Here is a 72,089-nt window from a genome sequence, read left to right as displayed (position 1 = left end):
GCTGACCGTGCCTCAATGGCGATAGACATTGTTCTGGGCGAGAGCCCGTCAATTGTCCATTTTTGGAGATATTTCCAATTTGTTTTGCTCAAATTCTATAAGAATGAGGTTATACCACTGTTTTTTAGGGTTAAACAATTTTAAAAAAGCCTATACACACATTGAGAGCTCCTTCTTCTTGTGCAAGTCATATTTAAACAAGCTTGTCACCCTTAAGCCATCTCCATACTCCATACACACCCTCAAACCTTAACCTTGAAACCTTGGTTGAACCTTGAGGAGTACAATTCAAGCTTGAGAGTGTGCTAGGATTGAGCTTGATTAACAACCAAAGCTTACTCCATTTGAGCGGTATAAGCTTGTAACTCTTGCTTTTGCTTTTATTTTCTATCCATTTCTTGTGTCTTTATATTGTTTTGATCCTAGTTCAAGTGTTGAAACTTGGGTTTGAATAGCTACCAAAGGGTAAAGAGGGTTGACACCCTCTCTTACACCTTACTTCATAGCTCAACCCTTGTCTCTACACTCTTTTCTTTGACCTTTCAAATTGATTTTTAGCGTTCAAAAGAGGCTAAAAATCATGCTTTGAGGTTTCAAAGGTGGATGGGTTAGCCACCCCTCCTTGTTCTTGCTTGCTAGCCTTATTTTCTTTGCTTGTTGTCTAGCTTTTTGGGCTCTTTTCATGCACTTTGAGCCATTGTTTTTCACCTATTATGGGTTGTTTTAGGGTTGTCCTAGGTTATTTAATTGGTTCAAGCTTTAATTAGTTCGTTTGTTGTATCATAAGTTCTCATATATAACATGTTGCATGTTGTTCTTAGCTTTTCTTTAATTAATTTCCATGTTAAGAGCCTCATTTTAATAAGCAACTTACCATTCATTTTCTTTATTTGAGAGTTGTTTCAACCAGTTGATGGTTGTTCAAAATATGAGCTAGAGATCTATGCTTAATGATTTAATCTCCACGAAGGTTCATTGCCAACAGCATGATCTCTCTTTCATGTTGAGAATCACTTCCCACTCATTTGGTGGACGTAATCTTTAGAGGACTTAACTGTTATCTTGGATAAATGAACTAAAGAATGGAAAGGTCTAAAAAATTGTTAAAGTGAACTAACCCACATAAAGAAAATGAGTCATATTGCTTGGATTCGGCCAAACGTTATGCCGAGTCTAATGTGTCAAGGGTCGTCTTACATCAATTCATGAACTTTCGATGAATCTTGAAGCGTTTCTACCACCCTCTTTGAGCTTAGTCCATGATAGGAGGAATGGGTGGGTATTGATTCATTGCACTCATTAATTTTTGTCCAAAATCATGTCCTAACTCATCAAGCAATCAATTTGCTTATTGATGGTTTTGGAAATGACTCCGTTCTTCTCTTGAGGCTTTCCATGACAGAGAAGAGTAGAAGGGGCAAACAGAGTTTAGAATAACTCTGTCTGCATTGTTTTCACTTCAAAGCACAAAAACAGGTTTTTTCACAAAAAATAAGGCATGACCGGCCTTATTTGGGCCCGGCCGGGCCTCATTTGTGGTCGGCCGGGCTCCAATGTTTAGTCAACAACATGTTTTGCAGAAAATCAAGGGTAGTGGTTGAAGGTGAAACAAAATAGTTTGGGCAAACAGAGCAGTTTCTGGACGCTACACATGCGAGCATTGTGCATCCTTGTTTGATGGTTAATCATTGTAATTATTATTATAATTAATTCTTATCATTATCCTTAGTTTAGTTGTAATTCATGCAATTGTTCATTTGCAGTTGTATAGCTAGTTATACGGTTAGTTAAATTGGATTTCTAGTTTATTGCTCATTATTAGCATTATTATAATAAAGTAGATAGCTAGCTTGTCTCTTTAATTCATTTATTTGAATTTGTAATAGTTAGTTTATTTGGACACTCGGACATTCATTCAAACCCTCCTGTGCGAGGGCAAATTGTAATAATGTGTATGCCTTCTAATCCCACGTCTTTCTCCTTTTTATTTACTTGCTTATAATGAGTAGTTTAGAACATCATGTTTCTTTTAGCATACTCCATGCTTTGCATCCACTTGTCTCTCATGCATCGAGGCTCGGTTCATCATTCTAACAAGCATTGCTGCTTATTACTTCGTTAAAAACGTGTTGAAACTGCATGCTCTCAAATTGATTCACATGTCATGATTAGTAGCCGAGCCCATTAATTGCATTATTGTATGTGTTGCATTAGTCATTTTGCATCCATAGGATCATGCATTTTTTCTAACTCTTTTATTTCTTTTGGCTTGCCTTGCAGTACTAGGTGAGCACTTATTGCTTTAGCATATCGCATGCATGTAATTGTTGCCATGATAAGCATGAATACCATGAGGCTAAGTGCTTAAATGATATATCTGCTTGAATGCCTGTGGATGAAGGCTAATTGTTTGAATTGTGATGATTTGAGTAAATGTGCATATGAGATCACTTTTTCAAAGTGGTACATATTCAAAATTATTTTCAAAACAAACATAAATCAAAGTATTCCAATTTTTGGAAATCATTCTATACTTGTGTGCAATACATAGTAGTTTAATAATTAGAATAAGAGCATATAATGTAAATAAGAATCGCATCATGATTAGTAGAGGCCGATCTTTGTTCGGGCGAGTGGGGTGCTCAATTCATGACTTTCCCCTCTCGTACCTAAGTTCCCGAGCCAAGACAATCTTGGTAATGACGGACATGTGGCCTTTAGCACGAGTCATAGGTTTCCTAAATTTTTCAAAAATATTTATGTGGCGACTCTATAACCTGGGAAAGCAGTCCATTTTTGACATTTTTGATTCAAAATCAATTTTTCAAAAGTTTTGCTGAATTTAAACTCTTTTGTGTTTATATATTTCAGATTGCACTTGTGGAATCAAATTCAAAACTGTAGCTCAACTTTTCGTGCCCCATTTCGGAAGACGAATAAGCCCTACAGTATCGGACTCTTGCGATTCTGAATCTAATCTCACAAGTGTAATGTGAAATAGATAAACACCAAAGAGTCTAAATCCGGAAAATCTTTTGGAAAATCGATTTTGAATCAAAAATGTCAAAAATGGACTATTTTGCCAGATATAGAGTCGCAACCTAAATATTTTGGAGAAATTTAGGAAACCCATGACTCGTGCCAAAGGCCACGTGTCCATCATCACCAAGATTGTCTCAGCTCAGGAACTTAGGTACGAGAGGAGAAGGTCATGAATTGAGCGCCCCCGATCGCCCGATTAAAGATCGGCCTCTACTAATCATGATATGAATCTTATGTACATTATATGCTCTTGTTCTGGTTATTGAGGCTAGTATTACTATGTGATACACACACACACACACAAGTGTAGACTAATTTGCAAAAATTAGAACATTTAATTTCATGTTTGTTTTTGAAAAGAGTTTGCGAATGTGCCACTTGAAAAAGTGGGCTCAAATGTACATGAATCAAACTATCCCAATTCAAGCAACTAGCCTTCATCCACAGGCATTTGAACAGTTTATCATTTAAGCAATGAGTCTCATGGCAAGCATGCTAGACATGGAAACAATCACACTTATGTAATTATGCTAAAGCTCACCTGGTACTCCAAGCCAAAAAGATGATAAAGGTAGAATAATGCATGATCCTAACTAATGCAATATGATTAATGCAACGCATACAATATGTAATTACTAGGCTCGCCTACTAATATGGCATATGAATCAACTTGATAGCCTGCGGTCTAAGCACATATTCAAAGATTGTTAAACTAACAATGCAAGTTAGAATGATGAACCGAGCTCAATGGAGTATGCTAAACAAAGTATGATGCCCTAATCTAACCATCATAAGCAGGTAAATAAAATGGAGAAAGACGTGGGGTTGGAATACACATTATTATAACATTGTGCCCTTACACAAGAGAGTCCGAATGAATAAAGTAGCTAACTAATTAAAGCTAAGCTAATTAATCAACTGTTACAAACCCAAATGAGTAAACTACTTAACTAATTATTACAAACTGAATAAAATAATCAACTAAATTAACTAATTAATTATTACAACAAAACGAACTAATTATTTACATGAATACAACATGAAAAGAGTGCTAAGCTAGTTATTCTAATTACTCCACCACAGGAAACGAGGAATGTTCATACATCGCGGATTCCCACTCGAAAAAGGCCACTGTTCTTTTGCCAGATGCCTTTGTTGCACAGTAGAACACTTACATCATTTTTAACCTCAAAACCAACTCTGTTTTTCTTCAAAAGCTGCTGAATTTTGCACAGGTAGCCGACAGGCTAAAAGTGATGGCCTGCCTACCACTGTTGCTTGGTTTTTCTTGCTGCAACAGAGAGCAAACAGAGTAAGAGTATAGTATTGTCAAGGGTTGTTTGCACGACTCACCCCTCCTTATTATCAAACAGCTTAAAGGAGTGGCAAAATTTGATTCACAAACCATCAATTGATGCAATTTCATTGCATGATGGCCTATGAACCAAAGGATGCAAGTTCAATAAATGCAACATATAAGACTCTCAAACCCCCTCCCTTTCATGGATTGATCAAGGGAAGTGGTTGACAATGATTCTTGAACCGTTTACATCACTAACAAGTATGAAACAATTTAAGACTCAAGGATTCAATTAACGTCCGATTGAACCTAAACCAATTTATTATCTTGCCCGTCTTTAGTCACCAATTTTATTACTCCTTTTAGTTACCTTTTAATTTTTTAATCAATTAAATTCAAAAGTGAGTTTAAGTTTTCTAAAGGAGAGAAGTGTCAAACCAAGAGTTGGCTTAAGGTATGAGAGAGATGTCATGCCATTGATAATGCACCCCTAAAAGGGATTAAACATTAAGCATGACAACCTCAATCTCAAGCTTAACAGATGAATACACGATAAAAAATAAGTATTTCTCAAATAGAGTCTATATAAAATTAGTTATTATAATTGAAATGAAATTTGTGTAGAAATTTATATGTAAATGGATAATGCATGTTGACGTGGCTTTTAGAAAAAAGTAAGCCTTTAAAATGTGTTACACAAGCAAGAGAAAAATACTATTTATATATATATACTAGCAGTTGACCCGTGCAATGTATGTGCTATTTTTTTTCAAAAAATATTTGATGGTACTATGTGTGTTGTAAAAGAATACTTTTAATTTAAATTTAAAATTAAAATTAAATTATGAATTATATTATTTATTTTGATAATATTGACGCTATCGCTCTATAAAATTATTATTTGAATACTTATATATATTAATTTTAGTTAAATTATTTTTATACTTTGATAATTTTAGTTTTATTGTATTATAGAAGTGTAATTATCGTAAAATGATTTTGTATGATATATATGTAATAACCCTCACCACTGCTTACCGATAAACATTGATTACTGTTAAACTGAACTGATTACGACTGATAATTGAACCGAATGAAATACTGAACTGACTGACTGAAATTGAAACTGAATTGCTTGAGTACATCTGTTTGAATTGCATTCTATCTGTCGATTGTTTATTTGATTTGTTCATGTTTTATGTTTAAACTGCTAATTGAAGGCCTTATCGGCGGCCGAACCGGGAATTGATTAGTGTTTCATGATCCTTAGAATTAATGTGATTTTTTGGTGTATTTATCTAAAATGTGATTAGGTATGATTAAATTAGATTAATTGAGTTAAATTGCACCACTTGGACTTAATTACCATTAGACCACTTAGTGGCCACTACTTCACACATGTTGAGCCTTGTCTACACTTAAATCAAAACATTTCACCAGCTCTTTCATAGCATTGCCGACCTTGAGGGAGAGAGGGAGAGATTTGATTTGTCTTTGAGGGATTGGCTTAGACAACTTGGAGAATTGAAGTGTAGATTGCTAAATTGAGCTCCTAGTCTTCTAATTCAAGACCTAAGGTAGAGTAATTACCCTCTTGTTTATGAATTGAGCTTGTTCATGCCTAGTTTTTGTATCCTTAGTGATTTGAGCCTTGGATTAGTTCTAGCATGTTGAAATGGAGCATAATTCATGCATGCATGTTAGTATTGTTGGATTTTGAGTTGAGTTCATGGCAAATTGTCACATGCATGTCCATGTTTTGAGTGTAGGCCATGTTTTCATCTTGTTTGTGAATCAATTGGCTTATTAGAGCATGTTTTGAAACTTGAAAGTTGTTTGAAGATCATGCATGTCATGTTTGAGGATTGTTCTTGAAAAATGGTTTGAAATTGGGTTTGAATTAAACACCCTTGGGCTTTGATTTCTCAAATTGAGTTTTGAAGCATGTTATTCTATGTGTTTACAAGTGTTTTTCCAGAAATTAGCCCAAGAGGATTGAAAATTATGCTTTTGAACTTGGTTTTTGGCTTGGAGGTGCAATCTGGAATTTCCAGATTTTGCACTTCCGCTCGAGCGGGGAAAGTGGCGCTCGAGCGTAGAATCCGAGCATCCAGTATTTCTCTGCACTGTTTTACAGTCCGCTCGAGCGGAGGATTGGGAGCTCGAGCGGAGGCATGTGTCTCACGCTCGAGCGGGCGTCGAGCGTCCGTTAAGCGGAGATTTCACCCATCCAGCACTTTTACAGTACGCTCGAGCGGGAAAGTTGACGCTCGAGCGTGTACCTTTGTTGCATGTCCGCTCGAGCGGGACTCTGTTTTTCTGAAATTTCTGAAACTGTTTTCTGATCACATCTTTGTATCCTCATCCCACCCTAGGCATTCTTAGGCCTAGTTTAAGGCATCTTATTTGAGGTTATAGATGTAGAACACACCGAGGCAAATTAGGGGTTAAGTTATTATCTTTCTCAGCTGTGTAGCTTAGTGTGTTCAATCTGTTAACTGTGTAGGGTTGGCAACTGGGGAGGCACGCTCTAGCATACTGTAGCCCAAACTCTGTGAGTAACGACTGTGTAAAGATATGTTCAAAATGATTATCTTCTGAATAATTGAACTATACTGTTTCTAAACTGATACTGTTATCTGATGAATGTATGTCCTTTATTCTGAACTGTATTGTGGCATCCTTAGCAACTACTGTTACTGACTATTACTGTTACAGAGATCTCTGTCGGTTCCCTTGTTGGAACCACCACTGTTTACTGACTGATGGCCATCATTATTGTTCGGTCTTTTAAGACCTACTGTTTACTGTACTGTTATGCTAATAGGTGTACCACATATGACTGTACTAACTGAATGACTGAAATACTGTTTAAATAAACTGTTTTCATACTGTAAGGACATTCATTCTTAACCTCTTTACGCATTATGTTATTCACTGGGCTTTAACTCACTGCTCATATATATATGTAGGTGTTCAGGCACCAGACCGCAACTAGAAGCGTCAGGGTTACGCCAGTTTTGTCAAGCCACCTACTGTGTCTCACTGCGAGGTTCCGAGCCTATCATGCTAAGGCTTAGGGGTGTTTTAGAATTCCCCCTTCTGTACTGTCTTACTATTTTGTAATAACTGAATGGATTGTATAGACTGAATGCTTACTGTACTGTTACCGAGGGATCGAGTCCCTATTCTGAATGATGTAACTATTGTGCATACTGTTCTGTACTATTTATGTATAAATGTATGAAAAGTCTTTTTGCATACAGATTGTCACAGCTCATTGGGCATTGTTTATTTACTGTTTTGGCTTCCGCCAGGCCCTGTACTCTGTTTTACTGTGTTACTGTTTAGCAGGCCTTCGGTAATCTCGGATTACTGGCCGGTTACGGTGCTAAACCCATAGGGCTGGGTTTGGGTCGTGACAATATATATATATATATATAATTATAAAATAGTAAAATAAATAATAATTTTGATATTAAAAATAATAGTTAAATTAGAAAAAGAATTAGTAACATAAAATTAAAAGTAATTATAACTATAACTATTTAATTTTCTTTTATATTCATTTGAAAAATAAAAATATGTAGAAATAGAAATTATATAAAATTTATTAAAATAATAAATATAAATATGTTGTAGTTAGATTATCATATAATAATTTTATATGATATATATATATATATATATTAAATTATAAGATTTTAAAATAAATACTCTTAATTAACAACGATTAACTAAGAAAGAATCACATAACAACATCAAAACCCAAAAGGAAAAAATAATGAAAACATCCAAATGATAGATACATCTCAGTGCATGCATGAAGTGATTAATTATCTGTAATATGATATCAAAATATAAAAGAACTTATTATTCAACAATTGAAAAAGTAATTCAAGTAGTAAATTCAAACTTCAGAGGTTCCTTTAGAGTATCATTCAGTGTGTTTGGTTTTAATTTTCTGAGTTCAGTTTTTTAAAAATAATAAAATATTTGTGAAAAAATATTTTAAAAAATTAATAAATACACAAAAATACAACAAATGTACTTTTTTTTATATTTTTGGTATTTAGTGATTTTTTTAAAGATTTTTTTACAAATATTCTACTTTTTAAATGTATTTATGTTAGGCGTGTCTAAAAATTAAAAAAAATTACTTAAAATATTTTAAAAATTTAATAAAAACAAAAAAATACGAAAAAAAAATAATAATTTTCTGAAAAGTGTTTTCAGAAAACCTAAACCAAGCAAATATATTATTGTGCAGATTCTTTTTCCTGTGAGTTTTGATTATATAAAATAATATAGAAAATAAATATAATTTCATACATAGAATCACTATAAAATTTAAATGACAAATCTATAATATAGAATTGGTATTGGATATAAAATAATGAACGGGAAAATAAGAAAAGAAAAAAAAAAGGCAATTTAGCATTAAAAAAAATCTCAATACCCTTGAAAGAATTAAGAAAAATGCGAAACGTAAAATTGGTATTGAGTTTGTGAATTATCTCAATTTATCATAAAAATGTATATAAAAAAAATATTTGTCAAATAAAGTCTATATAAAATAGGTAAAGTTAGTATAATTTAAATTAAGTTTGGCTTTGTGTAAAACTTTATATGTAATTAAGAAAATACATACTGATGTGACTCTCTTAGAAAAAAAAAAAAAAAAACTCTTGTAATATACCAATAAACATAGAAAAAACACTATTTTTAATAATATATATATATATATATATATGCTATATATAATTATTCGAAATCTGAAAGGTAATCATATATATATATATATATATTATTAAAAGTAATATTTTTTTTCATACTTAGATGGCACATTGTGGATGCTTACTTTTTTTCTAAGAGAGCCATGTCAGCATGTATTTTATTAATTACATATAGAGTTTTACACAAAGCCAAATCTAAATTAAATTATACTAACTTTATCTCTTTTATAGGGACTCTATTTGACAAATATTTCTTTTTTATATTTTTTTTTATAGTAAATTGAGATAATTCACAAACCCAATATTAATTTTGCATTTCACGTTTTTTTTCTTAATTCTTTCAAAGGTATTGAGATTTTTTTTTTAATACTAAATTCCTTTTTTTTTCTTCTTCTTATTTTTCCGTGCATTATTCTATACCCAATACCAATTTTATCTTATTTTATATTATGGATTTGTCATTTAAATTTTATAGTAATTCTATATATGAAATTATACTTCATTTTCTATATTATTTTATATAATCACAACTCACAGAAGCAAAAATTTGTACAACAATAATACTCTCGAGAAATATCAAAAGTTTGGATTTACTGCTTCAATTGTTAAACAGTAAGTTCTTTTATGTTTTGACATCATATTACAGATGATTAATCACTTCACATATTGAGATATATCTATCGTCGTTTGGATGTTGTCATTAATTTTTCTTTTTAGGTTTAAATGTTATGTAATATTTTCTTAACTAGTTGTTGTTAATTTTTTTTATATAATTGATACTTTAATTTAATTAAGAATGTTTATTTTACAATCTTATAATTTAAATAGTTAGAATTACTTCCAATTTTATGTTACTAATTATTCTTCTAATTTAACTATTATTTTAATATCAAAATGAGTATTTATTTTACTATTTTATAATTTAATATATATCATACAAAATTATTATATGATAATTATACTTTTATAATACGATAGAATTAAAATTATTAAAAGACATAAATAATTTAACTAAAATTAATATATATATATATATATATAAGTATTCAAATAACAATTTTATAAAACACCAATATTATCAAAATAAATAATTAAAATCATATTTTAACTTTAATTTTAATTTCAAATTAAAATTAATTTTTTATAACACACATTATACCATCAAATATTTTTAAAAAAAAAAAAATAACACATGGATTACATGCATGGTCAACTGTTAATTGATCATCAAAACAAAGTTGGAGGGTAAAAGCAAGTTTTCTTAAAAAAGGGCAGATAATTGGGAGCTTCTATTTGCACACACCCATTCCACTCTGTGCACATCCTTCTCAATGCACACACTTAAAAAATTAATCACAATTTATTTTTCTCACTGTACACACCTTTTATTCCACACACACCCCCACACCCAGACCCCCAAACTCGTCTCTTTGAACGGCTTTGCACACACCCATTCCATTCTCAGCCCCGTCTCTCTCATACGCACACCCATCTCTCGCAGTCTACCTTTCATTCCCAAAAGCTGCATCCATCCATTGAAGACATCTCATTGAACCATTAAAAACATCTCACGTGAATCATTGAAGAAATTCTTCACATTTGGAAAACTTAGGTTAGTTTACTTATTTCAATCCTCATTTCTATTTTATTTGTAATGTAGGGTTTGTTTTTACCATTTTCAAAATGAACACATAGCCTATTGAAATGAGCAATCTATTCCTCATTCGGAACTGGTTTTTCGAAAATAAACAATTTGTTCAGAAGTAACATTCGGAAAATTATCATTTATTTTAATAGTAGAATTTTGAAACTTTTTCATTTTTTCGACATTCAATTTCCGAATATGTTTAATTCAAACGACATTCAACTTTCGAAATTAATGTGGTTTTTTGGTTTTCAACTTCCGAACAGAATAGATATTTGTGGTTTTCAACTTTCAAATAGTTTTTTTTTTTTTGTTTTTTTCCCCTCTTTTGTATATTTTTTTTACAATTGTATACTCATTAAATATATTAATTTTTACAGATAATATGTATTCTGAATGTCAACAGCGTGTCCCACCTACTGCTTCAAATAGACGACGTCGTGAATTGGATATTGACCATGAACGAGGATGAGGGCGTGGGTGAGGATGAGGTCGGGGTGGGGGTCATGGTTGAGGTTGTGATCCAGTTCCGGTAGAATATGATATCCCTAGTGCCAGTTAAAGTCGTAGTCATAGCCGAAGCCAAAGACGAGTTGAAGGTGATGATATGCTTGACATTACAGTGGAGGATGCCCCTTTACCTGATTCTCCTACTGTCTAGGAAGAGGACGTTACTCATGCTTTTCCAGGTGGACGACTGATCCATCAATACTATGGAGTTTCAATAGTCATGTCGCTGTAGCTGTTTGGCAGGGGGAGATAAACATTCCTAAGTAGAAGTGAAATTCATTTGTATATGATTTTTTTTGGTGTTATATGATAGTTTCTAATGAGATATTCATTTGTTTTATAGGAACAAGGGCCCATAAAGTGTCATAATCACTCTTCGAAGATCCTTGCATGGCTATGGTGGTCAGTAGACAACAACACCAGATTCAAAGCCATTATTGAGTGATTTGGGCTGTCACAGTTAGCTCGTTGCACTTATCCGTTCATCAACAAGCTTCTAATCTCCAGTTTTGTTAAGAGATAGCAACCTGAGACGAACACATTTTGTATGACAGTTTGTGAGATGACCTTGACCTTGGATGATGTTGGCACTATTCTTAGTCTTCCCATTGTAGGCAAATCAGTCGGCATACCAGATGTGACGGATCTTCATGGAGTTACACTACTGGTTTCTGGCTTGGCGATTACTGAACGTGTAGCACATGACAATGTTTCTACTGTTGGTGGAATTCAATCAGGCTTGAGTGGTTGCGAAGTTAGTTTGCTGGTGTCATAGATTCAGACCTAGAGGAAAGCTTATTTCTTGTTTTTATTAGGATGTACGCTCTTCAATGACAAGAGTGGCAGCAGGGTTCCTGTTGTTTACCTTAGCTTATTGATGGATTTGGGATCCATTCATACTTACGCCTGAGGTGCTACGGCATTAGCATTTTTATACAAACAGTTAGGGTATGCTAGCCAATCCGGTGTTAAGCAGATCGGTGGTTATATGACTTTTCTAGAGGCGTGGATTTATGAGCACTTCCGAGCATTCCGACCTCACCAGAACATAGGCTATAATGAAAACATACCACATGTATACCGTTGGACATCTAGGAGAGAGGCGGGTTCCTCCATTGATCATTTGAAATCTTTTCGAGCGGAGCTTGACAGTTTGGTAACGACTGATGTAAGTTACTCGTCTTGACATAAATTTTAACACTTTCCATTTATCTTACCCTTTAAATACTTTAATTCAAAAACAATTTACATTTATAGGTTATTTGGGATCCATACCAAAGTTGTAGAGACCGGCATTCACGTAACCCAGTTACGTTCTACCATGGATGCTTGAAGTGCTTAGACGTGGTCGAACCCTATTATCTAGATAAAGTTCTAAGGTAGCTTGGCAGGGTTTAAACCATCCCAAATGCATCGCTACCTCCCACCTGTGGTACTCGAGGCAACATATCTGCAAGATATACAGTCATGTATGTATACTTGGATAGGATCTGGGAGGCTTGGGATAACCACGTGTTATCTGAGCAGCGGAGGAGTACACCAGTTCGTCAGCCTTGGGAATGCGTACCAAGTGACATGGTTTGGTATAAGAATATCACGCATCTATATGTTAAGCACACTGATGGACCACGTGTGCATGAAAATCAGGATTTCAGCCAACATGCCGATGTAATATATTATCCTCTTTTATGCATTTGTAACTTACTTTTGCTTTTTTGATATGTTCCCTAAAATGTGATGTTTTTTCAAATGCAACGTATTGCACATGCATTGAGGATTGCACATCCTATCATTCAGGCTGGTTATGAGGATGGGATTTGACATCCTCATCGACTTTACCAGGTTATCAAGGCTATGGCGCATGTTCTTGAAGGTCAGCACATTGACGAAGCTAGACCTAGTTGTACTGCAAGTCGATTTTCATCTTCGACATTAATATACAGTCGTAGGCCTAGTCATAGGCATATAGATGATTCGCGACATGTTATTTGCCAGTTGATGAATTTTTTATGGTGTTTTTGTAAGTTGACATTGTTGTATACATCTTGTAATGACATTATAAAAGATATTTTGTTATTAGAATGGAATGGTAAAAATGGTCAATGACATTGTAAATGATATTTTCTTATTAGAATGTAGTGATTTGAGTGTCCTTAGGTGAGAAGGAATCATGTTCAGATTGCACCAACTTAAATGCACACGGGTCGCGACGGCTAGAAACGTTGATCTTCTTATGACCCCGAGGACGTGTTTTGGCCTTCACCTCTGGCTCAACAAGATAAGTACTTCCCGGACATACAATCTTTTTCAAGTTCTTTAAAAGCTACAATCGCATGGTTCTATCACTTTCATTGAACCTTTTCATAAACAACTCTACTTCTACATGACAAGTCACTTTCGTTTCCTCTTCTTTGTTGCATGTGAAGATATGAAGTTGCCTCTTTTGTGAGTGTATGGTAGCAAATGGTATAGGACGATCTTGTCTGATGTAGTCAGCAATCTCATGGGCACAAGGTAAACCATGAGTGTGGCGAAGGACACATCCACAAGTTTCAACATCAATACCAATGGAATTGGCTCTCTTATTCTCTACAAGCAAATACTCTAATGCAGAAATAGACACATTACCCCGTAACTCCCTAAACTGAGAAGGCTTGAATTGATGTTGCACAACAGTTAGACTTTTCTCAAACGAAGCCTTGATATCAGTGTGTTACAACTCAAGTAGATTGTGTATTTTCTCAAGTGATGCCTCAAATGAGACTTGACATGAACCTAATTGTTTTTTAAGTTTTTCATGTGCACTCTTAACCCTGTTCAATTCAATGCAAGTCAAATAAAAATCAAGTACATGGAACTTATTAATAACTTATCGAACAAAAGTAATCTTACCAGTTGGTTGTAACATTGCCACGATGTATACACGTGTTTGTCCATGCCGCCACAAATTTCTCCTTGCAAGGAACCAAGCATCCATGATGTAGTTGACTGCATCAGGATAACTACTGAATTCCTTAACTAATGATTTAAGATGCTCATCGTATTGAATTTCAGAAGATGAATACACTAAAGAGTTCCACTCATGGTTGAACTTCTTTTATTTCTGCTTTGTCTCAAACATTTTCTTATATTTGGTCAATACATTCTCACTGATATGCCAACGACATAATAAATGTCTGCTACTCGGGAATATCTTCTGTATGGCATTCATCAAGGCTAACTCTTTGTCAGTGACAATAATCACTGGCAAAACAAAACCATTCATGACATTACGCAATGTAGCTAACACCCACGCATAGTTATCGGCCCTCTCAGACTGTAAGTATGCGAAAGATACCGAGAAAGTCATTTCAGTTGATGTCACTCCCACAATTTCAAAAAGAGGAAGATGACATCTGTTGGTTTTATATGTGCAATCCATAATCAATATACGTGGGAAAGACCAAAATAAGTCCAAACTGGTAGGATGTGCCCAAAATAAGTCTGTCACAGTCATCGTGGACTTTTCACATTGATGGCACTCAATGTAATTATACTTGGCCAATTCATTCAATAAGTGTTGCATCTGTGATCTTCCAACTCTCTCTGCCACCTTGTTTCGATGGCGTACATTGTAAATGGTTTTAAGTGTGCTTACATTGAGGGCATCTCGCTGTTTCAAGGTTACTAGGATCTCTTTTGGCTTTACCATGCTCTTTGACATATCCATTAACAATGATTTTTCATCCTTTGACAACCTCTCTGCATATGAATGTCCCTCAAGGTGCTCCGCAGGTGGATGGTTATGCAATCCACATACTACGGTCAATGTTTATTCATTATTTGTGGTGAACCTGTAAGCCCTCATAAGGACAACCACACTTCTTCGTACAGGTTATTCTTGATGTATTGTTGCCATCATGTTTTAACTTCTTTGTTGCTCTATATTGGCCACTCCTCTCATAAGCAAGATACATTCTGGGTCTTTTTTTTCCTCCACCATAGTCTAATGTTTTGATTACAATGACCAAACCATTTCTCTTTCCAACTTCATGTACCTAGTTGAGCAATTCATCCTTATTGTTGAATACCTACAAAGTCAAATAAATATTATCAAACATTTACATTTGTTGAGCAATTCAAAACACAATCATTATAATTTCATAGAGTGAATTTGTTCAATTGTGATTTGAGTAATGTAATCCAACACACCATCCGCACAAACCTGACTTCCTTGAGTTGAGACATATTCCTGCAAGTTTTGTATAACATTACAAATTTGAAATGGCATTATAAAGATAAATTTGTAATTTGAAACTGCAAATTTAGTATGCAATTTACGAATTTGGAACATAAAATGAATTTTTTTTCTTCATTCGGAAGTAAAGTGTCGAAAAAAATGCTACTCGAATGTAGTTATCTGAATTATTTTTATTGGTTCGGAAGTTGAATGTCGTAACCTTTAAATTATATCGGATGACAACTTCCGAAATAAAATAATTATTTCGGAAGTAGACTATTGAATAAATTGATATATTTCGGCCCTAGTTTTCCGAACGACGTTGGAAATAAAAAAAATGACTTTTACATAGCAAAACTCACATTTCCTTGGCTATCTTTCTCATAAATATTTATCTGCTTCTGAATATCTGAATTTCAGAAGGGAAATCTTCCATAATAATGATGAATGAGGATGGGGTTTAGTGTGTAAACTAATTAAAAGTTAAGAATCAAGAATGATGATGTTTAGTGCGTGTGAACTAATGAATGGAAGCTACTAATGAAGGGTTTGAAAGGAAGAAGATGGAATGTGGAGGTTTAGCAAACTGAGTATGGAAGAATTGAGTAGCTACAATGGACTTGTAGAACTTCAACAGCTTCAAGGTCAGTTTGGATATGGATGTGTAGTGAGAAATTGTGTTTATTTGAATTATGTACTATGTCCATAATAATAATTTTACTTAAAAATAAAATTATAATAAAAGTAAGTGTCATTGTGTGCACAGAGTGAAATGGACGGGTGCAAATAGAAGCTCCTAGATATTTCATCCTCTCGTTTGTTTAGCTTGCGACTGAAGTCGTAGGAGTAGCAACCAAACAAATACTGTCTCTCTGCTCCCGTCAATTCTATTTTTTGAATGTCGAGCAACGGAAAAGACTGACCTCTTACCGCCTTCTCCGACAATCTCACAACACTCGTATCATAAAACCCTAGCTCTGTCTCTCTCTCTCTCTCTAGGAATTTCACAATGGGACAAGAAGTGAACTCCATTGACGATCTCTCTCCCGCTTTATCCACATCCTCCAAGCCATCCTCAATCGGCTCCTCCGTAATCCCCATAATCAACAAGCTTCAAGACATCTTCGCTCCCATCGGCGGTGGCGGCGGGCTTTCGAAGGTTGAGTTGCCTCAGGTGGCGGTGATCGGCAGCCAGAGCAGCGGCAAGTCCAGCGTGCTCGAGGCCCTCGTCGGCCGCGACTTCCTTCCCCGTGGTTGCGATATATGCACTCGGAGGCCTCTGGTTTTGCAGTTGGAGAATCGCTCGGATTCCGATGATGATGGCCGCGAGTGGGGCGAGTTTCGGCACTTGCCTGGGAAACCCTTCTATGACTTCTCCAAGATTCGCCGAGAAATTCAGGTAATTTGGCACTGATGATGACTTAGCTGCTGCTGCTGTTGTTGTTGTTGGTCTGTGTATGCAATTTGCATCGAATGAGGAAAATGCTAAAAAGGCTGTTGCTAATGTTGGAAAATTTCAGGAATTTTGGTAGTGATTTTGCTGCTCTATTGGAATTTGAATAAGGAAAATGCTAACAAGGCTGTTGTTAACATTCGGAAAATTTGGTAGTGATTTAGCTGTTGTTGGTTTATGGAATTTGAATAAGGAATGTGCTAAAAAGGATGTTGTTAATGTTGGAAAATTTTAGGAAATTTGTTAGTGATAGCTGTTGGTCTATAGAAAGACTGATGTTAATGTTAGAATTTTTTTAAAAAAAAAAGTGTATCAAATATGTAAAAAGTGTATAAAAATTATGTAAAAGTGTTTTTTTATATGTGAAAAGGTGTATTTGGGTCCTAAACTCAACTCTTAAATTAGCCTTTTATGTAATAAAATAACTGCTTATAACCTTTATTTATTTATTTTTTATTTTTATAAATTTATTAATGCCCCCACACACAAATATTGCTTGCATATATATATATATATATATTCAATAGAAAAATTTACTTACATAGTATTACAAAATTCAAAAGATAAAATATGTTCTTGTTGCTCTGTAATTTAGCAAAATTCAATTTAAAACAGAGAGCTGGCTCAAGTCTATTTGAGGCTCTTGACAAATAATTTAATTGGGCCTTTTATAATTTTTTACCTTGTAATTTTTAATTTTTGGATACTATAGTTTTTATTGAAAACTCTTATATTCACAATCAAAACAATTTTATTTATTATAATTATAATTTTTTTCTATAATCACCCAATATTTCTAACCTTCACAAACAAAACAATTTTTATAATTAATAAATTAAATCATGTAAGACTATTGTGGAAAATGAAACACAATATATTGAAAAATGAAATAAATATACCTACTATAATTTTGATAACCAAGTGAAGAAGGATAATTATTTTTTGTAATTAACACGAAAATTTTCACCTCAAAGGAAGAAGTGGGAGAGGGGTACAATGTGATGCTAAGAAATATGGACACATGACACCACATGTGTACGTTGACACGTCAATTTTTATAAAATGCAAGACACGACGTGTGGAGGACACACATAAAATATATAATTTGATATATTTAGGCAAAGTTTGGCGAGTTGAAAAGAAGCCAAAAAGTTAAAAAGTTACTCAAAAAGTTAAAAAGTTATCACTATTCACCAAAAGTAAAAAATTACGGCTGCACAACTCCCAATCCTAATTTTCCCCTACACACTAATTTATACAATTTTTTAATACACATTTTTCCATAAAAAGTAAAAAAGTTAGCCCAAACAACCATATTTTTTTTCTCAACTTTTTAGTCCAAAAAGTCAAAAAGTGCACTTATTTAGGACATCCCAAATAACCCCTTATTATGTTATATATATAAATATATCATTCAAAGATAATAAAAATTGTAATATGACACTAATTTCTATAAATTTATATGGTTTTTGTTTTATATTGTATTTTAAATTGTTTTGTTCAAACTTATAATTAGTTTCATCTGTGTCTAATCGATAAACACGTATGTTTAAGCGATAGATACGTGTGTTCTCCAAATGTCTAGAGAGTGTTCTTGTTTTTAAAAAAATTAAAAAATAGGACACGTTTTGAAAAGTGTCAGACACGTGTTGGGAAAGTGTCCAAAGAGTGCCGGTGTCCGTCACGGACACGACGTGAATATGTCACCTTCTTAGAAGTGTCCGTGCTTCTTAGATGAGATGAGATGCTTTATTTTAGTCTGCTTGATAAGAGATGGTATAAATTCACCTTTTGATATGTATAATAATGACAAACAGAAGTACATGCTACTTTTACTTTATTTCCTGAGAGAGAGAGAGAGAGAGAAAGAAAGAGAGTTATAACACTTTGTTTTGATATGAACAAGAGAGGGAGGGACTTATGATGAACTTTTATTTAGTGAGAGAAGCACCTTTTTGACCGTATAGCATAGAGATAAAAAGATAAATATGGTTGTAATAAGTTTGACTTTTTAGTATGACTGAGAGTGATAGAGAATAATAATGAAGATTTTTATTATTGTTATGATGTAGAGAGAACTTGCCATGAGAGAGGTATAAATGTAATATTGAGACTTGTTTTTAGTCAAATGAGAGGTTGTTGGGCTCCGTTGATTTGATTGAGCTACAAAGATGCAACGGAGTGGTATTTTGTTTGGATAATTTAAAATTTGACCATTTTTATTTATTTGCAAACATATTTTGGCTTCTTTTTCAATTTCTGGGAATTGTTTTGATTGATTGTTTTTATTTATTATATATATTTGTTTATTATAAGAGCTAAATTAGTTAGGGGTCCTAAATTTTGTTAAAATTTGAGGGCCCAATACAGTGGTCTTGTTGGCCTTGCCTCATGGTTGGTTGTCACAACAAGTTGACCTTCCAAGACCAACTTTGTGACATTTGCATGTGTGGTGACCTTGGGAGTGCTCAAGTCAAGGCCTTTTCGAGTGCTTATGAGTATGCAATCGGGATTCCAAGTTAGTGGTTTGACACCTCATTGTGGACTGGAGGATGTCCCCATGTAGTCCAACGCGTGCATGTCAAGTAGCACACCCAATAGAACGCTCAGCGCCCGCCCTCCCAAGCTTTTGGTGCATGTCATGCAACCTGGTGGGATAATTTGGCTAAACTTTTGGCATAAGGTTTTGGGGGGTCAAACAATGGAGTTTTGACATGATATTTTTACTAGAAATTTATGAAGATATGTAGTTTTCCATAATTAAATATTGTAATTTTTCATAATTTGTAGAATTAATGAAAAATCATTTTGATGACTTCTCAAACATGACCGATGTTTTTTCATGTTAGTTAGCAAATGGCTCAAAATGCTATTATAAGGGGTAAGGTGTGCTTTTACCTGCCTCCGCACCCAAAGTGGGCAAACCAGAGGCAACTTGGGGGTGGGCCTTTGGCCCTCAGAAGGTGCGTCTTAGGTCTCCATGTTTGGGAGCCCTATGAACAATGTCATCAAATGGCATGAGTGCCAACACTGTGCGCACCTCCTAGGCACGAGGTTTGTGACACACACCTGTTATGCCATATATTGTAGCATCTTGGAGTGTTGTTTTAGACCGAATAGGTTATCGAGGCTCCACCAAAGCCTCGTGTTCCAACTCACGGACATGTGCTTTGGTTCAGTCATGCTCGTGGGGGTCTTGTGGCCTAAAGCTAGCAGTTTGGTACGAACGCTGCCACTCGTGGGAACATTTGAAAGACATGAAGCTTTACCCTCATGTGAGACCCATTGTGCTAAGCTTGTGGGAATATGCAATGCTTCTTGTGGGCTATGGACCAACTTTACCTTACTCGGGCAACATGCAAGTGCAACTCCATAGGTGTGCAATGGCCTTTTGTGGACTATAGCATGTCAAGCGTGCACGAAGACTATGCTATGGTCATGCAAGCTATCTTCAATCATGTGTGGGGTAAAGAAGGGGCTCATGGCCATTCGATATGAGCGCCACAAAGACCCTACATGCGATGGAAGCTTGTCAATTAGGTCGGGGCCTACGTTGTTGCATGGTTGGGCAACATGAACTTGTGGGCAACACTGTTGATGACATTTTGGTGTGCGGTTGTGTGGGCAAAAGGCACCTTGACGACATTGGACCCTTTGGTGGGGCGAGCACCTTGCTAATTGGTGAGCTTGGTGCAGTGAAGCAACCGATTGGCCATATAGATGTGTAACTTGAGGCAAGCGTTGAAGTGCGAGACTTCTTCAAGGGAGTTGTTCTTGCTTGACAAAGCATTAGGCCTAATATGTCAAGATGGGTAAAGATTCAACACTTGGATGGTTGAAAGAGAGGCGGGCTTGGACCAAGGTGGAGTTCAAGTGCCTCATAGGCAAAACTTTGGCTATGTTTGGTTTGTGTTTCTGAATTTTAAAAAAAAAAAAAAAAAATCAGAAACTAGTTTGACAAAAAAAACATGAAAAATATTTTTTTTTGAATTTTTTAAAAATAGTTATGCTCTCCAAAAAGATAAAACTATATAAAAATGATAAGTACTTTTGACTTTTAAATTTTTTTTTTTTATGAAACTAATTTTTAATTTTTTTTTTCTTTTCTGAAACAAGTTTTTCAAAACCAAACCAAACATGGCCTTTATTCCATTGCGCACTCAAAAGATTTGGCTTGCGACATCAGCCTTTGTTACAAATGGGAGGTTTGGTTGAGTGATTTAAAATTATTTTTTTTAAGAATTAACTAATTCAAATTTGCCAATCGATTTGTATTTATTTTGTGTAAGTATGAAACAAATTGTTTTAAATATTTCTTTTTAGACTAGGTACTTGTACGTTTGAGAAGAAATGACTGAATTTAAATATTAATAAAGTATTGTCTTGATCCAACTACTCTTTGATGCCAAATAGATTATTATTTCAATTTTTATGAATGATACGAGTATCTTCCATTAAAATTTCATTCTGGTTCGTGAAATCATGATTGAATCTTAAGAGTATTATGCTATTTTCTTTCCTTTTTCCTTCTTTTTTTTTTTTAAAATTTTTTTTTAAAAAACATTTTTATCGAAGTTTTTAAAGGTGAATGCATAACACGAGGCGTTTTACCCCTCATGAGATGAGGCGTAAGCATTTCGAATTTTAAATTTTAATACTTAGCAAATAAATTAAATATTTTAAAATTGTAAAAAAATAAATAAAAAGCAATTTTTCTCCTTAAGGCATCGAACATTTTACTACAAAGAAGGAAGTTTGCCTTCATTGAAAGTGAAATTGACATTCTTACCTTTAGTGATTGAACTTTTCACTTGAGCATTAACTTTGTGTTTTTTTCTTGATTGGTCATTTACGTAAATTTTCTTATAAAATATAGTTGCAAAATGGATTCTTTTTTATTTTTTTCTCTTTTTATATTTAAACCATATATTAGACTAACTTTAACTAGAGCCTAAGACAACCTTTTCGTATGCGTACTCCTCATATGCTTATGCACAAAAGGCGTATAAGGTGCATGCCTCGGACTGTGTTGTGCAAGCCTTTGGGGAGTATCAATCAAAGCCTTAATGCGTTTTAGCTTAGTCTTGAGGTGAGCCTCAGTAAAGCCTTTTAAAACTTTGATTTTGATTGAAAGGAAAAATTGTATTTGATGGAAGAAAACTAAAACATAGAGAGAGGATCGGAACTCATCTAGATTGTCATGTTGATGTCAATGTCACATTCTTTGGAAATGGGCCATGTTTGGTTCGGTTTTTAGAAACTTGTTTTAGAAATTTTTTTTCTAAAAAACTACAAATTAATTTCATGAAAAAAATGAAAAAATCAAAAGCACTTAACATTTTTATATAGTTTTTTTATAATCTTTTTAGAGGGAAAAAATAATTTTTAAATATTCAAATTTTTTATATTTATTTTTGTCAAATTAGTTCAAAATTTTTTTTTTTTTCTTCTTCTTCTGCTTCTTCTTTAGAGAATGAAACCAAACATGGCCTCTACCAACAACTTACCCCCATGTTATCCACCTTAGGAAAAGAGAGTAATTTGAGTATCTCCAACGAGGTCTAGAGTCTTCAATAACATGAGCCATTCAACAAGGGGCATGATAGGGGGCCAATTGACCCAGTTAGATGAATTCCTATTTGCAATCAGAGGCCAGCCATGTGCAAAATACTGTTGAACTAAGTTAAAGTCTAAGCATGGATGCAAATATTGGACATGGGAATGACACAATATGGTTGAGCCAACATATTAATTTTCAAAAAATTGGAATACGAACACATCAGGGACATGACAACAGATAGTAGCTTATATATGCATGAAAATATTAACAACCTATTTATTTATATATTACAATATAAAAAAGGTAAAATCAGTTTAGTCCTCATTGGGTGAGGGTATGAGAGGGGTAGATTGGGTAGAATATAAACTTTGTCATTCATAGCACAAAGTGTCTCCTTGCCATATTTGAACCCACAATCATAAGGTTGATGTGTCGAGTTTTACTACTTAACTAGTGGTCCCCTATTTTATTTCCATATATTTATGTATGTACACATCTTTTATCAAAATGGTAAATGCTCTATTCTTGAATACATTAAAAGTTTTAGGCTGGTTTTTAAAATTTTTTTTAAAAAAAGAAGCTAAAGGAGGAGTTATTAATATGTGTAAATTGACTTTGTCTTGATTTTAATCCTTGGCCCTAGTTATTTATTTATTTTTTTTTCAAATTTGTGCTGCGACTAGTGTATCATGAGTATCTAAACAATAGACACGCATGTCTCCAATTGTTGAAATTATGTGTGGTTGTAAAATATGAAAAAATTGATAGGACTTGTTTAGACTCCTCTCCAACATGTGTTGGGGCCTTTGTTTGGCAAAATCTTACAATTTACGATTCGATTTGTGATTCATGCATAGATCAATACGATATCGCCGAATCTATTTTGGAATTCAATTCATTTTTTACGATTAATGCAATTTTTGAAACTATTGGATCCAACCTATCCCGACTCATTTTTAGCCTTTTGTTTTTGGTGAAAATGACATAAATATTGCTTCTAAGAGTGTTTAGTGCAAAAATAACCAATGTCTACGCACTGTATGTTGTTATTTTGGTGATCAAAGGTTTTTTTTTATTAGAATCCAATCAGATCGAGTCAGACTCGACTCAACATGTTCTTAACATTTTTTTCTCAATTTTTTTTCTTAGAAAAATGTCATAATACATCTTCCAAGGATGTTAAGGTTAATGTAACTTGCACTCAAGAATTATCTATTGTTAGTTTAGTGAAATAAATATGGTTCAATGTTACATAGGTTAGATTAGTTAGACCCAATGGTCTGACAACTACTTTTTTTGAACAATAAGCTTACACAACACTTTAAAATGTGTTAGGTTTTAAAACATAGGAGGATTCCAAGTCCATTTTTTTAATATGAAGAGAGATTATATTATGATTTCTGAATAATTTTATGGTTGGTGGGATTTGAACCCACTTCTCTTGCTTTCCTAAGTAGACGGTGTAATCATGTCCTCGTATAAGATTATTGTATAACACATACCACATTAATTAATTAATTTGTTTTTTATATATACTATTGTTAAACGTTATTTATTTTTTTTAATTTTTGTAGTTTCTACTAGATCTTAACGATTCTTAATTCAATTTAGTTCACAATTGGCTAAATTTGGATTTTGATTTACGATATGATTCTCAATATGCCGACTATGGTCAGGGCATTTCCTATGAGTGTGATATCCAACATGACTGACGCAATTTTGCTAATGTGAACCAATGACTGACCTGGAACAGAATACAATCTAGCATGCCATTATTGCCTCTACAAAGGGCTTAAATGCTTGATAACCAGGGTTATCTATGGCAGACCTGAGCACAATAATTTTAAGAACATTCCTGAGAGGCTGACAGCTAGACTGTTTAGTTGGAGAAACAGGAATGAGAAGGATTAAGGTGGTCGACTTATCCCTGATTATGTCGTCAGATTAGTATCTAAGAACTTTTGCTGGTAGATGCCCAAAGAGAAGCATATCATATAATTTGATGCTATCCATAGTCTGAGACTGATACATTTTTTTCCCCTTGTTTTTCTTCAAATTCTCACAACTGTACTGGGAATTTATTATGTTGACACAAACTGAGGATAGTCACATATTAGCACTAAAACTTGGATAATTTAGAGAACAAAAAATGACTGTTCATGTGGACATATTTGTAATGCTTTTGTATGGGAAAGAGGGAAATAAAGCAGAATTGTATATCAAAACTTGATGGGGACGGACTGCATCTACCTTAAGTTTTGAACTGGAGATTGTGCTTTTGGATTAATCTGGACCTCAGCAACAGTCTTATCATGGATACAAATGTTGACTAAATAGGCTGGAAGTGTGACCAATTTTATTGATACCTTGGGGTTGTTTTGGGAACTAGCTATTTTAGTTGACTTTTTGGCTTTTTATGAAAAGATGTGCAGAAAAGCAGAGGGAAAAGTTGACTTTTTGGTAGTGATTTTTTGGCTTTTTAGCTAAAATAGGGACTTCCCAAACTTGCCCAAGCTTCCATGTATGCTTGCCACTGCCAGTATAAACACTGTATGTCAAGTGTTCTATCTATGTAGCTCATTTTGATGAGAATGTTCACCAGTTTTATTCAATCACAGCCTGTATCATCAATGTTTCAGTCCATTGGTGAGAGAATTGTTTTGTAATATACACGAGGAATTATTGTATTTCTTGACACAACAATACTAATACTAATAATTAATAATAAAAACTAAATAGTTGCTCAATTTGGTGTTTCGGTTTACTAAAGAGAATATTGCTGCCTGCTTGTGGAAGGGAGTGGAAGCAGGAATATAGGTGCAGGATATTTAGTGGCTACGTCGCTTTATTTTTTTTAAAACTTTTGGAGCGAGATCTTGTTTGATTTGTGATAATGGATTCAATTCGTGAGGGAAATTCTATGGTTTGACCTAGGGCTATTCAAAAATCCGTTCAAACCGGTAATCCAGACCGAACCAGACCGAATCTTGCGGTTTGGTTCGGTTCTGTTAAGAATTGGTTCGGTTTTGGATTAAGAAATATGAGAATCGTAAAAACGGTTTGGTTAATGGATTTTATGAAAAAACCGCGGTTCGAACCGAACCGAACCGAACCGAACCGAACCGAACCGAATTTTAAAAGAGATATATATATAAAATATCAAGTTTTATTTTTATTAATTGGTTTCTTATAATTTTAATGATATTAGGATGGTATAGATATTTAATGTTGAGTAATGCCTTAATATTATTAGTTTTTATCATGAGTTAAATGTAATTAGTGTGAGTAATTATTTTGCTAATATTAACAATTTATTCTTGTAAATAGAAATTTTTGGAACCGTGAACCAAACCGAAACCGAACCGTTTTTTCGGTTTGGTTCTGGTCCGGTTTTACAAGTGTAATGGTCTGGTTTGATTCTCAAAATCATAGAACCGTTACGATCAGTCCGGTTCTTGGATTTTCTCAGAACTGAACCAATCTGGACCGTGTACACCCCTAGTTCGACCACCCCTACTTGACGGATCTAATTATTCTTTTTGGAAAGCTCTGATACCAATTGAAAATTTAGAAATCCCCTAGATATTGATTTGTGATTATGTATCAATTTTAATGAGTAAATAGCAATCCCAATCAAACAATCAAAGACAAATCAATACAACGATTTAACGTGAAAAACCACAATTGGAGCGCCTCCAATTGTGATAAAAAAATCACGAATGACGATAACAAAATGGCGACAATTGCGACATAAGTTTGTTCCTTTCCTTTGGACCCATCTGGATTTCCCAAAAATGATAATTTTTGAATTGTAGCATTGTTATCCGTGTGAGTTTTTTTACGTAAAAGCTCATTTCTTCTCCTTGTTGGATACTTGATTTCAGGAATTCCTTCTCTTTCTCAAAAGTACTGAAATTATCACCTATCTCAACCATGAGTTTCCCCCATTCCTTTGCGTGTTATGACTTTTCTTATTTCAAATTAACAGCCCTTATGCATTATTGAATATGTCTTATTTTCTGTTTTTTTTTTTGTATTTATGCGGTTTATGGAACTGGTAAATTGGTACCTACATGAATCATTCATTTTTTGTTATCGATTTCTTTTCTGCTGAAGAAAGGAATATGTTTTAAGCCTTGTACTTTCTCCCCCACCCCTTGTTAGTGCAGGCTGAGACTGAAAGAGAAGTTGGATATAACAGGGGAGTTTCAGATAAGCAAATTCGCTTAAAGATTTCATCTCCAAATGTTCTTAATATCACTCTTGTTGATCTACCTGGGATCACTAAGGTTCCTGTGGGAGATCAACCTAGTGATATAGAAGCAAGGATTAGGAAGATGATGATGTCTTATATAAAGCAAGAAGCCTGCATCATATTGGCAGTTAGTCCGGCAAATTCTGATCTGGCAACATCTGATGCACTGCAGATGGCTAAAGAGGCCGATCCAACTGGTAGGTTTTCAATGTTGCTTGTTTCGATGACATGATTTGGAAACATCTTTTTTACTCCCCTTCTAGTATTCTAAGAATTTTATGTAAGACAGCTACATGTATATGAGGTATGTCAATCTTCACCTGCTATGATTCATTTACTCAAAACTTGGTTAAACAGGTTCCCGGACTATTGGCGTAATTACAAAGGTCCGTGTTACATTATAATATCTGTTTTGCCCTTCTTTAGCATTTTTTTGTGTGATTATAAATTAGTTTTCTTTCTGTTATATGATTGAGTGACACTATTAACTATTATTGTACCTTTACTCATGATGTAGCTAGACATAATGGACAGGGGAACTAATGCCCGCAACTTTCTGCTTGGAAAAGTTGTTCCACTTCGCTTAGGTTACATTGGTGTTGTGAATCGCAGTCAGGAGGTAAACTGTTCAAAACTATATTTGCAATATCCGTCCTTTTATTGTTTGTGTTTTTGCTCCCAGAGCCTCTTTGAGGAGCATGGCACACATCTTGTTCCTATTAGGACTAGGACTTGAACCGTACACCTTTTTATTTGGGGATGGCAAGATGACAAAATTCCCCGACCCGATTGTATTTGTTCCAACCCGATTTTAATATAAATAGTTTGAGAGAGCATTGATTGGGTAGGGTAAAGTATTAGGAAATTGTATCACTATGAAATTGTCATTATGAAATTATCACTATGAAATTGTATTAGGGTAAACTGTCAAGTTTATAGTAAACTATGAAATTGTATCACAAAAATAATTGAGTTTAAAAGCAAGAATTCGCACGTGAAACCTGAAAAACCTGATCTGTCGCCATCCCCATTGGCAAGAGATGCCACTATAGCTAATAGTTGGTGGTATATATGAACGTTAATCTGGTAATATTTGCCACATTATTCACTAGTATATTATTGATGCTTATTTTGTTATTGTCACTTGGTAGTATGTATATGTTTGGTCCTTATTGGGTATTGCATTATTTTGAAAGCACATGTTTCCAATTTGTTTTTCTGGGTATTATTATGTAGTCTAAGAGTCGCATGTAAGATGCATTTTAAATTATTGTTCTGTTAAGATTTAAACTATTACTACTGTCATGAGTTATCTTAGTTACATTGTCTTTACAGTGATTATCATTTGAACTAATTAGGCTAAGCTCGATCTAATTTATTTGTTACAGGACATAAATAAGAACCGTAGCATTGCAGAAGCACTTGCATATGAGGAACAGTTCTTCCGGGATAATCCTGTACTTTTCACTTCAGATTATTATTCTGAGCTCAATCCCTGTATAGTTTTGCATTGGTTCTGAAACATTTAACATTTGTTGATTGGCATATATGTTGAAGATATATAATGGTCTCTCTGATCGTTGTGGCATCCCCCAGCTAGCTAAGAAGTTGAATCTGGTTAGTTTTCATTTGAAAACCCCGCCTCCCCCCTCCTAAGTATATATTAAGTGAATGCTTTAATAATTAACTATTATATGAAAAAATCATTGGTAATGTTATTAGATCTGATTCATCTGAACAAAAACCACGTATCAAAGTCCCTTTTTTCCCCCACTGATGGGTAATTGCAAATGTTTTGGACTGCGAGAAGAATTTTATTATGAGATAAGGATTATGAAGAGCTGTTGTTCTATTTGGTTTGCTGGAATGAGATGAATTTGAACGGAATCGTCATTCCTTATTCTCCCCTATGGAATGATCATTCCCTTATGATGGTGGATGTTATTATTTTTTTAGTCAACCAAATATGGGAATGGACATGTTGATGGAATGATCATTTCATTCCACTGCATTCCAGGAAACCAAACACTAGAGATTTGCAGTAAAATATAATTTGCATCTAGAAAATGAAAATCAATGATTTGATCCTCAAACATGTGACCAGAAATTTACTAAATGTGTAATGGCTTTGTCTACTTTACAGTAGATCAATTCTCAAAAAGTATTCAGCCTACAGCTTCATATCTCTACTCTTGGATGTACCTCTCTTATTTTCTTTCTTTCTTTCTTTTTTTATTTTTTTATTTTTTTTAGAGTTAATGATTTTATCGAAGTTAGCAGTGCCAGGGAATTTTGCATTTTTTTGATATTTTTTAATTGAATGTGCTACAATTTTACAAATATTATTGTCCTACTTTTTTTGTATTACTCAGACATATTTTGCAGAATTTGTTTAAATTCTGGGATAAATTACACTTTTCACCCTAACTTTCACCCAAATTTTACTTTGGTTTGTCAACTTCTAATTGCAATGATTAAGTTTTAGACTTCAACTCATGTTTCAATGTGGTCCTCTCGCTACCCACCATTTAAAATTTGAGTAAGAATTAGGGACTGAAGTGGAATTTAAAATAAAGTTGGAGTGTGAAAAGTGTAAATTGTCCTATAATTTTATTTCCTTTAATTCGTTGAACAAATGCTCTTGCAATCACTTTCTGTCAAAATCATGAAATGTGGGTGACGAGAGGACCACATTGAAACATGGGGTGAAGTTTGAGTACTTAATTGTTCCAATTAGACGATGAGGGATCAGAGTGAGAGTGGTATCTTTCTTTCTTCCATCTTTACTTTATTGTTATTAGATTTATTTTATTTGTGGTGTGCTAGTGTGCTTATATGCTAATGTCACTGGTCACATTATATTTAAGAAAAAGGTGAAGCGCCCTACACAGTAATTGAGAAAACAGATAAGGGATAATATGAAATTCCAAAAACTTTGAGATGTCTAAAAAATAGAGGAATAAAGGAGATTGGTTGCAGGGAGGAAAGGGGTCTATTTCAATCTATTAGCATAAACCCTTTTTCAGAGGAGCCTAAAAAACATAGACAATTCTAAGAAGGTGGCATGATGTAATGGACATCGACATGACACAACACTCATTGGACACATCTTGACATTTGTCGGACACTTGTCGAAACAATCCTATTTTTTAAACTTTTCTAGACTCAAATACGCTTTAGACACTTGGGTTCACACATATAAATGATATATTCTAATTTTTTATCCTTATATATGACATACAATAAATATATAAAACTATGTATTTTGCGCGTGTCCCCCACACATTGTGACATGTCTATATCCGTGACATGTCCATGTCTGTCCTTGGGAGTAGCTGTGCTAGATTTTTGGCTACTTTACTGGACCGCCTGCAAACATGTCATAAGCACATCAAACTTAACCAACTTTTCTTTAGGAAAGATTGATGTAATCGCTTGGCAAAGTGTAGTGTACAGTAAAACCTTCTCATATAATGAACAAATAAAAAAGAGAGTAATAGTGAAAATAATATTACAATGTTTCTGATATTTGTTGAGCAGTGTCTATATGGTGTTTTAGGTAATCAAAGTTACATAGTTCTCATATAATTTGTTATTGTATATAGTAAAATATTATATATTGTATGTCTTATATAATTCTTGAGGATTTGTTGTGTTGGTGTATCTGTGTCATGTCATGTGTATGTTTACATCTATGCTATATAGATTGTATTAATTGAGGAATATTTCTAATATTGGTGTGTGCCATTCTTTGAGACAATAATATGACTAAAATTATCTGATGCATAGAAGTAACCAAAATGGCACATTAATTTCTAGAATAAAACATGAAAACTAGATGATATGCATTTATGATTCATCTCAAGGTGCTCACATGTAGTTGGAGTTGTAACCTAGTACTTAAAGATGCTGTTGCATTGGTTCAACACTGCCCAAGGTTATATGCAATTAGTCTCATGCATATGCATATGTCTTAATATCGAAATCGTAACTATAAAGATCGAAGAGAAAGCATAATGAATGATAATGTTCAATTGAAAATAGTTTCAATAATGCATTTGCTTCCATGATCCATTGACAATTGGTTTACTATACACTTTTCGAAATGATACAGAAGTCTGCTGGGGATATTATAGGAGCAAGTCTAAGTGTAAGGTGTTGTTGTACTGTGTGAAGGAACTTACTATGTAGATAAATTGGACATAGTAAATTCATAAACACATATTTTGCCATGTCTTCTCTCAATTTGAGGGATTTTGTGTCTGCCAATCCTTATTTCACTATGCTACATGGACTTGGGTACGGGTGTCAGGTGCAAGTATGTATCTAGAGGTCGGACTCATCAAACCATAAATTTAAGGTTACTCTTAACTTGGCAAAAAAAAAATCATATTTTTATATTTTTAATCAAATATGTGAGATAAAATCATGTTATATGTAACTTACAATGTCAAAAAGATATTTATAGCAATTATACGACAATATGCACATATAATAATAATGTTATCTACAATTATATAAGAAGTATCCATTGAAATATATCCGACACATCCCATACCCTTATCCGTGTGTCGAGTGTCCGACACGGGTATTTGATTTATTTTGAAGAGTCTGTGTAACAATCATATTTAGATTTGCTTCCAAATCATGTAAGGCATACCTCATATGTTTTCTTCTTCTTCCCAACTTCTAGGAGACTTTGAGTTTTTAAATCATCATACAAACCTAATGTTCAATGTAATATACTTTTCATGGTGAATCTGTATGGAGTTTTGTTTCTGTCTAAAATTGTGGCTTCCTTATCTCATTCTCTTTGCATGCGACTGGATTAGGGCTTCGATCTGGCCGTCTAGGGCTTCAATCTTTGATTGGGTTTTGTTCTTTTTCTTTTAGTTCCTGGGATACAGAACAACTATTAAGAAATTCATCTTGTTTTTAATTGATGCAACATGAGAAAATATGGAGAGTGGTTTTGAAAGAAAAGAACCACGATTAAAGAAGTGACGAGGAGATTTGTATATAAGGCATGTATATGGGGCTTATATATATACATATATAACTAGGAGGTGATGAGGACATTTGTTTAGTTAGGGTAGAAGAGGTGATTTTCTTTGAGACGACAATGATGGGAGAGAATTAGTGGTGGTCGAGTGTGGGAGGGGTTTGCTGTCACGACCCTAACTCGCCCCAAACATGATGGTGTAGTGATCGGCCAGTAGTCCTTAACTACCAAAGGCTTAACTAGACAAAAGCAATTTGGACTCTTAAAATAACTGGGGCAAAGGTTTCTATTTCAGAGTGTGGAAGCCATTATTTGTTTATATTGAGTCCATTTGAAACATCCATTTAGAGCAGTGCATAACTAAATGAAATGAAATGAAAGCATACATTTTCCTTAAAATATTATCTACATTATTACATGACTTACTTGATAAAATAAAAATACAGCACTTATAACATAACTTTACAAATCTGGCATAAGCATATAAGACTGGCTTCTAACCAACTTCTCTTTATACTCGAACTTTTCGTCACCTACATATATATATATATAAGGGAGAGGGGTGAGCCATTGCCCAGTGAATAGGAATATAGTAAAGTGGTAAATGAATAAACACCGATGAATTTTATTAAAACCAAGCACAAGCTAATTTTGAACATAATATAACTTTTCAAAACAAAACATGCTTATCTTGCAACATATATATAGTGAACATTCTAAAGGCACTTCGAGTCAAGAGTCAGGAGGCCACAACCGGTGGTAGAGCTCAGTTAGCAAGAGGGTATTGGCATGATTTCTAATAACAAACAAGTTCGAAGATGTCATCTTAATACATGATACAAAAATATATGTTGTTTATTCATAGCAAAATAATATCTTAGCTTTCATAAACAAACCATATGTTTGCATTCGAATCATAATTTTAAGAAACATAGCTTCACTACACTACTACTCACAGATGGCTCCGAACAAGGGGTTTTCTCCTCCACAAAGCATGAGCAAGACATTGAAAACACACAAACTAGCAAGCTTCTAAATTCATTTCAAGTGTTCTAATTTAACTTAATGTTTCTTAATATTTTCATAGATTATCCAAGACTTTTCTAAGCCTAATTCAAGTGCCAAACATGTTTCAAGTGCATGCCTAGAAGTATTCTAGGTGATTAAGGCTTGAAGTATGTCAAAGTGTGCCGAGAACATCTGTCGAAGGGCCTTAAGTATTCTACAACAATTTCATATGTTTTATGTTGAAAATATCATGTTTAGGTATTTAATGTTTAATAAAATAATAAGAAATGAAAGAAAATTAAGTTAGGAGAGGAATTAGCATGAAATGGTTAGAGAGAAAATGAGCAGCTTTCACTAATTTGAGCATATCTATTTGTGTACTTAGAATTTGGATGTGAGACCACCACCATTGGAAACTAGCCTTCTGGGGCTTGAATTTAGACTCAAGAATCACTTAAAATGGAGTCCGGATGAGAGATATGCCTATTTGGAGTTGGGCTGAAACAGGGAAATCTGCTCGAGCGGATTTTTGGGGTTGCATGGGCGGATTTAAGCAGTAGCAAAAATTGAGTTTTGGGGATCAAACTGCTCGAGCGGAAGTCAAATCTGCTCGAGCAAATCTGGTTGCTTCAGAATACTTGGTTTGAGTCCAAAAATTTAGGTTTGGCATCCCCTAAAAAAGCCAAATAGTCATTATCCTATTTAAGTCACATCATCTTATTTAAGTCACATCACCTCTACCACATCACTTCAAACCCAACCTATATTTTATAAAAAATCAAAAAGTGCACTTATTTAGATCATCCCAAATCTTCTCTCCTTTCTTTCTAGGGTTTCAAGACATGATTTTGAGCTTCCAAAACTCTTGAAAAACATAAGGAAACATACAAATAAACTTCTTTTAAGAATAAGATCATCAAAACTGTATCAAAACTTCAAGATTTCTAACTTCCTAGCTTCATTGCAATTCTTTTGTAATCTGCTTCCTCTCTCTCCTTCAAAACATGAATTTAAATATGCAAAATCATTAAAAGCTATGAGAAATCATGAGCATAGAACTTCCTATGAGCTAGGAACATCAAAAACAAGATCAAACTAGTAAGAATTTGAGACCCTCTACTTGTTCTTCAATTACGCCAAGTCCTCCTTGTCTTTTCTCTTCATTTCTTCCATACTAAACCCAAATTAACTCTAGTTTCTTCTTAATCTTAGGTCATTGATAGGTTGGCTACAATAGTTAGGGTTTAATTTTACCTCTACGATGATCAAAAGTGGTGATATAGGTTGAAATTCTTGAAGTTCTTCAAGCTTTCCTTCTTTCCCTCTTCTTTCTCCTTTTTCTTGCTCTTTCTTTTCTTCTAGTCTCTTCTTGTTTTCTTCAACAGAAGCTCCTCTCTTCTTGACTTGGTTTGGCTTATATGAGGTAAGGTAAGACGAGTTATTGTTAGAATATTTCCTTGTTACAATAATTCCTTATTTCCTTATTTGGATTAGATTGCGATTCCTTAATCAGTGCCTTAGGGTTTCCTTTTGTAACAGTTGATTGATTAATACAAAAGGTGATGATATCATAATCATCACTTAAGCTTTGTATTCTCTTAATTTACGTGGTATCAGAGCCAAAACCCTAAAAACCATCACCCATATAGGCGTTGCTACTAACCACCATCACCTATCACCACCCATTCTCCATTGCTGGTCCTTGAGTCTTTGTTGGAACCAGCCAAGGTCCCACAGAGCTGTTTCGGCTTCAGCCGAACCCCCCTTTGGCCTAGCCGAAGCATAGTTAAAGCTAGTAGAAGGGCTCTTTGCCCTAGTCGACCCTTGTGAGGGCTGTCCCAGCCTTTGTGTATTTCGGCTCCTGTGGATGAGTGTTTGAGGGCTGCCCATCTTCTGTTGCCTCAAGTTTCTTGAACACAGTTCAGCACTTGTTTTGATAGGAGGTTTGTTTTCCCGTATTTGATTTATTTTTTGGGTCCATAGATGACCCATTAATCTGAATGTTATGCTCTCATAGTGGTCTGTATGTGATTTTGCTTGTTCCAACTCATTCCATTCCTCTTTCCATTCTTATGATTCGTGCAAGGGTTTTTGGGTTGAAATTGTAGAGTTCTTATGGCTGACCTAACTAGTGAATCCACCACTTCTCACCCATCTAAGGGGGAGAGCTCTAGTCCATTTATGACTATTACATCTGAAAACCTGAACCCTAGCCTCAAAATCACCACCACTCTGTTTAATATTCAGAATTACCTTTCATGGTCTCAGTGTCTGATACTTTTTTTGAAGAGTACGGAGAAGATGGGATATGTTAATGGAAAAGTTCAAGCACCAGGTATTACAGATCCTGGCTATGACCAATGGGAGATTATCAACTCTTTAACCATGGAGTGATTCATTCATTCCATGGTTCCTAAGATTGGTGAAGGCTACTTATCCATGGATATTGCCCAGGATATTTAGGAAGCAGTTGCTGCTACATATTCTCGAAAAGGGAATTTTTCTCATTCTTTGTATTGCACGGGTCTATTGAGTGCTCAGTACAGGGGGAGCAGACAGTTCTCCATCATTACGCATTTCTGACAATGGTTGGAAATGCCTATATCATCTCTTGGAATACAAGCCTGTTTGTACAGTTGACTCAGTTGGTTACCAGAAGTTTCTTGCACAGGAGAGGGTCTTCAAGTTTCTGGAAGGCCTCAATATGGAATTTAATCCGGTCTGGAGTCGTGTCCTTGGCATGGATGTTCTTCCATCTCTTCAGGAGGCCTTTGCATATATACAAAATGAGGAAAGTCATCGTTCTGCCATGTTACCACCGGCTATTGGAGGCCGTTTAGCCTTACTTTTTGCTCTTTCTTGAGATGGGGCTAGTCTGTCACTACTTTTTCCCATCCTTCAGGGAAGGATACTATGGTCTGTGATTATTGGCCCTGTTTGGTAGGGCTGTGGAAAAGTGCTCATAACTTATACTTAAACAGCTTATAGCTTATAACTATGAACATAAGTTGATTTCTGACTTATAAATTAAGCATCTCCTGTTCCACTCAAAGAATAAGTTGATTTCTGACTTCCAAAAAGTTATAAGTTATAAGCTATAAGCTAAACCAAACACATCAAAATAGCTTAAATTAAGCTGAAAGCTGAAATAAGCAGCTTTTAAGCTGCACCAAACAGGGCCATTGTCGCAAGCCGCGGCATACTCGTGAGACATGTTGGAAGCTTTATGGGGCTCCATCTGGGAGTCAGGGTGATCTGTCTGGTACTAGAGATGGTCGATCAGGACAGTCTAGAGGACATGTCTCTAATCCACGGGTCCATCAATCTAGTGCTGTTGACACTTGTTAAAACCTACCACTACCACTACCACCTACTACACCTACTCCACCCACTTCACCTACTCCACTTCACTTACTCCACCTACTCCACCCACTTCATCTACATCTCCTATATAAGGAGCCCCTCATATTTGTAATTTACACAATATAAATAAATCAATAATACATCAATTTTAACATGGTATCAGAGCCAGGTTAAGACCTTAGTATTTCTCGCTTTACCGGCGGGCGGCAACCTCGCCTTGGCCGCCCGCCGGACCTCAACCTAAGTCCGTTAGAATTGTCTACACATACCTTTACTCCTGAACAAAGATCAACACATTCTTTGCTATCTTTACTTCAGTTTGTTTTTACATCCGAATCAGGGTGGCCATCATGGTCCTTGAAGCCCAAACTAAGATCCAGAGTGATTTCGTTCTATCACCTGGGGCCTGACTTTCATCCATGGGCAAATCATTGATATCTCCTCCTCTGTCACCGGCAATAGCACCGCAGCAACCATATCTGCCATCGCGCCTCTGTTTTCTCCTTGTTTGTGTTCGGAAGCTGCGTCTCCTCCCAATTCTGCAGATCCATAGCCTTTCTGGAAGGAATTTAAGAAGAGATGAAGGTAGTAGCTGCATATTTGCTGGCCGTGTTGGGAGGCAACACCTGTCCTTCTGCCGATGATCTCAACAATATCCTCAACTCTGTTGGAGCTGAGGTTGATGATGATAAGATTGAGCTCCTTTTGTCGGAGGTCTCGAGTCCTCAACCTGCGAAGAAGCCCCGCTTTCTGTTGCCGCCAACACCCGAAATCTCTCAAGCTCACTAGATTTACAAGCCCCACTCCAAATCACATTGACCATTATTTTTATTTATTTTCTCCAAACCACTTTCCTTATTTCCCCCATCTTTCATTTTTGATTTTAAATATATTTTTATTATTTTTTCTTTATTTTTCTTTCACATTATTTTTAATCTTTTTCCAATTCCATTCATACCATATAGCTTTGCACACCAAATCATATTTTATTCATCTCAGGGATCCACCCCAATCACAATTTTACACACACAAAAAAAAAAAAAAAAAAAAACAGCTTTGTTTTCTTTTCTGCAGCCGGCTACCAACCGACCTCACTTCTTCGCCTATTCCGCCGGTCTTTTCTTCTTGCCTCCGTCCTGGGCGGCCCTTGACGGTGCTGCCTCCGTGTTTCCCACTCCACTAGGCACGATCACTCCACCCTGCTCCTCCACTACAGCGTATGGCGGACCTCCAAATCGGAACATAACGGTGGCCTTCCACTTCAGCTCCTTATTTTCCGCCTTTAGCACACTTATCTCTGCTCGCGCATCCTTATACATGCGCTGAAGCAGAGCCAGTTGGGCGTTTAACTGCTGCACCTCATTTGTCCTACTCTGAAGTCGGTGCGACAAGTTTGTGACCGCAGTCATGGTTTCCACGCATGACTTCAAAGTATACTGATTGGCCTTAATATCCGTTTGCACCGCCATTTTTTGCTCCACAGACCGCATCGGAAAGTTCAACGGAGCAAAACCAGAGGTGTTTGGTTGAGGTTCACTGGCCACCGCACCAGTTATTTCTCTTGTGGACTCGTTTAGTTCGGGAAAGAGAGTGAGCAGACCACGGGACGCAGAGGCCATATTCTGGGTAGCTGAACGGGAAGACGAGGCCATGTTATGGGTTGCTGAGTGTTTCAGAGAAGGGTTGGTTACAGAGTGTTTCAAGATTTGCAGCTCTTAGAGACAATCTCTCAGAAAACGAATCTCTCTCTCAGAAAATGAAGAGTTTTTTCAGAAGTTTTTTCACAAAGTTTTTTTGTCTTCGCTTCTGTCTCAAGCACAGCCTCCGCCTCAGTTTATAAAGACCCTGACGAAGAGGCAGACACGCGCATCATGCGCCGCTCGGCGCTCGATGACGACATGGGCGTGCCTTTTGATGGCCCGTCTTTTGATGGCACGCCTTTTGATGGCACGCCTTTTTATGAATTGGGCACACCTTTTGATGGCACGCCTTTTTTGACAGATTGGGCACACCTTTTGAGGGTGCGACTTTTTAGCGGTCCGACATGACCCCATAAACTGTCCCGACATTTGATTCCGGTTAGCTTTTCCAAGGGTCCGACAAGACTCTGTAAACTGTCCCGACATTGATTCCGGTTAGCTCCTTCATGGGTCCGACAAGACTCTGTAAACTGTCCCGACATTGATTCCGGTTAGTTTCTACAAGGGTCCAGCAAGACTCCGTAAACTGTCACAACAACTGTCACAACATTGTCTGCTACAACGGTCCGACATGACCCCATAAACTGTCTTCTACATCGGTCTGACACAACCATCCAGTGTCCTCTACAACGTTATGACACCACCATACAGTGTCTTCACCATCGGTCTGACACGACCATACAGTGTCTCCTATCCTCTTTTCTTTTATGTATTCGTCTATTTTCTTGTTTTGTTACTCTCTCCAAACTCAAGTTGGTTAGTTCCTATCCCCCTTGAGTTTGCGGGGGGCTGTTAAAACCTACCACTACCACCTACTACACCTACTCCACCCACTTCACCTACTCCACCCACTTCATCTACGTCTCCTATATAAGGAGCCCCTCATATTTGTAATTTACACAATAAATCAATAATACATCAATTTTAACAACACTCTTGATTCTACTTTTGCTTTAGTTGGTCCGACTTTTGATAGCTTATCTAGCATGACTTCTTTTGAGCTCAAGGATGTTCTGTGTCATTTGCTAGACCATTGGTCTTCTACTGCTCCTAGTGCATCTTCCTCGTCGTTTGTCCGTTTAGGTAACTTAGCCTCTTCTCCTAGTGCTTTTCTTTCCCATAAGTCTTTGCCATGGATTATTGATTCTGGTGCCTCAGATCACATGTCCAAATCTTCTGACCTTTTCTTAGCATATATGCCCTCTTCAGGTCAAGACAAAGTTAGGATTGCAGATGGTACTGTTTCTTCTATCTCTAGGAAAGGTCTAATTCATGCCGCCCCTAATTTATCTCTATCTTCAGTGCTCTAAGTTCCCAATTTTGCTGTTAATCTTTTATCCTTCAGTTGTGTCACTAAGGATTTGAACTATAGTGTGACATTTTTTTTTTGATCATTGTCTTTTTTAGGACCTTGTCGCGAGAAGGACGATTGGCAGTGATAGTGTAGAAAATGATCTCTATTTCTTGGATCAGACAAATAAGCTTGCTCATCATTCCATCCAGTCCCCAATCACCAAGGAAGATTTATGGTTGTGGTATCGGCGTCTTGGGCATCCTCCTTTTCATTTACTTAGACATTTATTTCTATCTGTTTTTACAAATAATAATTTGTCTGAGTTTCTTTGTGAGTCTTATCAACTTGGCAAACAACACAGAACTTCTTTTGCTCAAAGTCTTAATAAAAGTTTAGCTCCTTTTTTCGTTAATACATTCTGATATGTTGGGTACATCTCGTGTTGCGTCTTTGAAAGGCCATAAATGGTTTGTTATCTTTATAGATGATTTTTCTTGTACTACTTGAGTGTATCTCATGAAAGAAAAAAATGAGATTTTCTCCATGTTTCAAAATTTTCATAAAATGATTTGTACTTCGTTTAGGGCAGTTGTCCAACTCTTGCATTTTGATAATGGGGGCGAATACATCGATTCGGGGTTAGAGAGCTATTTTTCCACTCATGGCATTATACATCAGACATCTTGCACCAATACCCCTCAACAAAATGGGGTTGCGGAGCGCAAAAATCGTCATCTTCTTGAGGCTCGCTACATGTGTCTTTCTATGAGTGTGCCTCGATCTTACTGGGGCGAGGCCGTTCTCACCGCAACCTATCTTATTAATCGTCTACTTACCCAAGTGTTGCAAAAACAAGCTACACTTCAAGTCCTCCTAGGTTCAAAGTCTTTGTTTTCCATTCCCCCTAAAATATTTGGATGTGTCTATTTTATCCACAATCATTCTTCTACTCGTGGTAAGTTGGACCCTCGCTCTCGCAAGTGTGTTTTCCTCGGATACTTTGTATAAGTGTTATCACTCTCCTTCTTGTAAGTGGTTTGTGTCTATGGATGTTGTTAGAATACTTAGTTTTGTTCTATTGTTAATATTTATTTAAATTGAGGGTACGATGGTTATATTGCAATATTAGGGTTTGTCTATATATTTTGCTAATATATTGATGTAGGGTGTAACACAACATGAAAAGATATATAAAAATTCCTTCTCTTCTCTCATCTTCTTCCTCCTTCTAAACCCTAACCCTAAATCTCTTCATTTACCTTCTAACTGATGTCATTTTCTTTGAATCCCAGTCCTACTTCTTGTCTTCTTTGGTGTCGTAGTCCTCCCTTCAGGGGCAACCTTGGTGTGAAGAGATTTTTGGTGTCCTTGTTGCTCTTATGGTGGAACTAGTTGTTTTTGCACCACCTATTACTGAGACTATAGAACCCAACGCCACCAAGGACACGGAAGGGCAAGTTTATGTCAAGGACAAAGGCAGACATAAAGTTACTTGGATACAAGAGACTACTTCTGCTCACCCACTGCCATCTCTTGTTTCTGATAAGAGTCCAGGTAACTTTGAACCTCTTGCTTCTCTTGAGTCTACTGATAATTTTTATTCCTAACATTATTGATCTTAATCTCCCTATTGCTTAGAGAAAGGGTGTGAGATCTTGTATTCAACATCCTATCTCAAACTTTATGTCCTACTCTCATTAGTCTTCCTCGTATAGAGCCTTTGTGTCAAACATGTCCTCTGTTAGTATTCCTAACCATTTTCAGGATGCTCTCGCTACCTCTGAGTGGAAACTTGCCATGATTGAGGAAACGAAAGTATTTCGTAAGAATGACATTTGAGAATTAACTGAATTACTTAAGGGCAAACGACCGGTGGGATGCAAATGGGTGTATATTGTGAAGTACAAAGCAGATGGTTTCATTGAGCGTTACAAGGCTCGACCTGTGGCGAAATGCTTCATTCAGACTTATGGAGTAGACTATCAGAAGACGTTTGCACTAGTGGCTAAGATGAATTCAATTAGAGCATTTCTCTCTCTAGCAGCTAATTTAGATTGGCCACTTCATCGGTTTGATGTAAAGATGGCTTTCTTACATGAGGATCTAGAAGAAGAGGTATGTATGGACATTCCTCCTGGTTGTGAAGATCATCAGACAAAGGGGAAAGTCTGCAGGCTTTGGAAGTCGGTATATGGTTTCAAATAGTCTCCAAGGGCATGGTTTGAGAGATTCACTCAAGCTATACTTAAATATGGTTTCAAACAGAGTCAGGCGGATCATACTTTGTTTGTGAAACATTCCTCACGTGGTAAGACTACAATCTTCATTGTTTATGTGGATGACATAGTGCTTACAGGTGATGATAGTGAGGAAATACTCCTATTGAAGAAATATTTAGCTAGTGAGCTTGAAATCAAAGACTTGGGGAACTTGAAGTATTTTTTGGGAATTGAAGTTGCTCACTCCAAGGATGGGATTTTGATCTCAACAAAGAAAATATGTTCTTGACCTTTTGAAAAAAAACATGTATGCTTGGATGTAAGGCCTGTGATACCCTACTGGAACCTAATTAGAAACTTGATGATGATGAAGGAGGAGCTGATAGGGGGAGTTATTAGCGACTAGTGGGTAAGTTCATTTGCTTATCTCACTCTCGTCCTGATATTGCTATTGCTGTCAGTGTGGTTAGCCAGTTTATGCATGTTCTTTATCAAATTCACTTATAGGCTATTATGAGAATTCTGAGGTGCTTGAAATCTTCTCCTGGGAAAGGTCTTTACTTTTCTGAACATGTTCACCTTAGAGTGGAAGCCTATACAGATGTTGATTGGGCAGGGTCAATAACTGATAGGATATCTACATCAAGATATTGTACCTTTGTGAGCGGCAATCTTGTTATTTAGCAGAATAAGAAACAGAATGTGATTGCTAGATTGAGTGCAGAAGTTGAGTTTAGAGCTATGGCACAAGGTGTCTGTGAACTATTGTGGATCAGACTGTTGTTGAGTGATCTGGGATGGGTCAGACAGACTCTATGTGGCTATATTGTGATAATAAGGTTGCCATCAACATAGCTCACAATCATATTCAACATGACATGACAAAGCATGTTGAGATTAATCGCTACTTCATTAAGGAGAAACTCACTAGTAGCATGATATGTACTTCTTTTGTGAAGTCAGGCGAGACATCCTCACCAAGGAAGTTGAGAGTAAACCATTCATGACATTCTAGGCAAGTTAGACATGAGAGATATCTTTGCACCTGCTTGAGAGGGAGTATTAGAATATTTTCTTGCTAGAATATTTCCTTATTTAGATTAGATTGTGATTGATTGATTGTGATTCCTTAATTAGTGCCTTAGGGCTTCCTTTTGTAATAGTTGATTGATTAATGTAAAAGATGATGATATCATAATCATCACCTAAGCTTTGTATTCTTTTAAATTACAGTTATAAGGGACAAAAGGAGAGGTGTATGTATGCTTCATCAAATTGTCTAATTTTATTTGCTTAGCTTAACTAATCTTGCCTATTTAACTTAGTTAATCTAGGTTAGGATGCATCAATTAAGGTTTATACAAATTAATCAAGATTAAGTTTAATCATTCTTAGCTTAATTAATCCTAATTAGGGCCCACTAATCATACTTAATTAACACTAATCCTGATTAGCAAAATAACATATATTATTAAAATGATAAGTACATTAGTCTAAGATCTTTAAGCTTCTCAATTAGTGCATTGGCACATCTTGGAATTCACAAATTCTAAACTCAAGGTGCCCCCCCTAACTCTTAATGATCTTTAAGTATTTCTATTCTTAAGTTTGTCTCATCAAGGCATATTTTTCACTTCTAAATTTCTTGCCAATTGTATTCATTCTCTTGGGTTTCGTCTTGTCAATTCATATTTCTATCTCTAGAGTATTGAAAGGTAATTAAATTAAGTTAAGCATTCGGTCATGTTATGTAAAAGCGCTTTTGATGTGATATACACTTGCTATGTTCAAGAGGGGACTAATTCTGAAGTCTTAATTATGGATTGTAGTATTCTTATGTTCAAAGTTTCCTAGCTACCCAAGTCGAAGCTTTATGTTGAGTACTTAGTCTAATAAGGTAGTTAATTTACTTAGAATATTCAAGGGTAGATAATCATATAGTCATAACGTGCGGTGTTCTTTGGGGTGTCACATTTGTAAAGGTCTGTTACCTTTCTAGGGTTCTAGATTAGATGGCTCTATGAATTGGTGATGAAGGCATCTTAGAAGTAATGTTGTAGTGGTTTTTTTTTGGGTAAGCTTGAGAGAGAGGGTAAAATGGTGTTAGAATGTTGGAGTTTCCGTAATATAAGTAAGTGGTTTATGGAGATTGGGGTTAGTCATTTGCAGAAGACAGAGGTGTGTTGTCCAGAGGTTGGTTATAGGTTTGGTTGTTTTGGGGTGGCAGCAATGTTGTTGGATCATGGGGTAGATAACGGTTCGGAAAGGGGGTCGTAGATAATAGAATCTAGGCTAGCGTTGAAGCTTCATCAAAAGTTGATCAAAGGTGGTTGTATTGTTAATAGGGTGAGTGCAATGGGGATGGGGATCTTGATTTGTGCAACTGTTTGATGGAGTTCTTGGTATGGGTTTGTTGGGTGACTGAGGGGATTGGAGGCTTTGGTGAAGGAGGCCAAGTGACGAAGATCATGAAAAGAAGAAAAAGAGGAAATTTGGAATTTCACATGAAGCACATTTAGGGCATCAAGAATTAAAGATTTGGAATAATTTTGAGTCTTGATGTCATTATAGTAGGTTTAGTAATTAAGGGTATAATGGTAATTCTAATAATTGTTAGACATGGGTTGTAGGGGTCACCCATGGGTTTTATTTTGGGTCAAGTTATTAAATGGATCATTAAATATGGGTTTTATTATCTAAAATAATTTTGATGGTCAAAAGTCTAAGTTTCTTATTTTGATATTGAAGTAGAATTAGAAGTCATTAAAGTTTCCTATTATGATTGAAGTAGAATTGGAAGCCATAGTTGGTATAGAATATTAGTAGTTGCTAAATATTTTTAGTTTTTAAATTTGAGTAATAGTCCTTATAAAATTAGGAGTCTTTAGCCTATAAATAGATGTGTAATCATCTCAATGATTCGAGAAAGAGTTAAAATTTTGAAAATTTGAGATTGTGTTTCTGTTATTGGCCTATCCCTTGTGAGGGTGAAGCATCTCTCTCTCCTAGCAAGGTTACTATTCAATTCATTGTTCACAGTGCTTAGAACAGCCACCCGACAACGCCTAAACACTAGTGTTTTCATTCTCAAAACCCTACCCTTTTACAAACCCTTAAACTCCTATTTTTTAAATACTTTTGCAACAACAAATCCCACCAAATTCAGCCCTATAAGTCTATTGTTGTTGTTGCCAGTATACTTGAACCAGGCTCACTACTTGTAGGAAAGTAATCCCTACTCGTCTTATATCACCAAGGCAGTGATGAAGTGGGTTGATCGGCTTGTTATTTAGTGTTTGAATGATGGCAACAATATCTTTCTAGAGTTTATTGTACTAGAGAAAGTGGCGCTAAAGATAGAAGTGAAAGTGGCGGATGGGGATCAATCAATGGGGATCAATCAATGAGGAAGTGTGTGGATTGGCATTGTTGTGGTAGTGTGAAGATGATATTTTTTATTCTTGGTGTGATGTAACTATGTTGGGAGTATTCCTATGGTCCAAAGTGCATTACATGAGCAAAGCGAATGGAAGTAATATTGTCATGTTTTTGGTTTGATTTGGATTGGAGGATGATTGAGATAGAAGGATGGTTGGGCCTAGTCAAGGCCCTTATGGGGTTATTAATGGTTAGTGGTTTAGATCAAACTAAGCCCATTGCAAACTCAGCCTTTAAGGTGTTACACAGTCTTGAGTAGAACTTACCCCAAAAGCTAGCTATTAAGGTGAGGGTGCCCTCACACGCTTATATGCTTAATATTACTTTAGTAATCAGGCGATGTGGGTGAGCATGCCAGGGACACACATCCTACCCATCCTTGAGTACCTTAGCTGTAGTACCATGTTACACGGTCGTGGGTAGAATTTACTCCAAAAGCTAGCTATTAAGGTGAGGGTGCCCTCGCGCTTATATGCGTAATATTACTTTAGTACTTAGGTGATGTGGGACGTTGATTCACAGTAGGCATGAGGTGCACCCTATTCCTTATGTTGGTGATGTCCATTGTTTGTCCAATTTATCTTTCGGATAGGTAGTCCAAATCAACATTTGAAACCCATTTCTTGTGATTGTGAAGCCCAATCTTGATCAACGTGTATTTTAAGCAAATAGTTCAGATTAATCATCAACCCACAAGTCTTATATTTCGTCTTCAACGTTGAATAATCAAAACTTGGTGGTTCCTTTTTTGTAGAGTGCTTGGATAAGCAAAAAGGAAAGGGTCTATCTTTGGCGGATGATAGATTTGGAGTCATGCTTTCTCTTCTTTGGATGATGGAGAATGGTGGCCTTTGTCTACTTCAGATGTTGGGATGAGTAATGTTGGTGTAGAATTGCAGTCAGAGGTGTCTGCATTGGTTGTGCTTCCTTCATGTGAACTTGAAGTAGAGAGCTTAGCTTTTTTTTTTCATAATCAGTTAGGTGGGTTCCACCGTTGGTTTGAAATGGGGCTTGGTAGAGACGTGAATGTTATGGTTCTTTAATTCTCATTAAAGAAGATAAGAGCATTGGCAATTCTCATAAAAGGCTTCAATGTTTGTTTTGTTAGTTTTGATGGAAAGAAGGGAAATTAGGCTTTGGTAGGGTGGTGCAATGAGGGTATGGATTGGTATTTGGTATGAGGATTGTAGAGTGGTAAAGGGCTGAGCATAAAAACCAAAAAAATCGTAAACCAGTCCAGTCCAGTCCAGTCCAGACCAAATTGCACTATTTGGTTTGGTTTTCTCAATGCACGGTTCGGTTCTAGTTTTTGAAATAGGCGAACCGTACTTCATGGTTTGGTCAGTGGTTTTATAGCTACGAATCCAGTTGGAACAGAACTGGACTGTTTAGATTATATATATATAGTTACCAAATGGAAATACTAAAATATTTTATTAGTATTAAACATATATATTTAAATATATAAATTATAACTCTCTACTATTATAAGTTTATTTTTGTATAGTAATAGAACTAATTTTAAACAATCATGTAAACAATTCTTTGGATGTAAATAATATTTTGTGATCATATTATGAATAATGATAATATTTTTAAAATCTGCAGTTCCAGCCGAACCGAACCGTACCGTGGTTTAGTGGTTCGGTTTGGATTGTTCCAAGATTTTCATGGATTGGTTTGGTTCCAAATTTGATGGAACTGCATGTAATGGATTGGTATTGTTTTATGGCTAAACGAACCAATCCAAACTGTTTGAGCAGTCTCTTATTTAAGTGGAAATTGTATCTAAGAAGCCTATTAGTGTGTATTTTGTAGTCTTGGAAGAATTTAGGAATCAGTTAAAGAGGTGCATCCAAAGATCAAATCTGTTGCTGTTATTGGTAAAGTTGGTGGAGACAAATGAATATAAATTTCACAAGTCGAAAAGGCTCCTTGAGGAAAATTGGCAAGTATTGAAGCATTTTAGTATTTGGAAATGTCATATTTTGGGGTTTTAACTGTTTTTGGGGCCATATGTTGTGTCATCTTCTTGTTTTTCTCCCTCCTTTAAATATATTTGGTTGTATGGGGGCTTTTGGCACTCTACACGCTCTGTGATAATTTTTTTTTCTTTTGTTGCTTATAGAAAAAAAGATAGGTAAATCCCACTGAACACAGGGAGATTCACGAGGGAAATTATTTTTTTTAGTGTAGTCCTTGGAATTTCGTATTTCTCTCTTCTATCTCTCTTGAGATGAGGATTGTTGCAGCAAATACAATCAGTTAGAGAAGTGAAAAGAAGATACGGACTTATGGAAATTCTGTAGGACCCAAGAATGTTTTCATGTTAAGTTTGCAGAATAAATTTATTGGAGTTTAATATAGATGTAAAACTAATATACTTTTCAAAAGCTCGTATTTGCCTTGGTAGAAAACTGCTGTAGATCTAGTTGCTTTGGCATGTTTTGATGATTCTGCTGTAGATCTTGTGGCAGTAATGCATTTTCGATTGTTGATGGCTTTTCTTTGCCACCTATTATTTTTGTCTTGATGTTCTCCTCATCTCTTTATGTTGTACATCTGGCACATTTTAATATGTTTTTGACTTTAATTGAAAATGATCACTGTAAGAAGTGTGTTTAGAATGTTCACATTTTTTGAGTCATATATTGGTAATTGTGAGAAACTATAGAGAGAAAATAAAGAGAAGAAATTGTTTTGCTTAATTATTGTAGCAGTCATTATGGCTGTTAGTTTCTGTGTATGTGTGTTGCATGCTTTTTTTCCTTCCTGTTTCTATTGTTGACAATGTGCTATTTCAGATTCTAGAACAGCACATTAGAACTGTTCTCCCTGGTTTGAAGGCAGAGCTAAATTCTTATTTGCTCACTGTTGTCAAGGAGCTACGTGCATATGGGGAAGCTATGGAATCGAAAGTAAGGCACCATTATGTGCTATATAATTTATTAGAATATATTTGGTATTCTCTATTAATTATAATTTGACACAGAAAGTTTCAAGAGAAGTATTTTCGTTTATGGTTAGGGTATGGTCCTTTGCTTCTGCCATGAATCACTTCTAAGATAAAGCTTCAGACTTGCTTGATTCATATCTTTTGCATCTACTAGCACTTTATACCCTTTTGGACACTATTTTTTACATTAGGTATATGTACTGAAACATTTTAATTTCATTACCTTTTTAGATATTAAGAGACATTGATTAAACAATATTGCTGTATTTTCACTCTGCCGACAACTGTTCATCTTGGCACCATTTGTGGAACAATATTATGAAATTAGGGCATGCTACAATTTTGCGGCTAAATGTCATTGTCTTGATTGTGCCATTGAATGGCATGAATATTGTTGCACTAGACTTGAATTAATATTTTGCTGTCCATGTGGATGGCTGCCGCTTGTTTTATACATAAAAATGTCCCCAAAAATCTTGTTAGACTGTAATTTTTAATTCTTTAACTTCTCTGAACATATGGTTGCTTTCCATTAACTAGGCTGAGCAAGGAGCAATTCTGTTGAATATTCTGTCAAAATACTGTGAAGGTGAGTTTTATTTGTTACCATAACCATTTCTGTTCTAGATATTTTATGTTGCTAATGTGAGAATATATTTGCCTATATTGCATATATTCTATTTTAGGAATTTAGAATGATTGTGATTGTGTAAATAGTATGTGTAATTCATATTTTCCGTTTTAGTCCTAGGGATAAGAGTTCTATATAAGAATCTTTGTAGCATTGAATCATTCGAATGTATAGAAATATTCAGAAACTTACATGGTATTAGAGCTCCTCTCTAAATCGTGACCCCTGTTTGTATCTCTGAAACTCGCGACCCATCTCAGAAGTCGTGAGTCTAGTTTGCAAACCCATCTATCTGGTGGCTGGTTCAAGACTCATCTTTATACTCCAGTTACTGGTCCTGTCGTTTGAAGTTCAACATTAGAAGGCTATTGATTTTCGCGAATATTTCCCTTTGGTTCGCGACTCTGGTTCGAAACCCTAGTCGCCCTGCTTCATCCCTTTTCTAGTTCGATCGACTCATTTTGGTTTGATCAAGGTCGCGACTCGTCAACTCGCATCTGCTTTGCTTTCGACCTTGAATCTAAAAGTTGGAGTCGACTTTGATTTCTGCTTGCTGTTCTCTCTCCGACTTGCCGTCGCGGACTCCTACCTCTCTCATTGGTTAGCGACCCATTTGGTCCCTTCGTCTCAGTGCTTCGACCCCTTGTGGCTCATCTTCTCTCTCTGGTTCCTCAATCTCTCTTGGGTCTTATATTTTGACCTCCTCTGGTTATTATATTTTCATTTGGGCCCCTTATAGTTTTTTATTTACATATTGGCATCATGTTAGATGATAAGATTCACTGTATCACTTGCAAACTTACTGGAGCCAATTATGTTTATTGGTCTAGTGTTATGAAATTTTTTTTGCTTAGTCCAAAAAAATGAGGATATGTTTTTGGTTCTGTTTTTCATCCATCAGATCCCAAACAAGATGGATATCAAGCTGTTTGTGACACTTGGGATTGTGATAATATCCAAGTTTTGACTTGGTTTCCTAATGTTGTGGATGGTTGTATTGGGATGATGTTCTCAAAATACACCACTGCAAAAGAGGTATGAGACTATTTACAGGGGGTTTATCAGTAGTCCAACTTTGCCAAACGGTATGAGTTGGAAACAACTATTCAAAGTGCTCGTCAGCGAGATCGGTTTATTCAGGATTTCTATATTGAGATGACGAGACTTTGGGATCAGCTTGCTCTCATGGAACTGTTTGGTCCTAAGGTACTCAATGCCTATATTCAGTTTCGAGAGGAGGGTCGTTTAATACAGTTCTTAACGACTCTCTTCTCTCAGTATGAGGCTATCCGTGGTGACATTCTTCACCGGTCTCCTCTTCTTTCTATGGATGTTATTGTTCATGAACTCCGCTTTGAGGAAACCCATCTTAAGACGGCCAGTCAGACTGTCTCCATTTGTCTTCCTGGCTCTTGTCCAACCCCCATTGCTATCGTCCCCACCTCCTCAGCTTTAGGCCACTACAAAACCCAAGAAAGGGCCTTTGGTTTCAGATAAGTGTGCTTTTTGCTATCAGGGGGGCCATTGGAAGTACAACTGTTCCAAGAAAGGACGTGCATCTTTTCAGCCGTCTCAATCACAGTTCCAAGCTCCTATTTAGAGTGTCGTTCGGCCTCTAGCCACTTATACTGCATCTACTCTGGCTCCAGATCCTGACTTGGCTTCTTTGAGTGCTTAGATTGCTTAGCTTTAGCATATCTTGTCTACCTTCCAACCTGCCTCTTTTGCTTCTGCTCTCACATTTCTTCATTCAAGTTTGCTTGGCTCTTCGTCAGGTATTTCCCTTCGACTCCGCATCTCTCCTTACTTCATAATTGTTATTCTCTTGTCTTTTCTATTACTGTTACTACTGCCAATGGTTCTGGTTTGCTTGTCTTATCTCTTGGGTCTGTTCTACCCTCTGCTATGTCTACTGTCACTATACCATCTGCCCTTTATGTTACTCAGTTATTTTTTAGTTTACTCTGTATTGGTCAGCTTGATACTTTTGGTTATGATGCTATCTTTTCTTCTTTTGTCTGTTGTGTGCAATATCAGTAGTCCAAGACGCAGATTGGGACTGGTCATAGAGTTGGGGACCTCTATGTGGTGGAAAGCTTGCATCTCCCTCTGCCCACCTCTCTAGTTATTTTTTCATCTTTTCAGTTAGATTCTCAGTTGAGTCTTTTTTATTTGTGGCATTCTAGATTAGGTTATTTGTTTGTTGATCGTTTACAATCGTTAGCTTAGTCAGGATTGTTGGGTAAAGTCTCTCCTAGCCAAATTACCGAATGTTGCGGGTGTAAATTTTCCAAAATGACAGCATTACCATTTAATGAAAGTATTTCTATTTCTGTTACCCCATTTTCTCTTGTGCATACTTATGTTTGGAGACCTTCTCCTGTTCTTACCAAAGGGGGTTCTACTTACTATGTTTCTTTTGTCGATGATTACACTCGCTATACTTGGGTTTATCTTATGAATCATAAATTTAACTTCTACTAGATATATGTACTTTTCAATCTATTGTCACTGCATAGTTTGGGTCTACTATTAAAATGTTGCGCTCTGACTTGGGTGGGGAATATTTTAAAACTGAGTTTTGTGAGTATTTGGCCAGCTTGGGTACCGTTCATCAAACGTCTTGTATTGACACACTGGCTCAAAATGGTTGAGCTAAGCATAAATACCATCATCTCCTTAAAACCACTAGGTCTTTTCTTTTCTTTGCCTCTGTTCCAATTCCATTTTGGGGAGAAGCAGTTCTTATTGTTGCTTTTCTTTTTAACCGTATGCCTACTCCCTTTCTCTCTGGTTGGTCTTCTTATGAGGTTTTGTTTTCTTAATTATTCCCTCCTTCGTGTTTTTGGATCTGCTTGTTTTGTACTTTTTTCTTGCAAAGATAGGACCAAACTAAGTTCTAGATCTGTCCTGTGTCTTTTTGGGTTACAGTCTTACTCAGAAAGGCTATCACTATTACGACCCTAGTTCTCGTCGCCTTTATGTCTTCCGCTATGTTGCCTTTCTCGAACATCTATCCTATTTTCATTTTCATCCTATCATTGCTCCGGTTTCCAAAGAAGACTTGGTTCACATTAATCCATTTCCTTCTGAGGTCCCTTCTGATGAGTACATCTCCACTGTTTCTCATAAGCTTGTTCTTTCTTCTCCTCCTACCACCCCTCCGGCTAAGTACCTCTCTACTAACCCTCATGAGTCGGTTCCCTCTTCTCCTCCTGCACCCCTTCCTGTTCTTTCTCCTCCTTTGTTAGTCTATTCTCATCGCAAGGCTCTCCCTTCATCGATTGTCTCTGCCCCTGTTGCTCCTCCTCTAACTTCAGACGATTCTGATCTTGCCAATCGTAAGTATCCCTTTCGCAATTGTAAACAGGTAGTCAAACTTGGTTTTGCTAACATATGTTTTTCCTCTTCATACTGCACGTTTTTGTCTACTATTCACTCTTTGACAGAATCCCAGTCTTACAAAGAGGCCTATTAGGATCCTAATTGGATTCAAGCTATGGAGGATGAGTAATCTACATTGCAAAAACTACTACTTGGGAGCTAGTTTTTTTGTCTGTTGGCAAGAATTTGGTTGGTTGTAATGGGTCTATAAAGTTGAGACTCATTTTGATGGTTCTCTCGAGCGCTACAAAGCTTGCTTGGTTGCTAAAGGTTTCTCCCAAGAATATGGTATTGATTATGAGGAGACCTTTGCCCCTATTGCCAAGATGACTACTGTCCGCATTTTGATCTTTGTCTCTGTTGTTCGTCATTGGCCTCTTTATCAGATGGATGTTAAGAATACTTTTCTTAATGATCATCTAACTGAGGAGGTTTACATGCGTCCTTCCCCTAACCTTCCTCATTTCTCTGGACAGACTTGTCGACTTTGGCGTACTCTGTATGGTTTGAAGCAATCTCCCCATGCTTGGTATGATCACTTTTAGACAGCTGTTACTGAACTTGGATTTCATCCTTGTGCCCAAGACTCTGCCTTGTTTCTCCTCCACACCTCTGCTAGTTTTGTTTCCCTCTTACTGTACGTGGATGATATGATTCTGCTATCGTTGAGGTCAAACAGCATCTCTTCTGCACCTTCAAAATGAAGGATTTAAGCCTCGAGCTGTATTTTCTTAATATTGAGGTAACTTCTTCTCCCAAGGGCTATTTTCTGTCTCAGGCCAAGTATGCCAATGAAGTTATTCACCGTGCCGATCTTACTAACATTAAGCTTTTTGATACCCCCATTGAGCTTAATGTGAAGCTCAACACTATTGATGGTGGCCCTCTGGATGATCCTACTTTATGTCGCGAGCTTGTGGGTTGCTTAGTCTATTTGACAGTTACTCGTCTTGATCTTGTCTATGTTGTTCATGTTAGTCAGTTCGGTTCTGCTCCTCGTTCTACACATTGGGCTACTTTGATTCGAATTCTTTGCTATCTTCGCGGTACTATCTTTCAGGGCTTGGTGTTATCTTCTTCTTCCTTGGACTTAGTGGTGTATGTTGATGCTGATTGGGCCGGTGATGTTAATGATCGCAAGTCCACTTCTGGTTTTTGTATGTTTCTTAACGATTCTCTGATTTCTTGGAAAAGCAAGAAACAAACTATTGCTGCCTGTTCTATTGCCGAAGTTGAGTACCGTGCTAGGACTCATGCTATTGCTAAAATTGTCTGGCTTCGTAGTCTCTTATCTGACTTGTGCGTCGCTCTATCCTCTCCGACTTCTCTCTATTGTGACAACCGAAGTGTTATTCAGATTGCCTATAACATTGTCTTTCATGAGCGGATGAAATACATTGAGATTGATTGTCACTTCATCCATCAGCATTTGCAGTCTAGCTCTATCTCGCTTTTTTTTGTCACTTCGGCTCTGCAACTTGCTGACTTCTTTACCAAGACTCACACCACTGCTCGATTTCGGTTTCTCCTTGACAAACTCTCAATGTTTTCTGCTAAAACACCTTGAGTTTGCGCGGGGGTGTGAGAATATATTGGCTATATTGCATATATTGTATTTTAGGAATTTAGAATGATTGCGATTGTGTAAATATTATGTGTAATTTGTATTTGCTTTTTAGTCTTAGGGATTGGAGTTCTATATAAGTGATGTTATCTTTGTATCATTGAATCATTCGAATATATAGAAATATTCAGAAACTTACAGCTAAGTGTCTATTCAACTTCTTGTAAAGTTCAATATATCTCTTTATTGTTCGCTCTATTATGCATTATGCATCTACATTAGATGTTCATTTGGGATGCTTTTTCTGGACAAAGTTTGTTTGGGATGCTTTTTTTCTGGCCTCAATGGTATTATTTTTTCATTGAGATGGTATGAAAACTTTGCGTAGGCTTTGGATCATGAATACTTGAGGGGCTGTTATGGTGGCACTAATGACTTTTGATATTTGAATACACTAGCTTCATTTAGGACTTTGGCGATTCTACCATCTCCGGCATTTTCTCACCATGCTTTGCTTTGTTGATGAGGCATAAAGGCATTGGTAAACAAGTGCTTACTCCAGTGGTTATTTAGGATGACCATGTGTCAGTCAGCATTTGGAGCAGGTGGATCTCCTATCTAAATGACATTTGCCATCATGATGCTGCCATTTTTGGTTGAGCCCTAACAATAATGACTGCACTCGGTACCTTGGCATCTGACTATAGAGAGATGCAAATGTAGCTTGTTGGGGAGCTGCTCAAACATTGAACAGTGCTTTATGCCTTGGGTTTCTCTACCTAGGTTGGAGCGTGGACCTAGGAGGTCCGCTTCTCAAACAATTGTAGATCAAACGTTTGTATGCTCGTGTTTAGTTGTCCCTTTTCTTTGTGGTCCTCCCCTCGCCTCGCCCCTTTCTCTTTTGTAATTCTGTCTCTTTCATTTACAAGCATTAGTAGAGGTCCCTTAATTTGCTTTCGTTATCTGTTTCATTGATTAACAGCTTTTTCTGCAATGGTGGATGGTAAAAGTCAAGAAATGTCAACCAAAGAGTTGTCGGGGGGAGCCAGAATCCACTACATTTTTCAGTCAATTTTTGTGAAGAGCTTGGAGGTGCAATTTAGTTTTCATAATTATTGAAATGCTGGATTGCATTTTTTTTTTGGACTGCTGAAATAGGTAAATTTGAAGTCATGTTTACTAGGAAATCTGCAGGTATCTTTTGCTTGGACTGTTACCTTAGTCAATACATTTACCATATTAATTTATTGATTTTCTAAACAGTCATTTATTTAGTTTCTGCTCAAAATGTGATAACGGTAATCATGAGATTTTAAGTGCTACATAGCTGGTAACTACCTCATTTTTTGTGTAGGAAGTGAATCCTTGTGAAGATTTTTCTGATGAGGACATTAGAACGGCTATCCAAAATGCTACTGGTCCTAGAAATGCTTTGTTTGTTCCAGAGGTGTCAATGTTTTTACATACTGGCTCTATTTAGCATGTTTTCTATGGTTGGTCTTGTGTTTCAACAATTCTTAGCATATTTCTGATATGAATATTTATTATTATATTCACCTTTCAGGTCCCATTTCAAGTTTTGGTTAGAAGACAAATTGCTCGATTGTTAGATCCTAGCCTTCAGTGTTTACGACTTGTCTATGATGAACTAATAAAGGTGCAGAAAAACAGACTTCCTCACATTGTGTTTTGCTCTCTCTCTCTCTCTCTCCCCCCAACTGAATGAGATGTGATCCGGCCAATTAATTTTCATGCAGATGAGCCGTGCTTGTGAGGCAATGGAGATACGAAGATTTCCAGTATTACGAAGGCGTTTGGACGAAGTCATGGGGAAGTTTTTGCGTGATGGTGTAAAACCGGCTGAAAGAATGATAGGAAACATTATTGAGATGGAGGTTCTTTGATCTCTGTCTGTTCTTTTCTTTAAGCTTTGTTATGCAGGAATTTGTATTTGGTTTACATGATTACTTAAATATATCGAACAACATTTGGCATGGAATTTTTAAACCTCACTTATGTACTGGATAAGTGTCATCTTGGAATTGAAATGAGAACGTAAGACATTAAATTTGTTGGAAATACTAGAAATTATTGTCTAAGATCTATTCAGAAATTGGTTATGACTTGAGGGTTGACAGTAAAAAATACTGAAATGCTTCGGACTCATAAATAGAAATTTAGACTTTAAAGCTAAATTGTAATTGTCGGTTCTTTGAAAGTTTAAATTCCAAAGACTACTCTCTCTCTCTTTCTCTCTCTCAGAGAGAAAAACACCCTTGTCTTTTATTCTGCACACCTGCAAACTCTTCTTTCCATTGATGATTTGCTTTTATTGCTCAAACTTCTGTTTTACGCTATACCACCATTCCTGAACTTTCCATACAACACCCTGCTTCTTTAATCACATGTTCTCAATTCTAAATGGTCCTTTCCCACTCCAAGCACCCCTGCTGTGCTATTTTGCATTCTGACACACAGAGGATATGTTAACAGGACTCCATATAAAATTGTGGACAGATAATGCTCAACAAATATGACTTAAAATTGAAATAACTGACCTGAAATTACCATGAACATCTTTTCTTGCCTAAAAGTAACTTGTTCATTTAATTGGAGCTCAAAGCCTTAACTGTAGCCTTCAAAGGAGGTAGCTCTTCTTTTTTACTCAATTGCTACCACATTAAGTATAGAATCTTCTCGGTCCATAGCTCATTTGATTCGGTTATCTTTAAATACGTTTAGCATGCTTTTGAAATTGTTAATCAATGATTATTAGTTATTATTATGAATTGATGAGATTTGTACAAACGGTAACTTGATCCTCTTCTGATCAGTCAACTTTTTTCATTATTTCAGATGGACTACATAAATTCTTCACATCCAAATTTTATTGGTGGAAAGAAAGCAATGGAGGAAGCTATGTGGAAACTGAGATCTTCTCAGGTGCCATGACTTTAATGGATCCAAATCTGTAGTTTTTAGCCCAAAAAAATTGTGGATTTTGTTACCTCCCTTGATCACTATAGGCATCATTGTCAAATCTTGAATCGAATCTTGAACCATTTTGCTGAGATATTGAATTGTGAATCGTATCTACTTGTATCGAATCGTGAATCACACGTTTCATTTTATTTATTGTAATATTTAATTATATATATATAAATATACACAATGTTTGAAATGAAATAAATATCAATATAACTAAATTATATTTTTGTATATACACTAAGAAGCACGGAGACACGGATACGGACACATGAAACGAGACAGACATGCCGACACAACAATTTTAAAAAAAAATGCAAGACACGACACGTGAGGGACACACACAGAATATATAATTTTATATATTCATTATATGTCATATATATGAATATATTATTCCAAAACAATAAATGAAGGCAATCTAATACTAATTTCTATATATTGACATTGTTTTTCTTTCATCGTTGTATTCTAAAAAATGATATTTTAGCCATTTAATTCAATGTAGGTGTATGTAAAATTTCTAAGTTATCATTGTATTTCCGTAATGTGTGTCTGATCAATGGACACGTGTGTTTAAGCAATGGACACGTGTGTCCTTCAAGTGACCGAGTCTAATTTTTTTCTTAAAAAAATAAGACGCGTTTGGATGAGTGTCGGACATATGTCGGGAAGTGTCTGACGAGTGTCAGGGTCCGACACTGACATGCCACCTTTTTAAATGTGTTTGTGCTTCTTAGTATATGCATATATATATATATATAGGTTGATAAATTCTTAGTATATACATATAAAACCATGTATATCAATATAATCTCTTTATTTTTATTTAATTTTTATTTTGTGAAAAAGATGCCGTTTCATGCATTATTCAAACAGAACTGAATCGCTTCAGTCACAGTGAATCGTAATGAATCGTAGTAAATCGCAGTTGAATTGTAAGATTCTATTGCACGAATCAAATAGCTTTTCTTAAAACTCGTATCGAATTGTATGAATTGTAAGATTGTAACAGCCATGACTATAGGTTTAAGGGTATCCGAATAGAACATCATCTGTATGTTTATGCTGAATCAGGATGATAATGATGTTGAAAAAGTATCCATGTCAGAGAAGGGCCAGAAATCTCGAGTTGTCCAGGCTAAGTCTGTTTTGACTGGAGTGTTGCCTAACCAGGTATTATTCTTTCCCCTTTTTTATGATTTTTGACTGAGCCAAAGATGTTGCGAAACATTTACTGGTAAAACCTCACCAGGAAGTCATTGCTGGAAAAAGCACAGAGAGATCCTTGGGGGAAAGTAACCAACACAACGAACTATAAAAACTATTGATAGGAATACAGAATAGAATAACTAATGTGGGGTCGAAATAATTCTATGGTGAAGGCTGAGGCCCCTCTCCGTGTAAAATCATATATATATATATTTTTTTTATTATCTGATAATCTAGGCAGAGGAAATTGTCTGTGCCAAGATATCAAATGCATTGTGTATCAATACATGCATGGTTAGAATTGTGCGATTTGATTCATACGATTCATACAAGGGTCAACCAAAACGATTCAAATTATTGAATCAAAAATTGAGTAAATCATGTGATTCACCATGATTCATTGCGATTTACTGTGATTCACCGCGATCCAGTTATGTTTTTATTTGCATAATGTATGAAATGACATCGTTTTTGCCTATATATGAAGAAATAACAAAGAAATCAATTAGTTATATTGATTAACTATTTTACCCAAAAGATTTATGATTTGACAGCAATGGATGCATGTAGCTTTGTGGGCCTTGTGAACTCAACTTGGTCTATTGATAACAATTGATGACACCTTAGTATCAGTGGCTCAGCCCGATGGCTCTGAACTCCAAGTGGGCTAAGTATACGCTGTTGGGCCGAGCTAAGTTGGTTTAAGTTCTACTCTGGGTTGTGCTTGGTCTGGGTCAAACTATGCCTATCTTAGTGCAACATTTGGCTTCTCTTGAAGACCACTAAATACTTTTGCATGTCCCATTTGAAATTCATATACATGCACTGACCATTTAATGAATAAAATTAGTATTTCTGGCTTAATTAATAAAGGTTGTACCAGTAGCAGAAGGCTATCCCTCTTAATGGGATCTAGACTTGCCATATATATATATTAGCAAGGCATCGGTCGAAGTTTCCAGTTTAAAAAATGAAATGATATTGTATTGTTAATTCTTTACAGAAGATTTTTTTATAAATTTTAGGGGAAATTACAAAACAACCCCAGGGTGTGACCCTTGTAACAAAATAAACCTTGAATTTGTAATTTTGTCAATATAAACCCTAATCTTTTTATTTGTTTTCAATATAAACATCTGCCTATTTTTGCTAAGTAAAACCAACAAAAAAAGGGTATTTTAGTCCTTAAACTCATTGAAAAGGAATATTTTAAACATTTTATGTACACTTACATTGAGTTTAATAAAATATAATTTTTCAATCGGTTTTACTTAACAGAAATAGGAAAATGGTTTAGATTGAAAACAAATAAAAAAGTTAGGATTTAAATTGACAAAATAAAAAAATCAAGGTTTATTTTGTTATAGTGTCAAACTCTCTCTCTCTCTCGCTTTTTTTTTCTTTTGGTAATTACCCCTAAATTTTATTAATATATTTAGTTCATTATTATGTGCAGTTCCTACAAAGGATTAGACTAATTACATAGACAATACTTGAATTCGTATGGTCTGCCCCAAGGCCTGAAGCTCATTTATCTGGTCTACTCTGCTCACTTGTTTACATTTTGAGTACATTTTGTAATTTCTTTTGTGTTTGGTCTGTGGCAGGGAACTCGTCCTCAGTCCAACAATGACAGACCTGTATCAGTTGGTATAGTCTTTGTTCTTAAAGAGTTAATTTCATAAATTGTTATTCACTTACAATTATCTTGAATTATTCACTTACAAGTTGGTGCAATATTGAAGCATTTTTGTTATTGGGTATGGATGTTTTTGGGCTATTATAGGGGATGGCGGTTATTTTATTTCTCTTCTTTTTGTATTATCTAAGGGTTGTGCTCCCTATGCACGTTATCTATTACAAATATATTTTTTTTGGTGTTGATAAAAAAAAAAAAAAAAAACGTATCTTGAATTTTGTGGGAGGAAATTACACATTTAAGTGAAAACAACTCAAAATAATTGCACTTTCAAATAATTGCTCTTTGCTGATGCTTAATTTCTTTCTTTTGGTTTCGACATTTGCATGGCTTGAACATTTTGATATGTCACACTACATAATTTATTTTTTAAGACTTTCAAAACGCGTGATATGGGATATATGATAATATTCTTGGTGTCTATCCTAAGAAGCATGGACACTTCTAAAAAAGTGACGTATCCATGTCATGTTTGTGTCGAACGCCGACACTCTTTGTACACTTTTAGGACACGTGTCCGACACTCTTCAAAACGTGTCCTATTTTTTTAATTTTTTTAAAGACTTGGACATTTTTTGGACACTTAAAGGACACGTGTCAATCGCTTAAATACACATGTTTATCGATTAAATACGTGTGAAACTAATTATAAGTTTGAACAAAACAACTTAAGATACAATAATAAAACAAAATCCATATAAATTTATTGGAATTAGTGTCATATTACATTTTTTATTATCTTTGAATGATATATTTATATATATAACATATAATAAATATATAAAATTATATATTTTATGCGTGTCCTCCATGTGTCATGTCCTGTATTTTTTGAAAATTAACGTGTTGGCGTGTCCATGTCCGTGCTTCTTAGTGTCTATCAAAATGTTTGTTATGTTTATTAAAGCAATGTGTCTGATTGATTGCATGCATGTGTGAGTGTTTTTATACATATAGTTGTAGTGATTAGCCCATGTTTCTATCTAGCCAATATTGATTATTATGATTGTCATCATTGAGATTCATGTATATTTATATTGTACGCCGGTTGTCGCAATAGAATCTTGTATATTCCCTTTTAACTCTATCTACCATTTGATCAACCTTAATATGTTTCTTTGTTGGGTGGATTTGGACTTGAATTTTGTATGAAACTGAGACCTTTTCTTGATGACTACATAACGAGAACTTTTTGCCTTAGATATAATATTATGTTTCTCCGATTGCATCTGTTTGATGCGTTTGCATGCGCATGCACAAAATGAACTGTAATTTGATTACAAGTTGTTGGGGGGAATCTGAGACCTGTGTGGGGCGTACACAGAGACAGTAAAAGTTAATGGTTGTGATTTTACAGAAATGCTGCTTGCCTTCTATAGTTAGTGTGTAATATGTATTATGAGCATGATTATGGCCATCCTACTACTTGGCATGAGTAGTAGCTACTAGCTATATGTACATTACTGTTACATGGTATTTAGCAGGTAATTCATCCACAAAGACTTGGGCCATTTCATCTATATTTGGGAGTCGGGCATCTTCTGCAGAGAGTTCAGCTAATAGATCTCTTGATGAAACTGTTTTTGATATGGAACGGATGCCTTCTGTGATCCAATTGAGAGAGGTAATAATGTGCTTCACGAGCACTTGATAATTAATTTTTATTTTGAAATTGTGATTGTATTTTTCATTATTCCTGATTCAAGTTTGTCATTTTGTGGCCGGTAATTTCAGCCCCCTGCCATCTTAAGGCCATCAGAAGCACAAACAGATAATGAAGCAGTTGAAATAATAGTAACCAAATTACTCTTGAGTTCTTACTATGACATTGTCAGAAAGAACATTCAAGACTTTGTTCCAAAAGCTATAATGCATTTTCTGGTATTGTTATTGAAACTTTTCTTTTCTGTATTATATTTGTTCAAATCTATTATTTGTGGGGTGTGGAATATCCATTTAGCCTTGAGGTTGAATTTTGTGCATTCTTTTGATCTTCATCCTCTGGTTCTGGTCATCTCAATGTTCTGTTACTGTGTATGTTCTCCAGGTTAACCATACGAAAAGGGATCTTCTGAACACCTTTATACAGAAGCTGTACAGGTATGCACATGGGACAAAGTGAGACTTCTCTAGTAAGAGTTCTGTTCTGTTCTTCTGATTAAATCAGTCAAAGCTAGTTTATTAGTAGCATTGTAAATATTTCTAATACATCTTAAATGTAGATTTAAATTTATTGAAAAACTTATTATCAAAAGATTCCAAATGGGAGTGTTGGGGTACATATGGCCGAGCCACCAATGGTTTGTTAACAATCTTTTTTTATAAACTTTTCTAGGCATGGTTGACCCTATTTTGTCGTGGTCGACCACAGTCGATCATAGTTGTCCACATCCACAAGGATAATTGACCATATTGTGAGACTTCCTAAAAGTGCTCTTTGAACCTACCTATGGTTGACCATGCTGAGCTGACAAAGATTTGGCTTATGTAGCATAGCTTGTTCAGACTTGTTCCTAGCCTTGTCCAAAGTCATCTTCATTTCGATGAAGCTCTTCTATAGCATTTCTTTGATGTTGATGATGATCTCTCATAGAACTTCAAGTTCAGGTGATGCAATCAAATTTGCTCATCTTAGCAGTGGCTTGAATTCTATTTTAGGCTGCATAAATAAGTCATGAAATTGCCTACCTATTGCTAATCTTAACCCTAACAAATTAATTATTTTTCCTGTAACATCCCTTTTTCATACTTCGTGGAGAGAGAAATTGAGAAAGCCCGTGTTATGAGAGGTTTTGATTTTGATATTGCTAGGATTAACTTTCCCATATATGATGTTGAAATATTCCATTTTAGTTGAAACTTCTAAGGCACACAAACATGGGATAACACTTGACATGCGTTGTACCTGCCTTTTTTTTAGTAAAATAAGTGCAGGCTAAAATGATTCTCTTAGGTGTTTGAGATGGGCATGTTTCAAGATATTGTAATTTCTATGATCTCTTAGTTTGACCTGAGTTACTTATTGTGCTGCTGACCTGTTAATCTTGTCCCCTGACTTGATTGGTGTTTTTAGTGGAATAAAAGTACACTTGGAATGTCTGCTTGCTTGGTATATAAGATGCACTAGTAAGGCTGTTTGCAACTGATGGCTCATGAACAATGATATTGTCATGTTCCACCATCCCCAACAATAGCCTTCTTATATAGCTTTCATTTATGTGCTTATTATTGTTGTTATATTTTGGGATAATTGTTATTGCTACAGCCATTTTCGACGATTCCATAGTGTCATTAGCTTATTCTTCATTTATAGGGCTGTGTATGAGGCTATGGAAGCAGCCAAATGGCAGTGGAAATGGGTATTTAAAAAAAAAATTATTGGAATAAGAAAAATTGAATATGCCATGACATTCAAAAGTCCTTTATATTTTGGAAATAGTGTTTTAGGTTATTGTCCAGAAGTTCAGTCATTGAGCTCTAGGTGGTGGATAGGGCTCTGCAAAACACTGCCAAACCCGTCGTGAATGGGCCCTGAACCATTTGGGTTGAGAGGGTTGGCAGGTGTGCAAACATTTTTAGGAGCAGTCCCAGTTTGTAGGTGGTTCAGAAATGTTTAACCTGCCAATAACCCAAACCGACACACTATTATTTTAAGTATTTTATAATAGGTTTGTGCATCCCACCACACTCAAATCAATCTCCACAAATAACCTTCTCTAAAAAGTAAGAACACCACTCCATTCATTTCAATCAATCAGCCTTCTCTGAGGTCTCTCTTCTCTATCCCCATTCTCTCTCTCTCTCTCTCTCTCTCTCTCTCTCTCTCTCACTCTCACTCATTCATCACCTGGCTGGTGCTTCCCCAGTCCTCCATGGTTTCAACACTTCCAAGGATCTAACTTCTAAGACTCCAAGGAGGCAACGATTGATAAAATAAAACAGAAGACAGGTCGCCATAGCCCTCAGTTAATATTTCAGTTTTCTCTCTGAGATCATGTCTGTCTGTCTGTCTCTCTCTCTCTCTCTCTCTCTCTCTCTCTCAGATCCTCCTCATCAACTTTCTTTCCCATGTCTACACCCCTCCACCATCACCGGATTCACATCCTGGCACCCACTGCACTTCCCCTCTACTATCAGCCCCAAGTCTCCTCCCATCTTCTGCTGCTTCCCCATTTTTTTTTTAAAAATTTATAATAATGCTTTAAAAACGATTTTCTTTTCTTGTCTGTGCTTATTGGTTCCCCATGTTTTCATTTTTTTCTGTATATAGATAAACCATTTTTGTTTCCTTTACATTTACCTTCTTTTTTTTTTTTTTCTTTTTTTTTTGTGTGCGTGTGTATGCTGTTTGTTTGATTGTTTTTTTTGTTTTTTGTAATGCTTTCTATGTCTTTTATGTTTTATTGTCTGCAGTTTAATCTTAACATATGTGCAATTTTTTTTTAATATCTGTTTATGAAGATTCCTTTTTTAAGACTGTTTAAATCATGGATTTGGGTAGAGATTTGGAAAGAGAAAGGAAAATGTGAATAAAATATAAGCTAAATTTGTTTTCTTCAATTCCCTCACTTTTTCGTTTTCTTTCTCAAAATTCTACCAAAATCTATGATCCAAACACAGTCTAAATCTCTATTTGAGTTGAGTTTGGTTGAATTAGGTTATAAGTTTAAGAGCATATTTGGTACGATGAAATGGGCTGGAACGAAATGCCCATTCCAGCTTTAGATTCCTTTTCCCATGATAGGTACATCATATGTAAGAGGGAATATCCATTCCATTGGAATGGTCATTCTAACAAAAAGTGAGAATATTTATTCCTTTCTCAAAGTTAAGGAATAGGCATTTCATTGCATCATGGAATCATCCTTTAACAGGTGTTTATTAGTATGTTGGCTATTACCACCATCTATTACTGCCTTCGTCACCGCCACCCCTCTTCTACCACCCTACCATTGCCACCTACAACCATTGATGCCACTGCCACTACCCTACCAACACCCTACTGCCACCACAACCACTACCTCACCACCGCCATAACTATCATCCTACCACCACCACCTATTACCACTGCCCACCGCCATCGACCTACCATCACCACCACCAATCTACTATTGCCGCCACCACCTATTACCACTGCCTATCACCACCCACGCCACAATCGCTGCAACAACCACTACTATACCACTGCCGTTGCTGCTGCACCCCACCCCACAAGCGCCGCGACAACCAATACCATACCTCTACCGTCGCTGCTGCAACCACCGCCGCCATCCTACTATTGACATCTCCACCTATTACCACCATCATTATTATTGTTGTTGCTGCCACCACAGCAACCATCTTATGACGATCACCTATTGCCACTGCCTATCACCAACACAGTACTGCTACCTATTACCCCTGCTTATCACCGCCACCACAATCACAACCACAACCAGAACCCCAACACCAACCCTCACCCTACTACCGCCACCACTACATCATACCAAACTACGACCACCACTGATTCTTCCACCATCGCCATCACAATCACCACTCAAACCACCACTTTCACAACTATAAAAACTATCATGAACTACTACAAATTTAGATTGCTTGTTACTAGTGTGATAAAAAATAATTTAAAAAAAAAATCCCATTCCATTAGTTTAATAAATATAACCAAACATGATAATGAGAATTGTTATTTAATTTTTATGCCATTCCATGTTAGCACCCAAATAATGGAATGTGAATGAGCATTTCATTCTCACTATCATTCCATGACATCGTACCAAAGTTCATTAAAGGTCTTGTTACAAAGGCGCAATTTGAGAAGACAGAAAGTTACGTGCCCAACCCGCCAAGTTGAAACCGACCCGATGGTGTTTGTGAACCACGGTTTGGTTGTAGTTGGAAAATAATTCTATCAGCCATTGGCGGTTTGATTGATATTTTTTCCCTAAACCTCTGCACCTACCTGCGCACACCTCTGGTTGTGGACATTTGGCTGAGCCTGTTTATAGCCCTATTTCAAGATGATTTGACTGATTGGTGTTTAATAAATTTAATAAAAAAATTTAAACTAGGCAATGATTCTAAATTCTAATAATTTGAATGTTAAAATTGCTAAGGTATTTGCATGAATTAGGTAAAAATGCAGTAATGTTTTAAACTATATCATCTGACTGTTTCTGATTATGAAAGCATTACTTTGTGGCACACAACACCGCCATGCACCCGTGGATGGAATATGAACTGCTAGTAATGGGTCACTGATGTCCTCTGTTTGCTGCATTAACTTAAAGGTTTGATATTTCTGAGCTTTTTTTTTCTTCTTTGGTGTCCACAGAGAGAGTCTTTTTGAAGAGATGTTGCAGGAGCAACATGATGTTGTCACGAAGAGAAAACGGACAGGAGAAGTGTGCCATGTCCTGCAACAAGCTGTTCAGGTGAGTCAACAAAAAAAAAAATTAACAAATTTAAAAAAAGAAAAAAAAAAAAGAAAAAAACGAGAATGGAAAAGAAACAAAAGATAAGGTCTAGTCGATTCAGAAGTATGCATCCATTAACGTCATTATGATATGTGAGCCATGAAGAGCTTAAGCTGGTGTCCCATCATCTACCTTTGCTCAATGTTGTACACATTGGCTTTTATGTATATCTATGGAACTCATTCTATTTCATTAAATATGTTATCTCAAGTGGCCCTATTGGTTTCATTTATTCTTTGTTAGTAACCTTGTTTATTTACAAGGCCGCCTCCTAGTTATATTTCAGTCAGAACGCACTTTTGTTCTCTCTCTCTCTCTCTCTCTCTCTCTCTCTCTCTCTCTCTCTCTCTTGCTTTTTTCTTCCAGTGGAGATGCAAAATGCATACCCAATGTGATGAACATCATTTTTTTTTTTTTTTTTTTTACGGGACTGAAATAATTGTTTGTTTTTTTCTATTATAGACACTGGATGAGGTTGAAGCTGATGTGTCTTCACGAGGTTCAAGCTTGGGTGCTGCTGCTGCTACCTCTGGATTGCTAAGGATCTCAGGCCTTTCATCCAATCTCTACTCAATATCAAATGGTGAGAACAGGCCATCTTACACGTCCACAAACTCTGCTGCTCGCAGAGTATTCCAATTTGGCGATCAGTCATTGCCTGGAGACTCAAATGGTGGCCTTCACAGATATTAAGGTGGTGGGGGGCTTGGATATCCGATCTTTGAATTATGGGTGGATTTTTTTTTTTTTTTTTTTTCTTTTTCTTTCTATGCTTTGCTTTATGGTTTATTGTATGGTGCTTTGAATCCCATATCAATATCACCTAATGGGATGTGTTTTACGACTAATATTCTTTTGTGAATATGAATCTGGTTAATTTGCAGATTTTTTTACCAGATGAGTGGATGTTTAAGTTGGCGAGGAGGTTTGGTCTGGTCTGGTCTGGTGTTTTTTTCCTTACATATATGATGGGTAATTATTTAATAATTCCGGAGTATGAATATGTGGTATTTTATAACATTATGATTGGTTGAAAGATGGATAGGCGGGGTATTAATTGGGGAACGTGAGAAGCATATTGAATGATAGTTGGTTAGGGAGTACAGATACGTGATACTCCAGGAATATTGAATAATTTTCTCACGTATATGAGTATATAATTTATTAATTTTCTTTTGTCAATATATGTGTGTGTACTGAGAGGATACTCTCCCAGTTTTGATTAATGTTTTTGGAACTGCATTTGTGTTGGTTACCCAAAAGGATACACTCGTCATGTTTTTTCGTATAACTACAAAAGTCAATCCCAAGTACATTAGTTTCTTTTTTTGTTAAAAAAGTTAAGATATTATTATAATGTCAATCCCCAAATGAGACCTAAATCTGACATGTAATTATATAAAATTCATATGGAAACAAGATTCAAATCATGCAAATATAGAAAATAAACTAAAAAAAGAAACACAAATCTAAATCAGATCATATAGGAAATCTATGTAATGCAAAATAGAAAACTAATCTAACATATGCGAACTAAATCTAGATCATGTCAAATATGGAAAGTAAATTATAGGCACTAAAATTTTGGGTTTTTTTTAATCATTGTACCATCAATCAACAAAATAAATCCTCTAGATTGGTCAAAATCAAAGTACCCAAGAATAATAATAAAAATATGAATTCCACTACAATCATGAGATTTAATGCAATTACAAAATAAAATGATCTTGATGGGTGAATTAAAAAATGCAAATCCGTTAATAATACAAGTCAACATCATAGGAGAGAAGGTGTTGTATGAAAATCAAATCAAATTCAAAATATACATGTATATTTTTAATCGGTAGAAAATTAATTATAAATATGAGAAATATAACATCAAATTGGATAATTAAAGTTCAATAATATGCCAAGCTCAACAACTATAGCCAGTCCAACAACTATATGCAATCCCTATAGTGGGGAGAAATAAATACAACATAAAATATTAAACTATTTTTCATATGAGTTAAACCTACAATCTCATACGAGTTAAACCTATAATCTCATACTATAAAGTGGTCTATACACTACTATACTAAATGCCTTAGTTAAATCATATTCAAATTTATTGCCAAAAGTTAAGGAAGATAAATTTTCATTAATTGGTAATTAGACGACATTAATTTGGGAATTCCAAATTCAACAATCTCCATCATGTCTGTAAATACAAGCTCACTTATGAAGAAATAGACACACAGAGTCTTTTTAAGTTAGAAATCTGTCAAAAAGCTCACTCAAGTTCCTCCACATATCAAAACCCATACAAGTGCTTTCACTGAAGAAGAAAAACAAGTTCAGTAAATCAATGTCGTCCCTCTTTAACAAGAATGCACTTTTAAAAATTGATTCTCTACATACAAAATTTGTAGAGATTTAATCTTATCTTCATGTATAGCAATTCAATAAGTTAGAGTATTACCAACTCATCTTTTGAGACCAAGTTACTTCAACCCTCTTATAGTTGAAAACTTGAAGGATTACAAGTGCTCGATCAAAGATCAAGCCTGTAAAGTTAATATGCACATTTTTGAGGTTTCATGGCCTTTCCTAGTGAGACAATTTTAGGATCATTGCGGTTTTAGAACTTAGGTTTTGAAGGGGCAATTGGTGTATCAGAGGAAGGGGAAGAGAATGATATTGACTCAGGAATTGACAATGCGGCCTTGGATGAAGAAACATAAACATCTAAATGATTTGATGACCCAAGTGATCAACTCAAGAAAAAGAATGATCTGATCATCACAAGCATCAATGTCACCACTCAACACTACTTAAATGTTGGGGGTGCAAGCTCAAAGCTAATAATAGCTCAAGTGACAAAGCTTAACCACAAATTGGAGTCTCTGAATGAGATCATCAGTTTCTTGAATGCTAGCAATGGTTGTTTAGGGAAAATCAAGTTTCTTAATTGATGGAAGATTTGCAAATTTGCTATTGATTAATCATTTCCCCTTATCTTGGTTCCTATCTTTGGAAGTGAGTTATCATAGATGTGTTGACTGGTTAAGATTATTTGATATGCCATGGTATGGTGTTATTGAGGTTTAGTTTAACCATTGAGATTGTAAGAGGATAAGGGCGAAATGTTTTATTTTATGCGCCATAGTGAAGAGTTTTTTAGTATATTGACATGGGTTTTATGTGATTGCCACAGTTGTCTGATGCAAGACTTTATGTTGCTTTTAAATGCAACACGTGTTTGGAACTTGGGAAGTCGTGTATTTGAGAATGTATTTATTGAACATTTAGGGATTGTTTGGAATGATCTAAATAAGTGTACTTTTTGACTTTTTATAAAATATGGGTTGGGTTTGAAGTGATGTATTAGAGAAGTAATGTGACTTAAATAAGATGATGTGACTTAAATAGGATATTGATTTTTTGACTTTTTGTCTTTTTCAAGACATACCAAACTTGGCCTTATTATGTGTGTGCGCATTAATTCTTTATGTGCTTCATATTGGGGGAAGTTTGAACCTAGAGAAGCAGAGAGAAAGAGAAGAAGTGCCACAACTAAAAACAAACTCTTAAACAAAATGAAAAGAATCCATTGCCACAACCAAAATGGAACCCTTAAAGCGAATAGGAGAGTGGAAGAAGAGGAGGAGCCATAAATAGAAAATAATGATCATATACTGTTAGCGGTATTTTAATATTATAATGTGTTTTTGTCTTCCTCTTAGTCTTCCTAATCTCCATGACTTCCAAGCTAAGTCTCTCTAGTCTTTGCCAAGTCTCCCATGCTTATCTTTTCAATTCTTCTTCAAGTCTCCTATCCATTCCTTGCTTATTAAGCTTTCTTGGTCTTGGTCTTCTTGGTCTTGGTCCAAGTCTTGGTCTCTAACTTATCCATCCACAAGCCTTGCCTATTAAGTTTTGATTCCTATATATATATATATATATTAACTTGTGTCATATTTTTATATACATATATGAGAGAATGAGTCTTGGGTTGTTTTGTTATGTCTAATGCGAGATTATCAGGCAAATAAAAAGGGTGTGTGTGATAAAGCTTTGGGTTCAACCAATTGTGCAGTATTGGTGAACCATACGACTTAGTCGGGCTGTTGTATCCTGGGAGGGACAAGTCAAGGTTTTTCTGCTGCACCGGTGTGAGGCTTTGCCTAACCGCAGAGGGCTTGAATCTCCTTAAAGAGAGCGAGTTTCCCGCGCCTCAGCCCTGATAATAAGTTATTGTAATTTCATTATTTGTATTTTCTGGTGTGTTATTTGTAATTATCACCAACATATACTATATTGGTGGTGTTCTTTTTTCCTCGATTTCATCCACTACTTGTTGGATCTCTCAATCTCGAACATTTTGGTACTCTCTCTTTTAAATTTTGGGGTTTAAGTTAGTTTTGGATTAAGTTTATTTCATGCTATTTTAGATTCACCTTCATTTACAGGGAGATTGACTAGTTCCATAATAAAATAATAGCTACAAATTTGCAAGATTTCGCAGTGCCGAATTGCTAATTTCAACCTCACTAAGAGGTATCATTTTAATTCCCAAACTTGCTAGACTAATACTGTGTTTGGTTGGGAGATTTGAGGAGAAATTTGGAAAGAAAAATAGAAAAAGTAGGTGAAATGAGAATAAAATATACCTAAATTTTATATAGTTTCACACACCTTTTTCCTTTTTCTTTTTAAATCCCTCCTTAAATTCTCCAACCAAACACAGCATAAAATAAATTGAGTCGATTCAATGCACATGAAATGAAGTGTAAGTGTGAGGAAGATATTACTGTAATTAAAAAGTCAGAAGGTAAAGTGAAATTTCATTTATAATTGAAAGAAGAAAAAAAAAAAAAAGTGTAATTTGTTCCATAAATTATGAATGACGCCTCGCATGAACGTTATGTTACGCCTTGTTTTTAGAGTTTTATTGTATTTATTGATCCTAATTAATATTTTATTTATTGATCTTAATTTTAATTTTAGCAAATTTCTAGTTTTCACTCATGCATTAAATGAGAGTTTATTTTTTTTGACTATTTCATTGGCTTCTTAATTTATATCAATGCATTTGGCTTAGTGGTTGTGTAATACTTTTGTGGTGTGAGGTCTCGGGTTCAACTACTATGAAAAAGAGTTTAATACCGTTTATGGTGGCTATTGAGGGCTAATAGTCTCTTATAAATTAAGAAGTCACAAATAAAATTGAGAAAATAATCAAACATAAATGGAGTAAAATGTAAGTTATGATGTCTTTTATGTCGCCTATCCAAATAAAATGGGAGAGAAATCACAATTTTTTTCTTCTCTTTCCATCTTGACTGAGCCATCGTTTAGGATGTTAGCTATTTTAATTGACTTTTTGACTATTTTAGCCATTAAAAAAATGTTGTGATGGTTGTGAGAGAAAAAATGAATGATTGATATGTAAGATGTGATATTTTATCTTATAACTATTTAATTTTTTTTCCCCATCTAAAAAAAAGAATAGAGTTTTTTCTTCTTAATTTAACAAATTATTTCTTTCATTTTCTATGTCTTGGCTATCAACACACGTGTTAGACAGAAGTAGAGGCTCGCAAAAAGAAGAAAAGAAAAATGATTGATACATCGAATTTGAGCTTGCTCGAATTGCCTGAATTTTGTAAACCGGACAACCACTCGGATGATTGGTGTCACCCTTGTCAACCGTGTCACACTTGTAAACCGCATCTATTATCTTTGTCAACTGGCATCCGTATGGATGACCAGTCGAACAATCTCTTGAATGACCGACATGCAGAAATTCAAGGCATTCAGATGAGGCCAAATTTGGTGGATGTAGCATTGCTAGAAAAAAAAACAAAAATAGAAAAAATTTCAATTACACCCCGTACTAGGAATAATTGTAATTTTACTCTCAAATTTTTTGAAATCGTATCAATTTGCCCCTTACTAACACATTTAAACGAAAAAAAGTTCAAAAAAAAGTTATATTTTGATACCAAATTTCAAATCGTAGATTCAAACTCACTCCCTTCTACACAAACTTATCCTTTCTCCTCTCTGTACCTCTACAACTCCGCTGACTACTACCGCCGACGGCTAGCCCTCCTCCTTCCTCCACCACTCCAACCCAGAAAATGTTTCAGACAGAAGAGTCGTCTGCATCAAACATTGAAACTAAACAGATCGGAAAGCGAGATGGGTATGGTACCAACCAGAGCTATCACTCTTTCTGTTTCTTGCTCTCTCTATATCCATTGCTTCCTCTATTTCTTCTCTTATTCTTCTGTATCTTCTCTCGTTCACACTCCCACCACCAACCCCATAACATCAACTCACATCTCAAACCCCGTCTTCAACAAATACGCCATCAAAACTTTCATTCTTTGAACCCTTTTCTATATTTATCTCCAATTGCTTCCCACGAATTCAAACCCTTGAAAAACCAAAATC

The 72,089-nt window shown here is 35.6% G+C and overlaps 1 protein-coding gene across 5 annotated transcripts; it reads left to right on the top strand.

Annotated features, from left to right (window-relative positions):
* The first annotated feature begins 16,250 nt into the window (after nucleotides 1-16,250).
* On the top strand, nucleotides 16,251-66,546 carry LOC114295550 (dynamin-related protein 3A). Of its 5 annotated transcripts, none has more exons than XM_082892334.1 (20): nucleotides 16,251-16,851; nucleotides 26,635-26,917; nucleotides 27,078-27,106; nucleotides 27,238-27,339; nucleotides 28,109-28,177; nucleotides 28,278-28,337; nucleotides 47,549-47,662; nucleotides 48,241-48,289; nucleotides 54,262-54,371; nucleotides 54,634-54,726; nucleotides 54,844-54,936; nucleotides 55,037-55,174; nucleotides 56,136-56,222; nucleotides 57,342-57,440; nucleotides 59,084-59,126; nucleotides 60,660-60,799; nucleotides 60,910-61,056; nucleotides 61,223-61,275; nucleotides 65,507-65,606; nucleotides 66,111-66,546. In XM_082892334.1, exons 1-20 carry the CDS (start codon nucleotides 16,462-16,464, stop codon nucleotides 66,339-66,341), a joined length of 2,430 nt encoding a protein of 809 aa, XP_082748460.1. In that variant the 5' UTR covers nucleotides 16,251-16,461; the 3' UTR covers nucleotides 66,342-66,546. The 5 variants fall into 5 exon arrangements, with proteins under 5 accessions (XP_082748460.1, XP_082748458.1, XP_082748462.1 ...); XM_082892332.1 differs by having other exon boundaries at nucleotides 60,657-60,799; XM_082892336.1 differs by lacking the exon at nucleotides 57,342-57,440.
* The last annotated feature ends 5,543 nt before the right edge of the window (nucleotides 66,547-72,089 follow it).

The sequence above is a fragment of the Camellia sinensis genome, chromosome 10 (genome assembly GCF_055761805.1).
Source record: "Camellia sinensis isolate YWXY chromosome 10, ASM5576180v1, whole genome shotgun sequence".
NCBI classification, from domain to species: Eukaryota; Viridiplantae; Streptophyta; class Magnoliopsida; order Ericales; family Theaceae; genus Camellia; species Camellia sinensis.
The sequence above is the reverse complement of the archived record's forward strand: the minus strand, read 5'-3'. Positions and strand labels throughout refer to the sequence as shown.

What these genes read in the sequence shown, in the direction of transcription:
- LOC114295550 (XM_082892332.1), top strand. Translation starts at nt 16,462, where the DNA reads ATGGGACAAGAAGTGAACTCCATTGACGATCTCTCTCCCGCTTTATCC. An exon ending in GGGAAGCTATGGAATCGAAA is followed by an intron (nt 47,663 to 48,240) that starts GTAAGGCACCAT and finishes TCCATTAACTAG; the next exon opens with GCTGAGCAAGGAGCAATTCT. An exon ending in TCTATGATGAACTAATAAAG is followed by an intron (nt 54,937 to 55,036) that starts GTGCAGAAAAAC and finishes ATTTTCATGCAG; the next exon opens with ATGAGCCGTGCTTGTGAGGC.